This window comes from Hyla sarda, chromosome 4 (genome assembly GCF_029499605.1).
Source record: "Hyla sarda isolate aHylSar1 chromosome 4, aHylSar1.hap1, whole genome shotgun sequence".
Lineage (NCBI taxonomy): Eukaryota > Metazoa > Chordata > Amphibia > Anura > Hylidae > Hyla > Hyla sarda.
In genome coordinates, this window is record NC_079192.1 from 388,896,530 (window position 1) to 388,968,618 (window position 72,089).

A 72,089-nucleotide genomic window follows, 5' to 3' on the forward strand; every position below is an offset into this window, starting at 1 on the left:
TGTGCCTGAAACTCAAATAATCGGGCTGTTATGCCGAGGGCTCCAGGTCCCTGCTCCTCCCCGGAGCGCTCGCGGTGTTCATCTTCTGTTAGCAGCGCCCCGGTCAGACTCGCTGACCGGGAGCGCTGCTCTGAGTCCCCCGGCGGGGATGCGATCCGCGCGGCAGGACGTGCCTGCCCGTGGGTTGCATCCCGTTCTGCTCACCTGCCCCGTCCTCCTTCCGTCCCATCCCGGCGCGCACGGCCCTGCTCTCTAGGGCGTGCGCGCCAGCTCTCTGGAATTTAAAGGGCCAGTGCACCACTAATTGGTGCCTGGCCCAATCAAGTGCAATCACCTCCATTTCATATATAAACCCACTTCCCCTTCCTGTCCTCGCCGGTTCTTGTTGCCCTAGTGCCCTGAGAAAGCGTCTTGTGTATTCCAAGCCTGTGTATCCAGACCCTTGCCATAGCCCCTGACTACGAACCATTGCTGCCTGCCCTGACCTTCTGCTACGTCCGACCTTGCTCTTGCCTTGTCCCTGTGTACCGCGCCTGTCTCAGCTGTCAGTGGGGTTGAGTCGCTATCGGGTGGAACGACCTGGGGGTTACCTGCCGCTGCAAGTTTATCCCGCTTTGCGGCGGGCTCTGGTGAAAACCAGTAACCCCTTAGATTCCGTTCCCCTGGTACGGCCCACGCCATCACCTCACTGACACAGAGGATCCACCTCATGTGTCCTCTCTGCATACCAGTCCGGATCCTGACACGGGCACTTTGAGCTCACATACAAATAAAAGACCTTGATCTCCATTTTACTGACATTTTGACATTTGAGAGTTTCAGCCTACTTAAAGTAACGTTGTGGAGAAGATGTCTGCATGGGCCTTATCTATGCACTGTGCATCAACTAAAGGCACCCAACAGCCACTAGGGCAAACATTAGGGTGGGCCGCAGGTGTCATCGTGGATGGGGGAGACCTATATACATATTGTATTTGTCAGATTTTTGTGCTAAACTGTGCCTTACTGTTTTGTTATGTTGTGCTTGGTTGTTTTCCTCAGTTGTGTGGCGGCACTGCTGCAGATATGTACGCCAACACCCAGATAGCAAAGGCTCAGGATCGGACTGCTGAGCGTAAAGAGGTACCAAGGATAAAGACCACAGGGACATAGGTGGACACCCCCAAAACCCTGTTACAACTAGTAAAAATATTAATCTATTTAGAATTCTATTACATGACCGTGACTTATAATGTTGCTTTTCTAGCACCTTCCTTTCTTTCTTTATTTATAAAGCACAACCATATGCTGCAGTGTTGTACAGAGCTTGACAGTACTCAAAATAGGTTCCTTCCCCCATTAGGGCTCACAATTTAAATTCCAAATTAACCCCTACCATGGAGGACTACAGGGAGAACATACCAACTGCAGACATTTTCCTTGGTGGGATCTGAACCAAGGACACAAGCACTAGAACACACCTTGCAGGCTTGTATTATCTTGTAGGATACAATAGTGAACAGAAAATTTATTTAAAGGAGTTCTGTAGTGAAACATAACTTATCCCCTGTCCAAAGCATAGGGGATAAGTTATAGATCGTGCAGGGTCCGACCGCTTGGGACTCCCCGCAATCTCCGTCCTGGCAGTCAGCTGCATGCCACGGCTCAGGAGATTGCGGGGAGTCCCAGCGGTCAACCCCCCCACGATCTATAACTGATCCCCTATACTTTGTATAGGGGATAAGTTATGTTTCACTGAACTACTCTTTTAAACCAGGGGTTCCCAGTCAGGGTGCCTCCAACTGTTGCAAAACTAAAACTCCCAGTATTGGAGTAAACTTCCAGTATGGGGGTATACTGGGAGTTGTAGTTTTGCAACAGCTAGAGGCACCATGATTGGAACACAAAACCAGCTAAAGGGCTGTCACCCCTATGTGAGACTAAACCCTATTACTTAGGGATCCACTATATTTTATAAAATTGTGATCCACCAGGATACAGTGTCATTTGACATTTGGCAGCAATCATACACACACGCTGTATGACATCACAAACAAAGGAGATATCACCCCATTTTTACATTTTGGATCTCAGTAGCGCCTCAATCCTTGATAAAGCCATTGTGTATGACGAAACATGAGGAGGTTGCAGCCTATGTTTTAATAAGTGGTAGCCTATAGTGTAGCCATAGATAGGAGGGCAGGTTAGGGGACAGGAGCTAGACTCTATATATAAGGGCTAAAAGTATCATAAATGTGGCCATCCTAGGAATCAGCCTTAGCTTTAACTTATACCCTCTACTAGAGATGTCGCGAATTGTTCGGCGGCGAACAGTTCCCGGCGAACTTAGCATGTTCGCGTTCGCATCGCCGGGCGAACATATGTGAAGTTTGATTTGCCCCCTATATTTTAACATTGCGGTAAACTTTGACCCTGTGAGTCAGAGTCAGCAGACACATTGAAGCCAATCAGCAGCAGTCCCTCCCTTCCAGACCCTCCTACCTCCTGCACAGAAGCCATTTTACCTTCATTCGGCATGCGGCAGGCTTAGAAAGTGGAGGGACAGAGAAGTTGCTCCTGCTGTAATAGGGAAAGCGATAGCTAGGTTGTTGCTAGGTGGTGTATTCAGGGTCCACTTTACTCCTAAACATCTGCTTTAAGGTCAGCACCCAAAAAAGCCCTTTTTAGGGCTCAAATATCAGTCTGTGTGTCTTGCAACAGCTGGAGGCACCCTGGTTGTGAGGGAACCGCTGGTTAAAAGGGGTACTCCAGAATCAAACTTAAGTTCCTTCAAGCAACTAACTACTACAGTATTTAAAGGGCTGAAAGATATCAGTCCATGTGTTTTTCAACAGCTGGAGGCACCCTGGTTCGGAGGGAACCGCTGGTTAAAAGGGGTACTCCAGTATAAAATGTAAGTTCCTTCAAGCAACTAACTTCAAGCAACTAACTAAGTTCAGTCCGTGTGTCTTGCAACAGCTGGAGGCACCCTGGTTGGGGACCTCTGCTTAAAAGGGGAACTCAGCTGGCAACCTTTTTTGCTCATTGTCACACTATTGCAAATCACATTTGGTGTGACAGTTGTTCAAATAAAAAAATAAAAAATTTTTGGCTGTGAAATAAAACCAGTGCTGCCTAAAGGGGGGCTCTAACTATGTGCTGCCTAATATGGGGGAATCTATGTGCTGCCTAAAGGGGGGATCTAAATATGTGCTGCCTAAAGGGGGCTCTATGTGCTGCCTAAAGGGAGGCTCTAACTATGTGCTGCCTAATATGGGGGAATCTATGTGCTGCCTAATATGGGGGAATCTATGTGCTGCCTAAAGGGGGCTCTATGTGCTGCCTAAAGGGAGGCTCTAACTGTGTGCTGCCTAATATGGGGGAATTTATGTGCTGCCTAAAGGGGGGCTCTATGTGCTGCCGAAAGGGGGGCTCTAACTATGTGCTGCCTAACATGGGGGAATCTATGTGCTTCCTAAAGGGGGGATCTAACTATGTGAAGCCTAAAGGGGGCTCTATGTGCTGCCTAAAGGGAGGCTCTACCTATGTGCTGCCTAAAGGGGGGCTCTAACTATGTTCTGCCTAATATGGGGGAATCTATGCGCTGCCTAAAGGGGGATCTAACTATGTGATGCCTAAAGGGGGGCTCTATGTGCAGCCTAAAGGGGGCTAAAGCATGTTATTTCAAATAATTTAGGAATGTTAGGTGATTTATGCGCTTTATGGATTAAAACCAGACTCTGCATCATCTTTGTAATTTCCCATGGGAGTTTTGCCATGGATCCCACTCCAGCACGCCACAGTCCAGGTGTTAGTCCCCTTGAAACAACTTTTAAATCACTATTGTGGCCAGAAAGAGTCCCTGTGGGTTTTAAAATGTGCCTGCCCATTGAAGTCAATGGCGGTTCGCCGATTCGCGAACATTTGCCAGGGATTACTCCTGCGGATAGGGGATACGTTTTTTACCACAAGACTTTTTCTTTAAAGGGGGACTCCGGTGGAAAACTATTTTTTTTAATCAACTGGTGTCAGAAAGTTAAACACATTTGTAAATTATTTCTATTTAAAAATGTAATCCTTCCAATACTTATCAGCTGCTGTATGCTCCAGAGGAAGTTCTTTTCTTATTGAATTTCTGTCTCATCACAGTGCTCTCTGCTGACACATCTGTCCATGTCAGGAACTGTCCAGAGCAGGATAGGTTTGCTATGGGGACTTGCTTCTACTCTGGGCAGTTCCTGACATGGACAGAGGTGTAAGCAGAGAGCACTGTGGTCAAACAGAAAAGAAATTAAAAAAGAAACAAACTCTCTTCGGAGCATACAGCAGCTGATAAGTACTGGAAGGGTTAAATAGAAGTAATTTACAAATCTGTTTAACTTCCTGGTACCAGTTGATTTAAAAAAAAAAAATAAAGGGTTTTCCACCTTCATGAGAAAAGTTATCAAACACACCAATGTATGCGGAAAAGTTTAGACATTCAACTTAGTTTGTAACTATATCAGGATAACTTGGAGCTGCTTCATGCCTGGGCGCTTACATTTTAATACAAATTTAATTTACTGCCGAGCGAATAATCTGCAAAAGAATTTCATAAAATATTCTAAATGTGTGTATTTGACACAACACATCATATTCTCTAATTTAAGCATCTGCTAATTACCTGGTACTGTTATATACAGATAACACCTCATCCCTTTACGGTTGCATTGTAAATTGTGTATCAAAAATCGGCGGTGGCATATTAGAAGATGCCTGCAAAATATGTTTGTTTGTTTTTCTTTTTTCTTTTTTTTTTTCTTTTTTTTTTTTCATTTAGATGGTTAATAATGCATTGCACTTAGGATATACAGTATGAATTTGCAAAAGGTGAAATAAGTATTGAACACATCACCATTTTTCTCACTTAATATATTTCTAAAACTGTTATTGACAGTACATTGTCACCAGAGGTTGGTAACAACCTAAGTAATCCATACATACAAAGAACCCAAAACAAATAAGCTCAGAAATGACATAATGTGTAATATTGTTAAATGACACAGGGAAAACTAATTAAACACATGAAGAAAGGGAAGTGCAAAAAGGCATGGAAAGCCAAGATAACAGCTGAAATCTATGAGTAATTAAAAAGCAATCCAGCCCCTTGTCAGTGCAAATTAATATCAGCTGGTTCAGTCCCACTTGATGGCCTACAAAAAGGTCTTATGGTCAAGGGGTCACACATGACACATCTCATGATGGGTAAAAGCAAAGAACTGTCTTAAGACCTTTGCAACCTAATTGTTGCAAAACATAACAATTGCATTGTTACAGGTGCATTTCTAAGTTTCTGAATGTTCTACCGAGCACTGTTGGGGCCATAACATAAGTGGAAAGATAAATTTGCTCCGACCAGATGCTCCTCGCAAGATTTCTGACAGAGGAGTGAGAAGAATAATGCACTCTGCCGCCATGGAATATATGCATGCTCACCACACAAGACTCCATTCTTAAATAAAAAGCATGTTGAAGCCCTAAACTGCTCTGAGAACCTTATTATTTGCAATAACATACAAACATAGAATGTATCTACAGATAAGAACCATTTGGCCTATCTAGCCTGCCCAATATTCTCAATACTGTAAATACTCCCTGGCCCTGTCTTATATGAATTATAGCCTTATGCCTATCCCTGTATTATATGAAGGATAACCTTATGCTTATCTCTATCTTATATTAAGGATAGCCTTATGCCAATAAATGCATGCTTAAAACTCCTTCACTGTATTTGCAGTGACCTCTTCTGCAGGAAGGCTATTCCATGCATCCACTACTCTCTCAGTAAAGTAATACTTCCTGATATTAATATATAAAACATTGCCCCCCTTAATTTAAAACTATGTCTTCTTGTGGTCGTTTTTCTTCTTTTAAATATACTCTCCACATTTACGGTGTTGATTCCCTTTATGTATATTGTGGTGTCCCAGTACCGCATTCTACACGGTACCTGTTTATTTATGGGTCCCCATAGCCAGAGTCCCTAGGATGAACGGATCCCTGTTAGCCAGTCTACCCCTAGTCGCCTCTATTCTCGTGTATAAATATCTAATTTATTCATAGGTTAATGTAAATAGGATAACATGTGTAAATAAATGGTTAATTACTTGTTTCCATTAGGGTTGCAGGACCTGCGGGTCATGTGACTAGGTGAACTCTATGGTATTTAGCTTAAGGACCTTTGGAGGCTCTGTGACGTAAGCAATCCCATTACACCATGTAATGGTGAATGGCAGACATTCGGACCAATCAGATTCGCCCCGCCCCCTGCCCATATAAGGGAGCGGCGGCCTTCTTCTCTCTCTCTTGTTCCTGGTCAAGCAAGCAAGCAAGACCTGTACAGCAGTAATCGCAGTGAGTTAGGCCTAAGCCTTGCGGCAACGGCTGAACAATTTAATTATAGAGTGTATCACTTCCCAAACGCTCTGCAGCATCACCGGACCTAATAACTCCCCTAAATCCGGACGGATCTGCAAATCTCTTCCTAAATTCAGAGACTGTATGTCTAGCTCAAGGACCGCAACTACTGCCAGTCACTTAGCAACCTAAGGACTGTTTGTATGAGACTGTTACTGTGCCGTGGATATTGCAAGCACTTCAGTAAAAGTTATTCAAGTTCAAGTTCAAATCTCTTTGTGGACCTTCAGTTATTCTATGCACCTATCATTACTGGGAAGGGCGGCGATAGGCCGGAACATTGATTCAGCATACCAGCCCCCAGCCTGGCGTCACGAACTCTAGGGTTAACATTAACCCCTTATATACCTATACCATACCACCACTACCATACACCCCCCAAGGGCTACCACAATATGATATAAAAGTTTCTCTCATATCCCCTCTGTCTCATCTTTCTTCTATACATGTTAAGGTCCTTTAATCTTTCCTGATAAGTTTTATCATGCAATCCATGTACTAGTTTAGTAGCTCTTCTCTGAACTCTCTCCATAATAAATATAGTCTCTCCAAAGTATCTATAACTGTCTCCAAAGTTTCTATAACTCTCTCCAAAGTTTCTATAACTCTCTTCAAAATATCTATTGACAAAATTGGCAGGGTCTATTTAACCCCTTAAGGACCCGGGCTTTTTCCGTTTTTTCATTTTCAATTTTTCCTCCTTAACTTTAAAAAATCATAACTCTTAAAAATTTTCACCTAAAATTATATATAATGGCTTAATTTTTGCGTCACTAATTCTACTTTGTAATGACATTAGTCATTTTACCTAAAAATCTACAGTGAAACGGGAAAAAAATCAATGTGCGGCAAAATTGATGAAAAAACACTATTTTGTAAGTTTTGGGGGCTTCTGTTTTTACGCAGTACATTTTCTGTCAAAAATGATACCTTATCTTTATTCTGTAGGTCCAAACGGTTAAAATGATACCCTACTTATATAGGTTTGAATTTGTATCACTTCTGAAAAAAATCATGAATACATGCAGGAAAATTTATACGTTTAAAATGGTAATCTTTTGACCCCTATAACTTTTTTATTTTTCTGTGTTCAGGGCACTTTGAGGACTCATTTTTTGCACCGTCATCTGAAGTTTTTAGTGGTACCATTTTTGTTCTGATCAGACTTTTTGATCACTTTTTATTCACTTTTTTGTGATATAAAAAGTGATCAAAAATGCGCTATTTTGGACTTTGGAATTTTTTTGCGCGTACGCCATTGAACAAGCGGTTTAAAAAGCGGTATATTTTTATAATTCGGACATTTCCGCACGTGGTGATACCACATATGTTTATTTTTATTATTATTTACATAATGTTTATTTTTTATTTTTGGAAATGCCGGGTGATTCACACTTTTATTAGGGGAAGGGATAATTGAAAGGGTTAATGATTTTTTTTACACTTTTCTTATGCAATATTATAGCTCCTATAGGGGGGTATAACATTGCATTAACTGATCTTTTACACTGATTGATCCATCTCCATAGGTATGGATCAATCAGTGTTTTCGGCGATTGAATGCTCAAGCCTGGATCTCAGGCTTGAAGCATTCATTCGGCGATCGGACAGCACAGGAGAAGGTAAGAAGACCTCCTCCTGTGCTACAGCTGTTCGGGATGCCGCGATTATACCGCGGCGATCCCGAACAGCTCCCTGAGCTAACCGGCCGAAAACATCACACTGCTGCTCAGCCTATCGCCGGCCGAGTCGAACTGCGCTGCGGCTGGTGATTGGACTGATTCATCCGACCACCGGCAACCAGGAAGTGGATCGCGACGGAGACCGGAGCCGGTTACCGGAGGCACTATGGGAGACAATTTTTATGGTCTGGAGTTCGCCTTTAAAATGGTGTTGGTGCCTGCATCTTTCCACAAGATTGCGGATGGCACCGATCAGAGGAGCACAACTAGTGAATATGCAGACCACCTCATCACCTCGTTCATGAAATCCTTCATTAAGAAGGACCTTGCACAGGCTCTTAAGCCATACTGAACCTGGCTTAAATAAGGATGGAGGTACAACATGTCAGACACAGGATGGATTTAAAGGACTTCCGAAATGCTGGGCCGCTGAGGCTCTCCACCATATTGCTCTTCAGATTTTCACCTTACTCCTGGGCAATGAACATGCGGAGAGAATTGTAATCAAGCTCATCCATCGGGCGGTCTGGCCTTAATCAAAGCCAACGAAGGGTTGGCGAGACATCACATCCAGGCTCCTCTCCTATCTGGACACATCCGCTATACTTAGAGCCTCCAGGAAGAAACGATCAGTCATGTACAGAAAGGTTGAGCTGGCATTCTACCAGGACCTAGCTCCCTCCACCCTTGCTAAATGGAGGGTTCCCCTAAGACGCTGCTGGACTCCCTTCGATCCCAAAAACTTCAATATGTGTGGCTTTACCAGTTTGCCCTCTCTATTATGAAGAATGGCCCTGGATCAAGATCCACTCACCTGCTGATTTAGACAAGCCTTGGCTCTTCTGGAGCTCCAGCTGCCATTCCCATCTTGCTCCCCATGGCTTCCTTGGTCACCTTCCTGCAGCTGCCGAACTTTGAACCTTGAAGTGTTGCCTTTAAACATAAGTAATTCAAGCAGCTGAAAAGACCAATTCAAGTCGCTGCCACTGGTCCCGTGAGGGATGCCTGTGTTCTTCTGTTTATACACTCAGGTTAGAGATTCCTTTTCAGATGGCATAAAACACCAGATTGGCTTCATGCGTGTAAGTTATCACCTACAAACCTATGTTGGAAATGTGAGCACCATGATGGCTCCCTCATCAAAATATAGTGGGATAGCCCATGGTTGAACCATTCTGGGATTGAGCTGCGGAGACAGGCTTGGATGTTACCTCACGTACTTTTAATCCATCTATGGGCATTATTTCTCTTAACCTGCCATCCTCCCTCTTACTTCCTATCCAAAAATAGCCTGGAAGTTCATTTTATAGCAGCTGCTAAAGCTCTAATACCTCTGAAATGGGTACAACCTACTCCACCATCTCTTATGGAATGGTGGAATAAGATCCACCACATTTGAAAATGTGAAGAACTGATTTGTTTGTCTAACAGGGCACACATTAAGCTTATCACTCTTTTGACTTCGTGGATGACCTCAGCGCACTAAATCACCTGGCTCGACCCACCTCCAAGCCCCCTGGCTTGCCTGTTGCTGATGACCCCCTTGGATGCTGAGCTGCAAACCATACTACCCCCCTACGTTCCTATTCTCATGGTTCATTTTTGAGTTTGAGTGCATTAACATACTAGCAGATCTGGCTGCTTGGTTAGTTCATAGTTACAGCAAGTGGCAGCTGGTTGCAAGCAGATTTGGAGTAGAGACACCACTGTGATACTATCTGTGACTCGTGGGGTATATATGATGTCAATGCTTCATGGTGTCCAGCTGCGAAATCACCAATTACATTTTTAAAGGAAAACGGTCAACCATTAACCTGCACTTTAACCCGATACACCGTGTTATAGTGCGAGTGAACAGAAGACCAATGCAGAGTTTTTGACTGCTATACCTACTGTGTACTGTATGTGTTTTGGAAGTATGCCATATTTTGACTTTTAGTGCATTGTAAGTAACACTCCCTTCAACCTATTGATGCCTGATCTCTGGACAGTACTAGATTGCATAGAGTCAGGCAGAATTCAACTACATAGCAAGCCATAAGGAAGACTTTCTACAATGATAGATGATCCCTGAGACATACAAACTGCTTGGTCAGAGCTATGCTATCTCAGCTCTTTCAGGGGAATAAGTGATGACTTAGTTGTTTGGTTAAAAAAATCCTTTTTTGTAGAATTATTTTTCCTTGTCTCTTTACTAAGCAGAAGACCCTTAGGGCAGGTCCCATTAGAGTATACTCACTCTTTCTGCCTTGTAGACATATGGACTATGTGTCGAACTGTGAGCTTTTTTACCTTAATGATTTGCAAACATCTGCACTGCCCTACTGACTTAATCCTTGTGTAGAAAAATAACATCATGTAATTATTAACCATTCATTGACTCTGAAGGCCAGAATCTCTTTATTTGATGGTCTCCTTTATTTCTTAAAATTAATATATTAGAGATATTTCTCTTGGATTGCTGCATGTAAAATAGGAGATGCATGTCCTGTAAACACCTTAAGGACCAAGCCCATTTTGACCTTAACCCCTTAAGGACCCGGGGGTTTTCCGTTTTTGCATTTTTTCCTTACCTTTAAAAAAATCATAACTCTTTCAATTTTGCACCTAAAAATCCATATGATGGTTTATTTTTTGCATCACCAATTCTACTTTGTAATGACTTCAGTAATTTTACCCAAAAATGTACGGCGAAACAGAAAAAAAAATCATTGTGAGACAAAATAGAAAACAAAAAAAAAACACCATTTGAAACTTTTGGGGGCTCCCGTTTCTACACAGTACATTTTTCGGTAAACTTGACACCTTCTCTTTATTCTGTAGGTCCATACAATTAAAATTGATATCCCACTTATGTAAGTTTGATTTTGTCGTACTTCTGGAAAAAATCATAACTACATGCAGGAAAATTAATACGTTAAAAATTGTCATCTTCTGACCCATTTAACTTTTTTTATTTTTCCGCATATGGGGCGGTATGAGGGCTAATTTTTTGCGTCATGATCTGAAGTTTTTAGTGGTACCATTGCATTGATAGGACTTATTGATCTTTTTATTAATTTTTTCATGATATAAAAAGTGACCAAAAATGCACTATTTTGGACTTTGGAATTTTTTTGCGCGTACGCCATTAACCATGCGGTTTAATTAATGATATATTTTTATAATTCGGAAATTTCCGCACGCGGTGATACGCGGTTTTTAAATGGGAAAAGGGGGGTGATTCAAACTTTTATTAGGGAAGGTGTTAAATTATCTTCATTCACTTTTTTTTCCCCTTTTTTTTTTTTGCAATGTTACAGCTCCCATAGGGGGCTATAACACTGCACACACTGATCTTTTACATTGTTCAATGGTTTCTCATAGGAAACCATTGATGAATGATTCTGCTGCTTGACTGTTCATGCCTTGATCTCAGGCACTGAGCAGTCATTCGGTGATCGGACAGCATGGAGGCAGGTAGGGACCCTCCGGCTGTCCTGTAAGCTGTTCGGAATGCCGCAATTTCACCACGGCGATCCCAAACAGCTCCCTGAGCTAACCGGCATTGTTTTACTTTCACTTCGTTCAACTTTGAACACCGCATCTAAAGGGTTAATAGATTCAATTCTCTCATCCCTAATCAGAATCAAACAAGCCAAGTCTTTATCAGCAAGAGCGTTGCGGATATGGTAAGCAAAAGGGTAGTCAAAGAACAAGCCAAAGTTCAGAAAGAAAAGATAACAAGATGATAAACAGAATAAGTATAATAAGTAGTCCATTAAGCTATTCTTGTCATGGTGGTTAAGTTTTAGTCAACTCCAACTGTATCTAGAAAAAAAAAAAGTAAAAAAATAAAAAACTCTAGAAAAATACCTAGAACATCTACAAAGAAGGGGAAACAATTATCCCTTGTTGAGTTTGTATGTTTGCCCACTAACAAAATAAATTATCTGTCTATAATTTTATTTGGTCTTTTTTTAAAACAGATAAGGAGCTGCTTTAGGTCCACTCTTTTATAGGGAGTGCTCCTAATCTTAGCTTGTTACCTGTATAAAAGAAACCTATCTATAGAAGCAATCAATCAGATTACAAACTTTCCACCACGACCTAGACCAAAGAACTGTCCGAGGATGTCAGGGATTGTAGATTTAAGGCTGGAATAAGCTACAAGACCATCACTAAGCAGCTTGGTGAGAAGTTTACAACAGTTTGGTGCCATTATTGAAGTTCATTCATTTTTTCCATTATTCAAATGGAAGAAAGACAAAATAATTGTCAATCTCCCCACGGTCGAGGGGTCCAAGCAAGATCTCTTCTTTTGTGGCATTTCACCGATCGCCGATCATGAGAACGATGAGAAATTAGTCTAGAACTACTCAGAAGGATCTTGTCAATGATCTTAAGGAAGCTGGAATCATAGTCACCAAGAAAACAATTGGTAACATACTATGCCCTGAAGGACTGAAATCCTAAAGTGCTCACAAGGTCCTCCTGCTCAACAAAGCACCTGTAGAATCCTGTATGAAGTTTGCCAATAAATATATGAATAATTCAGAGGAGAATTGCCTGTAAGTGTTGTGGTCCGATTAGTCCAAAATCATGCTCTTTGACGTCAAGTCAACTTGCTATGTTTGGAGGAGGAATGTGGCCTATTACCTGTCTTCCATGGAGGTAGAAACAATATAATTTGGGGGGGGGGGGTGATTTTCTGCTAAGGGAACAGGACAACTTCATTAAAGTATCATTAAAGGTACTCCTCCCCTAGAAATTCCTTTTCCATAGACATGAATGGAGTGGGCATGGCATGACATCATAAGGAGGCGTGGCTTGACATCACGACCACCAGAACCCAGCCTTCTGAACTTAATGTTTAGAATGCCGGGTGCCTGCACAGAGATAGCGTGGGTCTCATTGGCCAAACACCCACATTCAGACATCTTATCCCCTATCCAAAGAATGTCTGGGGGCAAATTACCCCTTTAAAACTTGGTTGAGAACCTCATATCCTCAGTAGGACCATTGAAAAGGGATTGTGGATAGATATTCTAGTAAGACAATGACCGAAATCACATGGCCTGGGTATTGCTCTAATTGTACTTACATGAGAATTTAAAATAATATACCAATTTAAACATTCAGTGAACAACATAAAAAATGTAAATTTTTCCACAAATAATTTTCTTTATGTTTTGCTTAAATGAAGAGTGTCATTAAAAAGTACAATTGGTCTTGCAAGGGTGTTATCAAAAAAGTACAATTGGTCCTGCAAAAAAGAAGCCCTCATATGGGTTTGTTCATAGAAACATAAGAAAGCTATGGCTATTAAAATAAGAGGAGGAAAAAATGGAAAACACCAAAACAAAATAGGCTACATCTTTAAGGGGTTAATACATTTCCTTCTTTGTGCTATATGTTGTATACAGTATTAAAAACAATCTTATTTTTATAATGATTTTTATAATTTTATATATATATATATATATATATATATATATATATATATATCATTTTTATAATAATCTCTCCAAGATGATTACTTGTAGTAAATCTAAATATTTAATTTCTAAAAAAAAAGTCTTGAATTCTGCCGGAATGTGTTGCCATGGACAAGATCATTATTTCGGAATAGATATAGTTCAGAAATCATGGCAGGAGACTTTCCTTTTATGTTTTACTTTGTATTTGCTTATAACATCCAGCAGCGGGGTTTCATGCATGAAACTGCCCATCTCATATATTGGCCCACGCTGGCAGAGGATCTACATGGAGATTAAAACAAACATTAGTTCAATAGGGATTCAAATGACCAAATGCTTATTAGGAAAATAAGTAGACTAAGTAAGCAATCTCCGAGGGCTTAATCAATCAGTTCAAGGGGCCCTCAATAACAATAACATAGAGACTGCATTGTATTTCCTAATGAGATTTTATGTAAAACAGCAGCAGGGCTATAGCAGCATTTCTGAAAACAAAGACTGTATATCTATTAAGAGTGCATTCGGTTATCTTGGTAAGTACTGTAAATAGGGCTTTTAGGAGAAGCAGTTTACCTCGTACCTGATGCCTTTGCATGATGGAGGCAATTATCAGTGATCATTATACTTTACAAGCCCAAAATGTTCCTAGCTCCTAATTATTTGCTGTCCCCTGGTTTTAATGATGTCTACAAAAAGTCTACCACCACTATCTTTCCCCCGTACGTGACTCTGCGTGTATATATTTATAGAAAGATTTATAGACAGATGATGTCATACTGTATTTAGCGTCCCATATACTATCATGCCCTAATGTGGTCTTAAAGTCAGATGCTTGGGACTATGACTGAAGAAAGAGATATGTTCTTCTTTGTCATTCTACTGGGTTCACCATATCTCTAAATAGATTTTTTTCAAAGTTCAGACTGAATTCCTATTGTGCTGAATTGATTTGCTTGTCTTTAGTTCTTTTCTGAGTGCTCTCTGTGCTCTCTCTTAGTTTTCTCTCTCCAAGATGATGGCCACAATGCAGTGCATAGGACTTTATCAGCCATATGCTGTCTACTGATGAATATAGTACCAGTATATATGCACATAATCTGCAAGCAAACATGGTGTCAAATTATTACAGTTTAACCCAGAAATATGTTTATAGGTTCTACTCTGGAATTAAATTCTTCTAAACCAATGCCATCTTATTTCTGACTGTTTCCTTGGCTCAAAGCACCTTCAGAGGGTTATTTATACATTTGTTTCAATTGTGCTTTTGGATTTGCCCTTCCATGTTTCCGCTACCCTTCAGCTCAGCAGTACCCCGGCATCCAGACACTCTACCCTTATCATAGGATAATATGTGCATTTAATATAAAAAAGAAGGTTGCACTCTTGGTCAAAAAATGGGGGCTCTTAGTGCACTTTTTGATCAAAAGGTATCCTCCATCCCCCAAGAGGAGGTGGCCTCATTTCGGATTGGGACCCTAACACTCATTTCACTCACCTCTGCTGGGCATATGGCCTCTGACTGAGTGACATGCTGGATCCAATATCAATTTAAGAAACATCCTGTGAACAGGGAGGGGAACACGTTTTGATCAAAAAGTGCACTAAGATCCTCCATTTTTTGACCAAGAGTGCTGCTGCAACCTTCTTTTTTGTATACTTTGTATTTGCCACAGCAGCGTGCACCCGGATATTAGGTAGTTGTGCTGGCTATTTTTCTTTTTGTTTTTGCTGTGCAATTTCGGGGGAGTGGCATTCTTTGTAGCCGTGCGCCCCTCCCTGTTCACAGGAGGTTTTATAAATTGATATTGGATCCAGCATCTCACCCAGTCTGAGGCTATATGCCTAGCAGAGGTGAGTGAAATGAGTGTTAGGGTCCCATCCGAAATGAGGCCATCTCCGCGTGGTGCATGGGGGACATGTTTTGATCAAAAAGTGCGCTAAGAGCCTCCATTTTTTGACCAAGAGTGCTGCTGCAACCTTCTTTTTTGTATAGTTTGTATTTGCCACAGCAGCGTGCACCCGTGTATAAGGTAGTTGTGCTGGCTATTTTTCTTTTTGCTACACATTTAATATACCCTCCAGATGAGCAATGAATGTATCCCCTATACCCCTTACAATAGTGTCTTTGATAACACAGAAGGTACCCTCCCTCGTTGTTTTTTCCCCCATTATCAGCTTTCTGCTGGTAGGGCTCATTAGGCTATTAAGGAGCTAGGATACCAGGCCAATCACCCTTGGCTCTTGTATCCCATGCCTCTTGTCTGACGGCCAAAAATACCCATTGGCATCTCTTAGTGTCTCGTTCAAGTTCCTTACTTTATGAATATACTGTGTATTTTGGTATTTGCTTATGACTATTGTTTGGATTTTGGCTCTGTCCCTGACATTCTCTTCTGGTTCCTGACCAATTTTTCTTTCTTTGTGTAGGTTTAACCCCTGTGGCCTGCAGTCATACTTCTTTTCTCAGGCACTACAGACACAACCTGAGGCAGTCTCCGGTGAAGAACATAGGGGGGCACCTTAGACTCTTTTACCCAGGAACAGGCTGGATTGGGGTTTCAGGTTGCAGGCTGCCAATGGTGAAGCTGAACCAGGTACATTTATTATTGCCCACTGGTAACAGTGATAGTGCCTCTGGATCTTTCTAAGCTGATAGCTCAAAGCCTGTATATCCTGTTGATAATTAGAAATGTTTAGTTGTTATTTCTATGTCATGTGATGAAGATATCTGATCAATTATCAAGACAGCTTTAAAAATACATGTGCAAGGAGAAGAGAAATCCCTGCTATTCCGATTCCAACACCAATGTTAATGATTTCCAAAAGCTCACTGTAACGGCTGTGTTAGGTGGATCCACTGACCTGTGAGGAAGATGGCTTGGGCCGTACCAGGGAGCGGAGTCTAAGGTGCCGCTGGCTTTCACCGGAGCCCACCGCAAAGCGGGATGGTCTTGCTTCGGCAGGCAGCACCCAGGTCGCTACCCCTGATATGACTCGTCCCCACAGTCAGCCAAGGTATAACGTGGCATAGGAAGGATGAGACAACTCGTAGTCAGTAATAGCAGACGGTCGGGCCTGGGGGCTCAGATGCATGGTCAGGAAACGTAGCAGGAGGTATACAGGCAGGCGACAAAAAGGCAAAGTCAGGTCACAAAGCGGCAGGTCAGAACACAGACAGGGAAAACACTGGAATGCATTCTCTAAGGGCTCAGGGCACACAAGATCCGGCAAGAGGTAGAGGGAGGTGCAAAAACTTAAAAGAAACGGACAGGTGCAATTACTAATTAAGGGCTCACAGGCCCTTTAAATCTCAGAGCCCTAGGAGGTGTGGGAGCGCACGCTGGAGAACAGAGGCAGCGGGAAGTCAGCAGGATCAGAGGATAAGTGACGGGCAGAGATTCGCATGCAGGCGCATCCTGCAATGCAAATCCCTGGCTTGCCGGAGGGAGAAGGAGGAGAGAGCTCACAGCCACCCCCCCCCCTTTGGTCTCCCCCCCCCCCCCCCCTTTTGGGTCTTAAAAATTTTTGTAGCAAATTGTGGTCCAGAATATTCCCTCTGGCTCCCATGACCTCTTCTCAGGACCAAACCCCTTCCAGTCTACTAAAAAAAAAATTCCCCCTTACAGTTTTAGTTGCCAAAATTTCCTTGACTTCAAAAATATGCGAGGAGCCAGAAACTGGAGAGGAAACAGTGTGCTTTTGTGAAAATCGATTTAAGACCACCGGTTTGAGGAGGGCGACATGAAAATAATTCGGGATACGTAGGGAGGCAGGCAGACGGAGCTTGTAAGACACAGGATTGATTCTGTGTAAAACCTCAAACGGTCCAAGGAAGCGAGGACCCTACTTATAACTGGGAACCCTAAAAGGAACATACTTAGAGGAGGGCCAGGCTTTGTCACCAGGAAAGAAAGTTGGAGGAAGTCTTCTCTTTTCCGCTTGGGATTTCATGCAGGAAGAGGCGCGAATCAAGGAGTGGCTGGAGAACAGAGGCAGCGGGGAAGTCAGCAGGATCAGAGGGTAAGTGACGGGCAGAGATTTGCATGCAGGCGCATCCTGCAATGCAAATCCCTGGCTCGCCGGAGGGAGAAGGAGGAGAGCGCTCACAGCCACCCCCCCTTTGGTCTCCCCCCCCCCCCTTTTGGGTCTTAAAAATTTTCGGACCAAATTGTGGTCCAGAATATTCCCTCTGGCTCCCATGACCTCTTCTCCGGACCAAACCCCTTCCAGTCTACTAAAAAAAAATTTTCCCCCTTACAGTTTTAGTCGCCAAAATTTCCTTGACTTCAAAAATATCCGAGGAGCCAGAAACTGGAGAGGAAACAATGTGCTTTTGTGAAAATCGATTTAAGACCACCGGTTTGAGGAGGGTGACATGAAAATAATTCAGGATAAGTAGGGAGGCAGGCAGACGGAGCTTGTAAGACACAGGATTGATTCTGTGTAAAACCTCAAACGGTCCAAGGAAGCGAGGACCCTACTTATAACTGGGAACCCTAAAAGGAACATACTTAGAGGAGAGCCAGGCTTTGTCAACAGGAAAGAAAGTTGTAGGAAGTCTTCTCTTCTTATCCGCTTGGGATTTCATACGAGAAGAGGTGCAAATCAAGGAGTGGCGGGTCTGCTACCAGATGGGAATAAAATCCCATACTTGAACATCAACGGCTGGTACTCCAGAAGCAGCAGTAAGAGGGAGAGGAGTACGAGGAAGATGTCCATAGACCACAAAAAATGGAGATTTAGGTACTGGAAGGATTAAGATTTTTTAATAGAAGTAATATACAAATCTGTTTAGCTCTCTGGCACTAGTTGATTTAAAAAAAAAGTTTTCCACCCGAGTACCCTTTTAAGATATAGGAGATTCTTATGGTCTGAATAAATGCTGACCAGGTGAGAAGAACGTTCTAATAAACGTTGCCACCCATCCAAAGCAAGTTTAATTGCAAGGAGTTTCCGATCTCCAATAGAGTAGTTCCTCTCTGCAGGCGAGAAAGTCTTAGAGAAGAAACCACAGGTTACAATCTTGCCCTTGGAGTTTTTATGAGTTAAAACGGCACCTGCTCCTACGGATGATGCGTCCACTTCCAAAGCAGAGGGTTTTTCTGGATCTGGTCTTGAAAGGACGGGTGCAGAGACAAATGCAGACTTTATGCGAGTGAAGGCCTCTTTGGCCTTAGGAGGCCAAGTCTTGGGGTTGCAGTTCTTCTTAGTTAGAGCCACAATCTGAGCAACCAAGGAAAAAACATGTGGGATGAACTGACGATAATAATTGGTAAACCCAAGAAAAAGTTGTATAGCCTGTAGACCAGCAGTCAATTTGCCAGGATCCATCTGAAAACCTTTTTGGGAAACAATGTAACCCAGGAATGGCAGACTTGATCTCGGAGAATAGGCATTTTTCAAGTTTGGCTTAAAGATGATTTTCCCGGAGGCACTGTAGGACCAGACGGACATGAGAGCGATGCTCCTCCAAATTGGGTGAGAAGATCAAGATGTCATCGAGGTACACCACAAAACACAAGTAAAGATCTCGGAAGATATTGTTGACAATATCTGTTTTCTTGGAAGACAGCTGGAGCATTAGAGACCGAAAGGCATCACGAGATACTCAGTGTACATATCGGGTATTAACCCCTTTCACGACGAGCGACGTACATGTACGGCGCCGCGAAGTGTCACTTGGCGTGCGGCGACGCATATGTATGTCGCGGGGTTCCGGGAGCGCCGCGTCACCGGTAGCGGTGATCGGGCCGGGATGACTGCTGTTATCTAACAGCAGGCATCCCGGCACATCGCCGAGGAGGTTCCTGAGACCCCCCCATGACCGTGATGCGCGCAAATCGCAGGTCAATTCAGATCTGCGATCTGCATGATTCCGGGTCATACGGGTCACTGGTGACCCGGTGACCCGGAAAATAAGAGGGATCGTAGGTGTCCGAGACACCTTCGATCCCCCTAAAGGGATAGGAGTTTGGTGAGCGACCGACCGATAGCAGACCGGGGGAGGGGGGGTTAAAGTTCGGTTCCCCCGCTTTGCCCACCTATCGGTGTCTGGGCAAAACGGGGGAACCGTACAGGGAAGGTCGGCGCCGAAGGTCCCTACCTGGATCCCGGATCCCAGATCACAATCCTCCATGCGGGGATCCCACACGTGCGGCGGCGGCGGCTTCCGGGTCCTGCTAGGTGAGTTGTTGCCTAGCAACATCTGGAGGGCCACAGTTTACAGTGGTCTCTAAACCGTGGCCCTCCAGATGTTGCAAAACTACAACTCCCAGCATGCCCAGACAGCTGTTGCTGTGTGGGCATGCTGGGACTTGTAGTTTTGCAATATTTAGAGGGGTTCAGGTTGTAGATCACTAAGTGGTCTCAAACTGTAGCCCTCCAGATGTTGCAAAACTACAACTCTCAGCATGCCCAGACAGCAGTTTGCTGTCTGGGCATGCTGCGAGTTGTAGTTTTGCAACATCTGGAGGGCCACAGTTTTTAGACCACTGGACAGTGATTTACAACCTGAACCCCTCTAAATCTTGCAAAACTACAACTCCCAGCATTCAGGAACAGCATAAGGCTGTCTTGGCATGCTGGGAGTTGCACTTGCGTGCCTCCAGCCATTGCATAACTACATCTCCCAGCATGCCCTTCCACAATCAGTACATGCTGGGAGTTGCAGTTTTGCAACAGCTGGAGGCACACTGGTTGGAAAATACTGAGTTAGGTCATAGAACCTAACTCAAGGTTTTCCAGCCAGTGTGCCTCCAGCTGTTGCAAAACTACAACTCCCAGCATGCATGGTCTGTCAGTGCATGCTGGGAGTTGTAGTTTTGACCCCCCTCCCGTGTGAATGTACAGGCTACATTCACACTGGCGGCAGATTACAGTGAGTTCCCGGCTACAAATTTGAGCTGCGGCAAATTTTCCGCCGCAGCTCAAACTCCTAGCGGGAGACTCAGTGTAATCTGCCGCCAGTGTGAATGTAACCTAAAAACACTACACTACACTAACATAAAATAAAGAGTAAAACACTACATATACACACATACACTGCCCCCCCACCACCCTCCTCCCCAATAAAAATGAAAAACGTATTGTATGGCAGTGTTTCTAAGATGGAGCCTCCAGCTGTTGCAAAACAAAAACTCCCAGCATTTCTGGACAGCAATTGACTGTCCAAGCATGCTGGGAGTTTAGCAACAGCTGGAGGCACCCTGTTTGGGAATCACTGGCATAGAATACCCCTATGTCCACCCCTATGCAAGTCCCTAATTCAGGCCTCAAATGTGCATGGCACTCTCACTTTGGAGCCCTGTCGTATTTCAAGGCAACAGAATAGGGTCACATATGGGGTATCGCCGTACTCGGGAGAAATTGGCTAACAAATTTTGGGGGGCTTTTTCTCCTTTTACCCCTTATGAAAAGGTACAGTTGGGGTCTACACCAGCATGTTAGTGTAAAAAAATAAAAAATTTTACACTAACATGCTGGTGTTGCCCTATACTTTTCATTTTCACAAGAGGTATAAGGGAAAAACGCCCCCCAAAATTTGTAACGCAATTTCTCCCGAGTACGGAGATACCCCATATGTGGGCGCAAAGTGCTCTGGGGGCGCACAACAAGGCCCAGAAGGGAGAGTGCGCCATGTACATTTGAGGTGATTTGCACAGAGGTGGCTGATTGTTACAGCGGTTCTGACAAACGCAAAAAAAAAAAAACACACCCACATGTGACCCCATTTTGAAAACTACACCCCTCATGGAATATAATAAGGGGTGCAGTGAGAATTTACACCCCACAGGTGTCTCACAGATCTTTGGAACAGTGGTCCGTGAAAATGAAAAATTTTGCACAGCCCACTGTTCCAAAGATCTGTCAGACACCAGTGGGGGGTAAATGCGCACTGTACTCCTCATTACATTCTGTGAGGGGTCTAGTTTCCAAAATGGTATGCCATGTGGGGGTTATTTTGCTGTTCTGGCACCATAGGGGCTTCCTAAATGCGACATGCCCCCCGAGCCAAATTTGCTCTCAAAAAGTCAAATATGACGCCTTCCCTTCTGAGCATTGTAGTTCGCCCGCAGTGCACTTCAGGTCCACTTATGGGGTACCTCCATACTCAGAAGAGATGGGGTTACAAATTTTGGGGGGTCTTTTCTGCTATTAACCCTTGCAAAAATGTGAAATTTGGGGGGAAACCCACATTTTAGTTAATTTTTTTTTTACATATGCAAAAATCGTGAAACACCTGTGGGGTATTAAGGCTCACTTTATCCCTTTTTACGTTCCTCAAGGGGTCTAGTTTCCAAAATGGTATGTCATGTTTTTTTTTTTGCTGTTCTGGCACCTTAGGGGCTTCCTAAATGCAACATGCCCCCCGAGCAAAATTTGCTCTCAAAAAGCCAAATATGACTCCTTCTCTTCTGAGCATTGTAGTTCGTCCGCAGTGCACTTCAGGTCCACTTATGGGGTATCTCCATACTCAGAAGAGATGGGGTTACAAATTTTGGGGGGTCTTTTCTGCTATTAACCATTTAAAAAATTTGAAATTTGGGGGAAAACCAACATTTTTGTGAATTTTTTTATTTATTTTTTACATATGCAAAAGTCGTGAAACACCTGTGGGGTATTAAGGCTCACTTTATTCCTTGTTATGTTCCTCAAGGGGTCTAGTTTCCAAAATGGTATGCCATGTGTTTTTTTTTTGCTGTTCTGGCACCATAGGGGCTTCCTAAATGCGACATGCCCCCAAAAACCATTTCAGAAAAACGTACTCTCTAAAATCCCCTTGTCGCTCCTTCGCTTCTGAGCCCTCTACTGCGCCCGCCGAACACTTTACATAGACATATGAGGTATGTGCTTACTCGAGAGAAATTGGGCTACAAATATAAGTATACATTTTCTCCTTTTACCCCTTGTAAAAATTCAAAAATTGGGTCTACAAGAACATGCAAGTGTAAAAAATGAAGATTTTGAATTTTCTCCTTCACTTTGCTGCTTTTCCTGTGAAACACCTAAAGGGTTAAAACATTTACTGAATGTCATTTTGAATACTTTGGGGGGTGCAGTTTTTATAATGGGGTCATTTATGGGGTATTTCTAATATGAAGACCCTTCAAATCCACTTCAAACCTGAACTGGTCCCTGAAAAATTGCGAGTTTGCAAATTTTGTGAAAAATTGGAAAATTGCTGCTGAACTTCCAAAAGTAAAAACTCGTAAATTTTATGATGCAATCATAAAGTAGACATATTGTATATGTGAATCCAAAAAAAAAAATATTTGGAATAGCCATTTTCCTTACAAGCAGAGAGCTTCAAAGTTAGAAAATGCCAAATTTAAAATTTTTTCATCAAATTTTGGGATTTTTCACCAAGAAAGGATGCAAGTTACCACAAAAATTTACCACTATGTTGAAGTAGAATATGTCACGAAAAAACAATCTCAGAATCAGAATGATAACTAAAAGCATTCCAGAGTTATTAATGTTTAAAGTGACAGTGGTCAGATTTGCAAAAAAGGGCTTCGTCCTAGAGGTAAAAATGGGCTCCGTCCTTAAGGGGTTAAAGGCCGTCTTCCACCCATCTCCTTCACGGATACAAATAAGATTATATGACCCCCGCAAATCCAACTTGGAGAAGACCTTGGCTCCCCGTAGACAATCAAAAAGTTCAGAAATCAAAGGAAGAGGATAGCGATTTTTTTTTATCGTAATCTTGTTTAGTCCCCTGTAGTCAATTCAAGGACGGAGAGAACCATTATTCTTCCCTACAAAGAAGAATCCAGCTCTGGCAGGAGATGAAGACTTTCTGATAAAGCCCTTCTGGAGGTTCTTTTGACTATATTTTGCCATGGCTTCTGTCACAGGAACTAATAAAGTATAGATTCTTCCACGGGGATGCGTGGTTCCAGGCTGTAAGTCAAGGGACAGTCGTAGGGACAATGTGGTGGAAGAGACTTGGCCTGCTTTTCGCAGAACACGTCAGAATAATCTTGATAGGGAAGAGGCAGGCCTGGCATAGAATAAGGCAGTGAGACAAACTTAAGCAGGGTAGACTCAAGGCAGTGGTTTTGACAATAAGGTCCCCAGCGGGTGACCCCATCAGATTTCCAGTTGAGAAGTGGAGTGTGATGTTGAAGCCAAGGAAGACCGAGAAGAAGCTCTGAAGCACAATGAGGAAGGACATAGACCTCAATCTTTTCCTTATGTAACACACCCACTTGCATAATGAGAGGTTAAGTGCAAAATAGCACCGTACAGTTAAGGTTTTCTCCATTGACAGAGGGAGACGATGTTTATGGACCAAGGAGGCATCAATAAAATTTCCAGCGGAACCAGAGTCCAAAAATGCAGAAGCAAAGAAATATGTCTTGGCAGGAGTATGAACTAGAACTGGCATGGTCAAACAAGGAGAGGTAGTATTCACACCCAGGGATGCCTCTCCCATGTGTCCTAGGTCCAAGTGTTTCTTGGTCGCTGAGGATGTACAGAACAGTCTTTGAAAAAGTGCTCTGGACTAGCACAATATAGGCACAGATTCTCATTGCGTCGACGGGATCTTTCCAACTGCGTGAAGCGAGACCAATCTACCTGCATAGCCTCTTCGGCAAGAGGCAAAGGAGAAGGTAGAGGTGGACGTTGGAACACGGGGGTCAGACGAGGAAACGCAATGTTCAGACAGGTTCTCTTTCCAGACAAAGTTCTTCCTGCCTCTCGGCAAAACGCACATCAATTCCAGTGGCTAAATGGATAAGTTCACTCAGGGCAGATGGAGGATCACGTGTAGCGAGAGCATCCTTGATCCTACTGGACAATACCTTTTTTAAATGTAGCACACAAGGCCTTGTCGTTCCAAGCCAGTTCAGAGGCAAGAGTACAGAATTGAACTGCGTAGTCGCCAACGGAGGAGTTCCCTTGGCTGAGGTTCAGAAGAGCCTTCTCGGCTGAGGCTCGTGTTGGTTCTTCAAACACACTGCGAAATTGAGCTAGGAAGGCCGGCAGGTTTGAGGAGACCAAATCATTACGATCCCAGAGAGGAGTAGCCCAGGCCAAGGCTCTACTGAACAATTGACTGACAACAAATGACACTTTAGCCCTCTCCGTCGGGAACTGATAAAGCATGAGCTCCAAATGCATAGAGCACTGAGTCACGAAGCCTCTACACAACTAAGGATCTCCTTCATACTTCGTGGGCAAGGATAAAAGAAGCTTGGACCCAGAAGGAGCTGCATGTACAGGAGGAGAAACAGGAGAAGGTTGTGGCTGCTGTTGCTATTGTTGCTGCTTGATGGCAAGAAGTTGTTGCATCATGGCTGACAATTTTGATTTAATTCGCCCGATGAGCTAACTGCTGCAACTGTTGAGCTATGATGGAGGAAAAGTGTAAGACATCATGCAGAGGCACCCCAGCAGGATCCATGGCCGAATCTTACTGTAAAGGCTGTGGTAGGTGGATCCACTGTCCTGTGAGGAAGATGGCTTTGGCCGTACCAGGGAGCGTAGTCTAAGGTGCTGCTGCCACAAAGCGGGATGGTCTTGCTGTGGCATACGGCACAACTCATAGTCAGTAATAGCAGAAGGTCAGGACTGGTAGCTCAGATGTGCGGTCAGAAAAAGTAGCAGGAGGTATACAGGTAGACTGCAAGAAGGCAAGGTCAGGTCACAAAGTGGATGGTCAGAACACAAGCAGGGCATAACACTGGAACACTGGAAGGCGCAAAAGCTTAAAAGGAAGGGACAGGTGCAATTACTAATTAAGGGCGCACTGGTCCTTTAAATCGCAGAGCTCTGGCATGCTCACGCCCTAGGTGGCGGGGGTGCGCACCAGAGAACAGAGGCAGCGGGTAAGTCAGCAGGAGCAGAGGGTAAGTGACGGCCTGAGATTCACATGCAGGGGCATACCGCGATGTGAATCCTGTGCTCGCCAGAGGGAGAAGGAGGAGAGCGCTCAGCGCAACTCTCACATTTTTAATTCTCTTATCCTGTGTTTGTGTAAATCCAAGCTGCATCTGTTCTGTGGGGCATCGTGCTAGCAGAATCGAAACTCCATCTCCCATGAGACGGAACAGCTTTTTAGAACCACGTCAGCTGTTTGTAAGTGATGCTGATATCTTAGCTAACAAGCTCCCAGCTGAACACATCCTACCCACACCTGATGGAGCGTCAGGTTTAGCTTCACCCTTATCCTGCTGCCTCTGCCCTAACTTCAAGCTGTTTCTTATGTAGCAAAACAAAGCTTTGCGACATCTTTATAATAACTTTATTTTGTAAAAATATTTAAGAAAAGCCACAGTTTCTACCACCCGTATATTGCCCTTAGTGTGTTGTGCATCAGCTACCCCAACAGGCAAGAAAGCTACAATAGCAAACTTAGAAGACATTTACTGGTCTGCTTTGTTACATGTGTAGCGACAATGTTCTCAAGGGTTCCAATTATGATGCCCAAGATAGCTTAATGGACAAAAATGAGTCCCATGTGTTGTTATTTTTTTCTTTGTACAGAACATGTTGTCATAGATTGTTTATGTGTTTACTGACCTACGAAGCTAGGGTTTCTGAAAAGGATATAAATACAAATTGTATATATATATATATATATATATATATATATATATATATATATATATATGTATAACAATAGCAAAAGATAAAATTGAATAGCAAGAACTTGTATAAAACATGTTTTACACTAAAAAGTAGCCTAAAAGAAATACCATAGGCAAAACTAAGGCACTGCTATGGACAGTACAAGGCCTCAGTGGTGGTGCAGAACATAGACATTTTTTATTTGCTATTTACAATCTTTAGGTCAACTACAAAGACAGAAGTGCCTCCTGCTCTATAATAAGCAGCAGTGCTATATGCATGTCTTCTCACTTTTCCAGGGCAAAAGAAATGTAAAAAGAGTGTGCACTTAATAGACATGAGCAGATAGATTTGTAAAAAATGTAAAATCTGGATTTGTCCGAATTAGTTTTTTTTTTTTTTTTTTTAGTGCACAAGTTCATTCTTTCGGCGGATGAAAGCTCCACCTCTGAAATTCCATAGTGTACACTATGTAGCGGAATCCCATTGACAGTAATTGCTGCATTGGAATTTCCAAGCAGAGAAACTGTCCACTTGGAAATTCCGTAGTGTGCATGTGCCCTAACACTTCCACGCAGGACCTCCAAAAGTTCATGGACAGGCTTTAGTCATGTCACAGTGATAAGTTTTCACTACTAAGAAAATCTTAATTGTTGTCCTGAGGAGCCCTACAGCGATATCCTATTGTACATCCTTTACAAACACAATTACTTGTCCTTCCCTTTGATCAAGCATTTGAAGTGGCAACTACCTGATGACTTGTAATGCCGCATCCATGATCTAGTGGCAGAACATAAGGGAGATGAATTGTAGGCAGAAATCACAGGCTGATAATTCACACGCTCTGATCCGTAATTGGTCCTTTTCATTCTTTTGATATTGTGGCTGCAACTAAAACAATTTCCATAACTTAATTTTAATAATTAGTTTCCTCTTTTACTTTCAATTAGAATTACATGCTCGGGGAATGCGAGGCCTTACATCACAATACCACCTCAGCTCATTTATAAAACTCTGTGTGTAAAAATGAAACAAAGTATCTTCTCAGATTGAGTCAGTGAAGAGACTTTAAAGAGGAAATTTAATTATTGGGCACATAGGAAAGGTAACGTGCGTCTTCCACTTTGTTGGGATAATTGATGAAATTTCTTAACGTGAATGTCTCACAAGTGTTATTTACAGTAGTTTCATTAGATACATGTGAGGGTGTAGAGGAGAAATAATGTTTATTATTCCATAATTGACGCTCAGCTGTGCTCAAGCATTACACCCCCTCCCATTGACATGAATAGAAGGGGCAGGGTTTGACGTCACGACCACAGTGTCCCGAAGCCTGCTTTCTGAAGAAAAATGTTCAGAACACCAGGGTACGAGACCAGAGATCACAGAGGTCCCAGTGGCCGGACCCCCCCTGATCACACATCTTATCCCCTATTCTTTGGATCAGGGATAAAATGTCTAGGGGCGGCGTACCCCTTTAAAGCCTAAGCAGACTTGATGATTAGTGAATTAAAGTAAATTTCAAAATTATGTGAATTTAAGCAGAGGAAACAAACATGGTCGCATATCCACATTTTGTTTTTTGATCTACTTGCTTCTCAGCATAAAATCAAAAAGTAACAGGTTGTTAGTATACATTATGATCAAAAAGTACAAGCCCACTCACCACGTCAAGGCCACCTATTTAGAGTGGGTCTCTAACGTCCCTAGCATAAAATGGCGTAGCACTGGGCGCCGCAACACCAGTGCCAACAGGGGGAACGACGCACTGGCAGAGTGTCCCCAATGCCACTTAAACCAGTCCTTGGGCCGCACCTCCTCACAGACACGGGGCCATGGCAGCAATAACCGCCACACAGCACCACACCAGGGTGAACAAGGTGTAAAAGCTCACCTACCATGTGCTCCCAGTCAAACTGGGAGACTGCCAGAAAGGAAAGGGCCCTGTGTAGCTACCTGCTACTTTATATAGGATTGGGCTGAGGGGGTGGGGCAGAGTGCAGACCAAGAAAAAAAAAAAAAATAATAATACACGATTGTTTCTTTGCCATTACAACAGTAACACAATTTAGACTAGACCATCAATGTATACTAACTACCTCAGGATGAATTCAATTAAGTATCTATCAACCACTCCTATTATGCTGCTCCTTCATTCTACTGATCACGGGGTCCTGGCGGTAAGATTCCTATCTTACCTATCTCAGCATAGGACAATATACAGTAAATCCTATAAAATGTCTTAATTTTGAGCAGAGATTCCACTCCTATACATAAACCCCATTGTATGAGTGAAATTCAGATGTAACTTTCCATATTTATTATATTTCTAGAATCACCTACATTGATCCATTTTAATAAAGTATTATTATTTGTTTTCAGCCAGTAAATCTTGTCTATTTTTTTTAATTTTTTTTATGTCTATCCATTTATTGGCAATTCAGCATCAGTTATAAGAATGAAATGTCAGGATACAGTAAGAATCAAGGTATAGGGATGTCCTTGTACTTATTACTGCAATAGGATCCATTAAACAGAAGGCAACACCGCTCTTATATAACTACATCTTGCTGCGCGCAGTACTAAAAATTAAACTGTAAGCGCTTTTAGGCAAGCATCGATTGCACCTGACTTATGTTATAAGGCACCTTACAACACATAAAGGGGAAACAAACAAAAGCATTGCTAAAAATGGCCATAATAGCAATGTGCCTTTTAAACGAAAAAATTATGTGGTTTTAATGGATTGAACGTATGCACCGCTCCTGCTGAGCCAGCTTTTGTTGGTGGCTCTAAGTCCTTTGTTCAATGTGCTGTACTCTAAATATATATTTGCAATGTCAGAGAAGATTGGAGTTCTATTTCATTTAATGAAACTCGGAGCTTCAATGAGTTAGGAATCCGAGTTTTGCTGATAGATTTCATTGAAACAGTAAAGTTCATGTACCGTGTGTTTAAATTAGATTAACGCTTAAGAGGAGACAGGGGAATTCATGATGACTTGCTTATAACTAGGAAACTAGGAAAGTGTTAAAGTCGGGGCTCATGTCCTAGAGGAACGCATGGGAATTGAGTTCCTGCATATTTTTCACAGCAGGAACACTGTCCTCATTAGCAGGAGCCCAGCAGGACCAGACCTTGAGTGGAAATCTTGGATGAGTTCACACACTTTTCCCCCAGGACTTGACCCTGTAAGTGTTCATCTAGCGGATCAGAGCTTGTTTATTGAGCCTTTTACTGTACAGTGGTCCCTCAACATATGATGGTAATCCGTTCCAAATGGACCATCGTTTGTTGAAACCATTGTATGTTGAGGGATCCGTGCAATGTAAAGTATAGGACAGTGGTCTACAACCTGCGGACTGTCCGGGCATGCTGGGAGTTGTAGTTTTGCAACATCTGGAGGTTGTAAACCACTGGTATTAGAGGTTATACGCACGTGTCCCCTCCGCTTCGGACCGTCACCGCTCATCACCGCTGCCCTGGATGTCGCCGTCCATCGCTGTCGCCGCGTCCCTGGGGTGTCCCCAACGCTCCAGCAAGGCCTCTGCTTCCCCGGCATCCTCGCTCTCTGTCGCCACCATAACGTCGCTACGCACGCCGCTCCTATTGGATGACGTGACGGCATGCGCAGCAACGTGATGACGACGATGGAGAGCGCCAACGATGCAGGGGATCCCGAAGAGGACGGGCCGGAGCCCCGAGGACAGGTAAGTGATTTTCAGCGGACCACACGGGGCACCATAAACGGCTTTACGCTGGCAGCTGAAGCAGTCTGCGCTGCCGGATAGCCATTTATGCGATGGCCCCAATACAAAAGCATTGTATGTTGATGCTGACTTCAACATGCGATGGCCTCTGAGAAGCCATGGTATGTTGAAATGATCGTATGTCGGGGCCATCATAGGTCGGGGGTCACAATATATGGCTCAATGATAATGCGGCCAAGGCTGAATGAACGATCAGCGGATCGCTTGTGCGGCCCTTTACACATCCCATGCAATTTTTCCCAGTGTTCAGTTGATGAACCAGTGATTGCTTGTTTTTCAGCTGATCACTGGTATAATAATTGGTCTGTTTGGCCAATAATAGCTCTGTAAAAGGCCCTTTAGCCACTGGCATAAGAAACAGGACCCCTTTTTTGCATTTTGAGGGCCAGCAATATTTCTTAGTGTCTAGTAACGGTAATGTAAAGGTAATGCATCACCTAGATGTTCTTTTAATTGATTAGAGGCAGGACCTGAAACATTTTGTTTTTATCTTTCTTTTTCCCAGTTTTTTATTGAATTTTTCTTCATTGAATTCTATTTTTGGTGCATTATTATAGGCACAGCCATCTTGCCTGGACTGCTTTAATATAATTTAAAGATATGCTTCAAAGGACACACATAGACACAATAGACCAGAGCAGACCCTATTTCCTAGAATGGGGGGGGGGGGGGGGGGGGGTCTGCTGTCCTGTCTATACAATGGTGTCACCTTTTATTGTTATCCTGTCTGTAATGATTAGTGTTGCTCGCGAATATTGGCAATGCAAATTTTATTCGCGAAAACCGCATATTCGCGAATATAGCACTATATATTCGTAATTACGTATATTCGTTTTTATTTATTAAAATTTTTTTTTTCACAGTACACATCACAGTGATCACCCCTCTCTGCTTCCAGCTTGTGTGGTGTAAATGTAAAAAAGGCTCTAATACTACTGTGTGACACATGCGTGCAAATTTTCGTATAAAATTTGCATATGTTAATTTTCGCATATGCGATTTTTCGCGGATTCTAATATAACGCGAATATTATGACTATGCGAATTTAGCGAATATATGACGAATATTCGTCCATATATTCGCGAAATATCGTGAATTCGAATATGGCCTATGCCGCTCAACAATAGTAATGATAAGGAGGACACTGCTGGAAGGTAAGAGCTGAGCTGTGTACCAGTAGTACACATACATGGACTTACTTTTCCTTACTTTGCTGGCCAATCACAGTACACGCTCCTCGCTGATATACCATGACATAGTGGCAAATGTGAGCTGGAATGATCAGGCTTACACTGTAATTTAGGATTATTTACATTGTACAATGTTTAAATGGCATGTGAAGGAGGAAGGGGTTACTGTTGCTCTGGGTTTGCAAGGTGCTATTTAGTAGGTACAGATTACAGTAGTAGGTACACTGGAACTTACATAAGAGACAGCTGCCTTAAGCTTTATGGGAAGTGAGAGATAATAGGGTTAATATTTTAGGATCAGGGTGGATAACAGTGTTGATTTCTGTACATAATAGATGCTAACCTTACCTTCACTTCCTGAAATTTGTCCTGATCTGTCTATTACTACAGACAGACTTTCCCTAACAACAGGAAGTGAACAGAAGTAAGGCCCCTTACTTAAAGAGACTTAAAATATATATATTTGTTTCTGGGGTAAGGTGATTTGAAATATGTTAGGATTCACAATGAAGGGAACTTGTTTGAAATTATAGTGGCCATTTAAATCCCAGACCAGATCTCTAATTTAATTTACACCTCAGATGGGATAAACAAAATGAGGGCAGGAAGACTTGCTGATCCGGGATCAGGCACTGTGAGATGTACTCAGTGGGGATTGGGCCAGGTGAGTATATTATATTCTTTGTCTCTCTCTCTCTCTCTCTCTCTCTCTCTCTCTCTCTCTCTCTCTCTCTCTCTCTCTCTCTCTCTCTCTATATATATATATATATATATATATATGTTTTAAGCCTATTAGGCTGTATTTGTTTGAAGGGCGTTCAGGAGTTTGTGAAGGGCGTGGGTATATAACGCCCCCTGCACCACCAGACAGGGCGTACATGACATTTTGAGGAAGGGCGCTGAGCTGGCGGGAGTTCCGAATACAGCAGTGCTCTAGCGGTAGTGGTCTCTCCAGTCCCCGCGGGGGACATATCAGGTGGGATCTTTCTATGTATCGGTGGTACTCTCTGTCCGAATTAAGAATCAGGGGTGAGGCCGGGCTCTGTGGTGTGCCGCAGCAGAGGAGTTTTGAATTTGAGTCTGCCACTAAACAGGGGTTTGGTGTGGGTGGTCTGCATGCTCATCTGAATGTGCGAGAGGCATTCCGGCCTCCCAGCCAGTCAGCGGCTGTTGACTGTTGTTATTCATGCTATACCTGATGAGCTGCATTGCCCGGTGGCGTCTGTCCTCTCGGCGGGAAGCGCAGGGTGCAGGCGCTGCGCTAATTGCTGCTTCTTTGTTAGAGTGTGGCAGTTGTCAATGTTTTGCTTCTGTCCTAGGAGGTCATAAATCAGGTTGCACTTAGACAATCTCTGCTGGTTTCTAGACACAATAACTGTCTGTGCAGAGGGCTCAGCAGCTGTCCAGCCATAACAGAACAGTGCCCATCTATCCTTCGGCCCCAAGTGGCCACTCCACGGTACCGCAATTCAGCTAATAAAAAATATATATAAATTAATAAATAAATAAACGTGGTTGCACTACACAGAGCAGTGTAACATTTTGCAGGACATAAGGATATACGTTCATAGAAGTTATTCATGTACGTATCTAGCGTTTTTTCCGTCTATAGAGGTATACTGCGCATACGTTCAGGGCATGTATTCTGTTAATAGCTTTGATAGGGTACATACAGTTATTAGCTTGATATGGTATACACATTCATGTTTTGTATTCTGTTCGTGATACGGTACATACTTTCATAGCATACTATTCTGAGCTTTCCTATGCATAACTTTTTCACTGTGCCTTATTTTGTAGCTTTCTTACCGTAGCAGGTGTTAAACAAAATTTCGGGATATAATGTGGGGAGCTTCTCATATATGCCTTGTAATTACACTCATACTCCACCACTCAGTTGCACCATTTATGCGCTACTCACAGTGGTACTACTCATACGCCATGATACAGTTGTGCCATTTGTGTGCTTCTGTAGTTGTCATTGGCAGATTACATTTTTAAGTACTCTTGTTATTTGGCAGGTTGCTTAGGGAGTTCCAATATGCAATACACGAATGGCCATACTGGTTATCTGATTACTAACGTCTGGGTAATGTCTTGACAAGGGTACTTGCCCCGCGGTACCTGATAAATTCGTACTCTCACAGCACTTTTTTTTCTGCACATACTCTCATTGCATTCATACTACACATAAACTCAGGGTATTTATGCTGTACATGGATGCACAACAATTATACTTTTATTCGCTCATAGTGTTGTGCTTTGAATGGTGTGTTATGTTTACATTGTGCATCTATTCATAGCTTTCATACGGTACATACGTTTGTGGTGTTCGTACTGCTTTTACACTCATACTATACGATCATAGCATTTTTACTGTTCATGCGCTCTTAGCGTTATACTGCTCATACCCTTGTGGCAGTTATACGGTTCACACGCTCATAGTATTTCTACTGTACATAAGTCCATAGCATCTATTCTACACAGACATTCTCAGCATTTATACTGCATACACCCTTATCATTTATACTTTTGTGTTTCATAGCATGTGTGCTATACATAAGTGCATAGCATTTATGTTGCACATGCGCTCTTGGCATTTGTGTGACACGTGCTCGTAGCATTTTACTGTTCTTGCACTCATAGCATTTATACTGCACATAAGTGCATAGCATTTACACTGTTCTTGTGCTCGTAGCATTTATTCTGTTCATATGTTCTGCATAGTTAGCTACACATGGTACATAGCGTTATGCTGTGTACCATGGATATGGTACATACTGTACATATGAGCATAGCATATGAGCATAGCATGCTCATACCCTTATAATTTTTACTGTACATACGATATGGCATTTACACTGTGCATACATTCATAGCATTTATACAGTATATTTTCTCATCATTTATACGGTAATATGCTCATAGCTTTTATACTTTTTATATGTTCATAGGCCGGCTTTTATCAGTGTAGGTGTAAGGGAAGCATTTTTCTACACTTTTTTTTGTGTGCTGTAATGTGTAGGAGCATCAGATTTATTAAATGGTCACAGAGCATTTGATACATTTTGAGCAGGTCACATTTTCTGAAATTTCTCTCTTCACATACACCAAAAAGCTAAGCTAATTCTCGGCAGGTGTAGTTTTAGAGACTTTTCAGTGGTTTTCGTCTTTGTTTTGCCTTTTCACAAAAAGGCGCAGTTCGTAAAACCCTTCCATATCATGTGTATTTCCAAAATCAGTGGAATGCAACTCAAAATCAGCAGAAATATGTAAATTAAAAGATGCAAAAAAAGGCTTAATAAACCCTGCTTGTGCATTTTTTGCGCCTTTTCTAGACACAAAAAAACTGTCTAAAAACAATGATAAATGTCGGCCATAGTATTCATACAAAAGTACTTAAGTGCATAGCATTCACACTGGGCATACATTCATAGCATTTATAGCCATGTAATGTCGGTATTTAGTTGTGCTTACATTCTAATGATACTGTGCAATCATTCATAGTATTCTTACTGTATACAGATCCTTAGCCTTATCTCATTGATACGTTTATGCCAATTACTGGGCATAGATTATACCAGGCATACTGTATGTTATAGGTTTATATACATAAGTTGATGCTATAGAATTCTTTGTGCATTCATACGATAGCTTCATACCTTCTATACGCCACATGGCACGCTTACACTATTATAGACGTCGTAGCACACATATGTTAGATAGTGAGCATTTACACCCCACTGGCGTTTGACAGATCTTTGGAACAGTGCGCTGTGCAAATGAAAAATTTGTGCGGAGTAAAGGCTCACTGCACCTCTTGTTACATTCCTTGAGGGGTGTAGTTTCCAAAATGGGGTCACGTGTGGGGGGTGGGGGTCCACTGTTCTTGCACCATGGGGCTTTGTAAACGCACATGGTCTTCAATTCCAGACACATTCTCTCCCCAAAAGCCCAATGGTGCTCCTTCTCTTCTGAGCATTGTAGTGCGCCGCAGAGCACTTAACGTCCACACATGGGGTATTTATATTTATATATAAATGGTGTTACAAATTAGGGCGGCTTTTTTCCTATTACCCGTTGTGAAAATGAAAAAATTGGAATAACACCAGCATTTTAGTGAAAAAAAAAAAAAATTCATTTTCATGTCCAACTTTAACGAAAATTCTTCAAATACCTGTGGGATGTTAAGGCTCAGTTGTGTTCCGTGAGGCGTGAAGTTTCCAAAATGGGGTCAAATGTATGGTTTTTTGGGGGGGTTATGTAAGAACCGCTGTAACGATCAGCCACCCCTTTGCAAATCCCCTCAAATGTACATGGCTCTCTCACTCCTGAGCCTTGTTGTGCGCCGCAGAGCATTTTACATCCACATATGGAGTATTTCAGTACTCAGGAGAAATTGCATTACATATTTTGGGGGTCATTTTTTCCTTTTACCTCTTGTGAAAATGAAAAGTATGGGGCAATACCAGCATGTTAGCGTAACGTGCTGGAGTAGACCCCAACTTTACCTTTTCATAAGGAAAGGAGAAAAATCCCTCCAAAATGTGTTAGGCCATTTCTCCCCAGTAAGGAAATACCCCATATGTGGCCCTGAATACCTTAAACTGTTGCCTTGAAATATGACGGGGCTCCAAAGTGAGAGAGCGCCATGCGCATTTGAGGCCTGAATTAGGGATTTGCATAGGGACGGACCCGGATGTAAGAATTACACTTGCCTCCGATACCAAAATTACCCTACAGCAGTGTTTCCCAAACAGGGTGCCTCCAACTTTTGCCTGGTAACAGGAGTTGTCCCGGAAGATTGGAAATTAGCAAATGTGCCCATTCACAAGAAACTAGGTAGTAGGGAGAAATCAAGCAACTATAGGCCAGTAAGTCTGACATCAATAGTGGGGAAATTAATGGAAACCCTACTACAGGATAGGATTGTGGAACATCTAAAATCCCAAGGATTGCAAAATGAAAAACAACATGGGTTTACTTCAGGGAGAAAATGTCAAACAAATCTTGACTGAGTGACTAAAATAATAGATGACAGAGGGGCAGTAGACATCGCATATCTCGATTTAAGTAAGGCTTTTGACACTGTCCCACATAGAAGACTTATCAATAAACTACAGTCATTGAGCTTATATTGTTGAATGGATTAGGCAGTGGCTGAGTGACAGACAACAGAGGGTTGTAGTCAATGGAGTATATTCAGAGCAAGGTCTTGTTACCAGGGGGGACCTCAGGGATCTGTACTGGGACCAATATTGTTTAAAATCTTCATTAGTGATATTGCAAAAGGTCTTGATGGTAAGGTTTTGGTCTTTTTGCTGATGACACAAAGAAATGTAACAGGGTTGATGTTCCTGCAGGGATACACCAAATGGAAAAGGATTTAGGAAAACTAGAAGAATGGTCAGAACTCTGAAACTGAAATTTAATGTGGATAAGTGCAAGATAATGCACCTGGGGCGTAAAAACCCAAGGGCAGAATATAGAATATTTGACACAGTCCTGATCTCAGTATCTGAGGAAAGGAATTTAGGAGTAATTATTTCAGAAGACTTAAAGGTAGGAAGACAATGTAATAGAGCAGCAGGAAATGCTAGCAGAATGCTTAGATGTATAGGGAGAGGTATAAGCAGTAGAAAGAGGGAAGTGCTCATGCCGCTGTACAGAACACTGGTGAGGCCTCACTTGGAGTATTATGCGCAGTACTGGAGACCGTATTGTGTGCAGTACTGGAGACCGTATTGTGCGCAGTACTGGAGGCCGTATCTCAAGAAGGATATATATACTCCAGGGAGAGTACAGAGAAGATACTAAACTAGTACATGGATTACAGGATAAAACTTACCAGGAAAGGTTAAAAGACCTTATAGCTTGGAAGAAAGAAGAGACGGAGGGGATATGATAGAGACTTATTTTTATATATATATATATATATATATATATATATATATATATGTATATATATATATATATATATATATATATATATATATATATTTATATATATATATATATATATATATATATATATACACACATAAAGGGAATCAACACAGTAAAGGAGGAGAGCATTTTTAAAATGAGAAAAACTACCACAAGAGGACATCATTTTAAATTTGTGGATAAAAACGGGCTTCTAGTCCAGGAATTGGACGGCGATGACCGGGACAAGGACACCAAACAGGTTATGTACCTTCCAAGAGGGATTTATTTGTTAATGCAATGCGTTTCACCACGCATGCGTGGCTCCCTCAGGCAACCTGCCTGAGGAATCCTTGCCTGAGGAAGCCACACATGCGTGGTGAAACGCGTTGCATTAACAAATAAATCCCTCTTGGAAGGTACATAACCTGTTTGGTGTCCTTGTCCCGGTCAGCGCCGTCCAATTCCTCGACTAGAAGCCCGTTTTTATCCACGACTGTATATACCAGGAAGGCTGCAGACCTTCACTTATCCACGCGATCTCCATTGTTGTGTATGGGCTACACAACTATGTCGGGTGAGCAGTGATTTCTCCCTCTATCCCTTCTATCATTGAAGTGAACTTACTCCACTAGGAGCGCCTCCGCCCTTTTCTTTTTCTATCATTTTAAATTAGAGGGGCAAAGGATTAAAAGTAATATCAGGAAGTATTACTTTACTGAGAGAGTAGTGGATGCATGGCATAGCCTTCCTGCACAAGTGGTCGCTGCAAATACAGTGAAGGAGTTTAAACATGCATGGGATGAGCATAAGGCTATCCTTTATATAAGATAGGGCCAGGGACTATTGATAGGATTCAGATTATTGGGCAGACTAGATGGGCCAACTTGTTCTTATCTGCCGACACATTCTATGTTTCTACGTTTCATGCCTGGACAGTTAATGGCTGTCCGTCAATACTGGGAGTTGTTTTTAACAGCTCGGGGCTCCGTTTTGGAAACACTGCTATACCAGACGTGTTTCATTTTTATTAAGGGGGGGGGGGGGAGAACTGTGTAGGGGTATATATACCCTTTATTTTGTGTAGGTATAGAAGAATGTAGTGTTTTTAAAGTACATATACACGGGCGGGGTTTACAGAGAGTTTGAGCTGCAGGGGGAAATATGCTGCATCTCAAATGTGCAGCGAGAAACTCACTTTAAACCCGCCTGTGTGAATGTACCCTGTACATTCACATGGGGGGGAACCTCCAGCTGTTGCAAAACTACAACTCCCAGCATGTTTTGCCTGTCACTGCATGCTGGGAGTTCGCAACAGCTGGAAGCACACTTGTTGCAAAACACTGAGTTAGGTAACAAACTCTGTGTTTTGCAACCAGTGTGCTCGTCAGCTGTAGCAAAAGCTACAACCCCCAGCATGCACGGACAGCCAAAGGGCATAATGGGACTTGTAGTTATGCAACAGCTGGAGGTATACTACTAACACTCCCAGGATGCCCTTTGGCTGCCCATGCATGCTGGGGGTTGTGGTTATGCCACAGCTGGAGGCACACTGGTTGCGAAACACTGAGTTAGGTAACAAACTCTGTGTTTTGCAACCAGTGTGCCTTCAGTTGTTGCAAAATTACAACTCTCAGCATGTACTTACAGCCGAAGGGCATGCTGGGACTTGTAGTTATGCAACAGCTGGAGGCACACTACTGCAACTCCCAGCATTACCTTTGGTAGTTTGTGCATGCTGGGGGTTGTAGTTATGCAATTGCTGGAAGCACAGCATGCAAAACTGCCAAAGGGCATGCTGGGAATTGTAGTTGTGCTTTCTTCTGTTGCATAACAACAACTCCCAGGATGATCAGGATGATCGTGAGGTTGCACCAGTGCCACCTCACTCCTGATGCTAAAGGGTGATAGGTTCCGTGTCGGACAGCAACTATCACCCTTTTTTTTTTCTGGGTCACCAGGGACCCGATTGACCTGGAATCGCCGCAAATTGCCAATCTGGGGGGGGGGGGGTCTCAGGACACCCCCCCCCCCCCAGGGGTTTGCATGGGGTGCCTGCTGAATGACTGAAATTCCCACACGCGTACAGGTATGCCCTGTGTCCTTAAGTACCAGGTCGTCAGGGTGTACCTGTATGCCCTGTGTCCTTAACGGGTTAATAGCTGGGATAGCCTTGGGATAGCTCTTTGTCATGCCTTAAAGGCATCTATCAGTCTCCCTCTTGCAATGATGTCACAGGCAAGCATATTAATATGTATATATCAGCTAGTATGTCAGCCTGGTGTTCTTCAGCCTAGGCTCGTTTTTTCAGAGTGGGCATGTCTACCATAGCTTATCAGTACCAGGTACCACTACCTATTATGACTAGGCAGATGCAATTTTTCTGTCCCTCAAGATTGACTCTAAATAGGGTATTGTGATGGATGATGAATCTAGGGTATGCTATTGGTTTATGAAGATTATGAATACTGTTTCTTCATCCTACTAGGTGACTTTTTACCCTCTTAAGGCGTGTCCTCGGACATGGTAAATGGCACACCTCTGACCGCTTTAAGTGCACGAGTGTGAGGCTCCGAGCACAAGTTTTAAGCCTATTAGGCTGTATTTGTGCGAGGGGCGTGAGTATTTTACGCCCCCCATCACTGCTAGGTGGAGGGGGTGTTCAGGAGTTTTATGATGGGCGTGGGTATATAACGCCCCCCTGCACCACCAGATGGGGCGTACGTGATTTTTTTGCGGATCTCTCCCAACCCTCCCTAAATGTTATTTATTCATTACGGGCACACCTCTGACCGCATTAAGTTAAATGTTTTTTTTTTATACAGGTACTTATACAAAGTTTGCAGCCACGAGCACAAGTGTGAAGCCCTGAGCAAAAAAAAAAATAAAAATAAAAATAAAATATAAAATATATATATATATATATATATATATATATATATATATATATATATATATATATATAATAGTTTTTATATACTTTCATATATTTTAGTTTTTTTTTTTTTTTTTTTTTTTTTAGCTCAGCCCAAAACCACACAATTCCTCTAATAACTATACTATGGATATCATTTCTGACATTTACCCTAGATTTTATTGTAATTTAAACTACACAAAAATAGACATCCTGCAAATATTCTCTGTATCTACACATTGCAATCTATTTCTTTGTTCTACATTCCGGATGGATGAAATCAACATAATCAAAGCTGATTAGGTTATGGTTTCTTTAAATGCTGATTACATTATGTTGTGCGCGATATGAGGGAATATTAAGCCAGATTATAGACGGTGAAGCGACAAAACATCACAAGGACAGACGGCGATGCAGGGAAGGAAAGCGTGGAAAAAATCGACTGCACGTCGAAATATCTGGTTGGGAAAGGAACACAAGGACCACTAAAGGCGGAAATGTAGACATTTGGAAAGATCCCATAGGACTTTTACTACAAATGGCACACAAAAACCGAGCTGCAGAACAGATGGTAGATAGAAAACGTAAAATAAATAAATAACGGATGATACAAAAATAACAGGGAAAATTGAAGCACATGTGTCAGGGGAATATTTACATAATAGCCATCATCGAAGTTTAATAAAATAAAGCAAAAAAACAGGAGAAGCAGACGAGGATGATCACAACATACTGTAAAAACATGAAACTTTTTTGGCTGAAATGTTTCACAGCCTTCTATAGAGAGTCCATCAACTACAACTATTAACAATCTAAATAGAAAGGGGTTCTGGGAGTTTCATTGACATGGATCTTTTAAGTATGTTGTATTATTTTTCTTTACATTCAAACAAATACAATCTCTTAAACCCACAAGAAAAAAAAAAGAAAAAAAAAATCATCAAAGCATATCTTGTATTGGCATGTTTTGAAATATATATAATTTATTCGGCTGACATGACATTTTATCAAGTGGAGGTACTGTAAACTGAAAAGATCCAAATTTGCTGTTGATAAAAATACGATACAGAAATGTATGCAATGTAAGAAGCTTTTAGCGAAATGTCAGCTCTGATCAAGTAGCGTCGCCGCGTTTATGCGAGTCGGCTTTTGTTATTTATCTGGCGGCTTGCATGAGGACAAATGGAAGGATTATTAAATAGGGTAAACCTGCTGGATACTAAAGCTGAAAAACAACCATTGCAAAGCCGAATTGAGGATAGGTTTCCACTTATGTTTTTTTCTATTTTTTGGCATTTTATTTTTTTGACCTGAAAATAATGCCTTAAAAACTACCTTGTCTTTTTGTACTCCCCAGATGCAGTTTTTGTGGCATTTTAAGTTTAAGTCTTGGTGTTTTTCCCTGTGTTTTTATCATAACAAGACATGTGATTTTTTTTATCATGTTACTCGAGGATTTCTATTGAAGAAATTGGGGAGGGATAAAATGCCAGAAAAAACACCAATGCTAGACCATCATGGCAGACTTTTGCTCCCATCGACTTCTACGGGAGAGAAAAGGCAAGATTTTGTCCAAAAAAAAACACAAAGGGAAACTTTCAGCTCTTTTACATTACGGATTTTCCGAGCAATATTCAGCTCTGAAATCCTAGTTGTTTTGCGATGTTCTCCATGGTATACTGCTGCATCATTCCCCGTGAAAATTCCGGACCCCAAACTCCATTGAAAGGATGGACACTTTCATTCTTTCTGCAAAATCTGCTTGAAAATGCATTGCCATTTATTAAGAAGACACATTGCTGACTGGTCCTAGTGCCGGCCTGTTCTGCCGCTGTCTGCTCCAGACGCCTGCTTTAGTAGTGTGAATGAGCACTTAGCCTGAAAGGTATCATGTTCATTTTTAAAGAGGCCCAGTTAGATTCTATAACATGACTGCTTTACTACAATTCTGTACCATGTTTTCTTAGGACCAAGGCCAACCATACTAAGGCAGTCTAAATCTAAGATACACTTTTAACCTAGAACCCTCAGAATTTGACCACTTTTCATAATCCCTGATATATAGGAGCTATGCTGGCCCTTGTGGTACCACTTAAACTTGAACTGGTTAGAGTGGGTGTTCTGAATGTATGAGCATCTATAGTTATCTTCAGAGGGGGTGAGCTGTGGAAGACTACTGTGGCTTCTTTCCACTTACTTTATTACTTTAATGGACTTTGCTGGACTTTCCTGGACGTTAATGGACTTTTCAGCTAGCACACCCAAGAGAAGTAATTCATTTGTCTGGTGTAGCATTGGACCAGGACCTTAGGCTTTTTGTCACCCAGTCGATTTTTGAAGTGCTGAGTACTTTCCAGTCTCTGTGACCCCTTACTTCTATACAAAAAGCTTTATCCTTATAGCAGGACATGCTAACGGACTTGGATAGAACTGGGGAAAAATGGTAACCTTACTAAACACTATGTGTTCGTCTGACCTAGGTCAGAACTACACTATTCTGCTGAAAATTAAGTACCTCCTCCTGTCCCAGGAAAAAGGGGGAAGAAGCAGCATATTGGTCGGCTTAGTGCAGACACATGACTATGCCCTGGGCCCTTACAATAAAAAAAAAAAAAGTCAAAGCCACTTAATGCCGAAAGAGTTAACCCTCTGTTCCCTGCAACAATCTCAGTGTACACATAGAGGAACACCAGCAGCCACCCGAATCCAGCTCAGTGTAATGACAGTTGTATAGCCTGTGCTAGGAAACCACACAACCTGTGCCAGGAATAAACAAAGGTAGTGTACAGATGCAGACCTGGTCAGAACTAGAAGATGACTTGGAAAAGTCTATATAAAGGATGATTTGAGACAGAGTCCAAAGAAGGTCAGATAAAACCAGAAGATTGGTTGCACTGTACTGACACTGAGGCACTGAATGAGAGAACTAGCTGGGTTTATAAAATGTAATATGCAGTGGACATGCACCCACTGTGCTTTAAAACCAGGTTTTCTTAGGGTTAAATTCAATGGTGGTATCGAAGTACACTCTGTGTTTTCACCCTTTATCCCACTCGTATATGTGGAAGCTGTACCTAGCTAACAGAGACGGCCAGTTGCTTCCTGAGAGTGGTCCCGATGAATACATCATGAATAGACCCCAGGATAAAATGGCATTCTGCCAGCAGAGGAAAAGATGAATTAAAGTGCAGTTTCTAGCTTTTTAAATTGGTACTCCATTGCTAGACATCGTATCCCCTATCCAAAGGATAATGCATAAGATGTTGATTGTGGAGGTCCGGTCGCTGGGACCCCCCACGATCTCCATGCAGCCACCTGATCATTATGTTCATGCTGATCATTATGTTCATAATTTTGGATTCAGCAGGCCATGGTCGTAATATCACACCACGCCCCCTTGTGATGTTACGCCACATAATGTTCATAAAGCTGGGTGTGTGCACAGAGATTGCGGGGGGTCCCAGCGGCCGCACCCCGCGATCAGACATCATAACCCTCTATCCTTTGGGTAGGGGATTAATGTCTATCAACAGAGTACCCCTTTGAGGAGTTCTCTAACTAAGCCTGATGCCCCACCCAAGAAATTCCTTAACTCTTGGTTTGAGAACCTTCCTAATTTTCCTAATGCACAATAAGCTATTGTTACGTGGTACTATGGAGTCTGATGAACACATGATTGCCTATCAGTCTTAATTTTCAAATCAAGTATTTCTTATTGAAACACTCACGTTTCAGAAGACAGGAACTCCGGTGGATGTGTATCCGCTGAACCTGTGTGGCAGATGGCTCGGACCGTACTAGGGATCGGAGTCTAAGGTTCCGCTGGTTTTAACCAGAGCGGGATGGACTTGCTGCGGCAGGCGGCACCCAGGTCGCTACCCCTAGCACGGCTCGACCACACAGGCAGCTGAGGAGATGCGAGGCACAGTAGGGATAAGGTAGCTCGTAATCAGGATAGCAGAAGGTCTAGGCAGGCGGCAAAGTAGCGTAGTCAGGACGTAGCAGGAGGTCAATAGGCAGGCGGCAGAGGAGCAAGGTCAAGTCACAGAGCAAAGGATCAGATACACAACAAGACAATACTCAGGAATGATTTCTCTCAGGCACAAGGCAACAAAGATCCGGCAGGGAAGGGAGGAGGGTGGAGGAATTTATCAATTAGCCATAGGTGAATTACACTAATGAGTGCACTGGCCCTTTAAATCTTAAAGCTTCGGCACGTGCGTGCCCTAGAGGACGGGGACACACACGTCGGAGCAGAGAGGCAGAGGCGGGGCAGGAGAAGCACCAAGTGAGTGACGGACTGGAGCTCGCATGCGGACGCGTCCCGCAATGCGAGTTCCAGCCCATCCGGAAGCAGCAGGTAACAGGACCATGCGCTTACGGCCAGCTTGTGCGGCCGAAGTGTGTAACGTAACACTTATACTGTCTTGGCCGTACAAAACAACTTCTGTCAAAGGATGCAAACATAATCCGTGAGAAATTTGTGCTTACCATAATACTCAAAAATAAGTAAAAAAAACTATAAAGTGTGCTTGCATTGATTTCCCCCCAAAATGTTTGTCATATGGACAGTATATACCAGTGGACCTCTAAATGTTTGCCACTGTGAACCTCAAGATGTTTGCAACATCTTGAAGTTCACAATTTGGATACCACTGGTTTATTGCAATTCCACTGTGTCTACCACAGCTTAGCTGGTACCTGAACTCACATGATATGAGACTGTGCCTTTTTTTAAGACTTGTACTCATTTCCATACATGGCATCAACCCAGAACGCATAACAGAACATCTCGACAGAGATTGAAACAATTCACTTGTCTTAAGAAACTGAAACTATTTAATCCCTAAATAATGAGTTCTCTTGAGATGTAGCATGTGATAAAAAAAAAGCAAGAAAGAACATGATGTATAAAAAACCAAATAATGATCTTAGTGTTCAGTGCTGCTAAAATAGCATATAATCATGTTAATATAGGCAAGACAACAGGCTTTCTCTGTCTATGCATATTCAGGGATCATTGGTCATTCTCAAGGCAACTCTATAAATTCTTCTTATATTCTCAACCGTCAAAGCCAAAATCTACATAAAGGGGCTGAAGCCATAAAAAGGTATTAAACACAACAATTACGCTTTGTAATTAAACAAAAAGCTTCTTCCCATTTGCCGAGCATGGTTCAGATAAGAGATGGCGGTAATAGAGAACAAAACGCTGAGTAATTTATAATATCGATGTGCGGCCTTTATTGTGGAGACATGAATAGTGCAGCAAGGTGAGGGAGAGGCCATAGCAAGTGGGAGTAATGCTCTACACCATAGATCTTGCTGTGAGTGATGACCTGACCTTGCCGGTGCTTTCGTCTATTTGTATGAATTCTCCATATTTTATTTATACTTTAGTATGATTCAGGCTGTGATTGAATAACTATGGCAATTCGATTGAAACAATTCGAGGGAGCTCGAATCCCCCCGGTGGGATGTATTTATTATATGAGGTAGGTTACAGAAATGTTTTACACACAGTAATGTCATAACTAAAGCCAAATGTCTGCTTGCCAATAAACTTCTCGTGTCAATGATTAAAGTCCTCCGTAAAATGAACACCGCACTTTATGGTTCCTATTCTCCTCCAGACCTGGCGTACGCTATGATAATTCTTTCATCATTCTTCCCCATTTTCTATCCATTTTATAGAGGCTCTGGAGATTGAACAGGTACTAATAACGGCAAATAATATCTCCTCAAACATAAATAAAACAAATCTCCCGGAGCCGCGCAGCGCGGCTACATAAATACATTCCACCCAGTGTTTCATCTCCGTCTCCAGTAATACAAGGGCGTTTTGTAATTTCTCCCTTCATTTCATGGTCCTCATTTGTCTGTTTAATTTCTTCTTTATCTGTTGACTTGAATTTTTTCTTGTTATTTGCTTTTGTTTTATGCTCCAAGAAAGCTGTAAAGGATTTATACTGTTGCTGGTGTTGCTTACAGCCCACTCAGATATCGGTGAGTGACATACTGCGGGGTCCACAGAGATGGTAGAGATAGATGTTTCATCATAAATTCACAAGGGGTCAGGAAAGAGATATACGAGAGTGAACATTTATACCTGGGGCATTCTTTACATTGAATGACATAATAAAATAACTGATCTAGCCATTTTTTATTACATAAATTGCTGTAATATTACTGTAAATAGGCAACTTTTAGAGAGTAGTTATGAATAAGTATAACTTTTTTTTAGAAACAGTTGGAAATATGTAATTGTTCTATTGCTTTTCTCTTTGCTTTGTAGGCCAATTTTTTTTTCATTTTTTTTTTCTTTCTTTCTTTTTAGTTTTTTGCTCAAATAACCCTCCATCACTTGATCATTCACGTTAAACACTTAAGCGTGGTTATGTGCTGAGCTCCATTTTGCAATATGCCCTTTTTACTCGGGACAATTATGGGGCAAAGAGGAATGCTTTTTATCTATAATTGTCTGCAGGGTCGGCCCAAAACATTGTGCTGCCTGGGTCCAAGGGTGAAATCATGTTCACCTGTTTGGGTGAAATGGTGTCCAACTGGGGTGCAATAGTCCTTTTCTCTATGGTCCTTGATGGAAAATCTGTATAGGTTCATCCTTTTATTGAGTTGCTGGCTGTTTTCACCAATGTAACATCCTCCATGCACATGCACCATGTCCATTTCACCCAAACATGTCCCTCCATACATGACCTTAAAATCAAGATTCTTAAAGGAAACTTCAAAAACACCCAAAAAAGAAAGAAATTTGAAGCAAAAATTATTTTTCTTTATTCAAAGAACAGAGGACTCAGCGTGGATTTGAGTTTCTTAGCCCATTATGCAAACTTCCTATAACCTGTGCTGTTTTGTCTTCTCTTCTGTATTTCCCCTATATGTCCTGCTACTACACAATTCTCCCCCCTCCTCCCCCCTCCCCGTCTCATCTGTATCTGTAGTCTATAGTCCTGTACATGGATTGTCTTCTCTCTTACATCTCCCATGTCCAGCATGCTTCTGACTTGATAAAGAGAGGAATCCTGAGAGCTTGTCTACAAAATACTGTTAGTCCAATAAAAAAGGTATAAGATTCTGCAACATCCTATGATTTTGCATATATATATAGCTTTGCATATATATATATATCTTCCTCATATACATACATTAATAATGCCCCTGTGCCTGAAGAGGAAAAAAAAAACACTTACTACATTAGTATGTAGTATTATCACCTATTTCTATTACTTTTTTTAAATTAATTATTAAAATTTATTTTATTTCATTAATTATTTTATTAATTATTATTACTTATTACTTAGTACAGTACCATTACATACTTACCTAGACCAGGTACAAACAATATATAGAGTCCTCCTCTTCAGCTTTGCAGCATATGAGCCGCAGTGCTGGGATTTCCCGGCCGCCGCGATGACGGCTGCCGTTGGATCGCACTGAGGCTCATAGGCTGCAGAGATGAAGAGCCTGCGTCCTATGACAATCAATAGCAGAATAGGGAACTGGCAGCCTATTCCGCCATTTACTGTTTATTTCATATACACGAGCGGCCATATTTGTTAATTGAATTTCCCTTTACTTGCATAGATTTGGACATTCCTGTCTGAGCACTTCCAGGACCAACGGAATCATGCTGCTCCCCTATTACTCCTTCCGCATGCCACCTGGCTATGGTAATATATTTATCATAATATTGCACAGGGTTGAAAAATTTGCCACATGGAAGCATAAAACAATAGATAACTTCAGAACACCACTTTGTATTAGGCTCTCCACAGGCAATTTTTGTAAGGTCTGGGTTGGTGTAGATCTCCCAAAAATTGAGGGTCTTCCAACAAACTTGTTACTTTTTTAAGAAAGGTAGCACTTCACAAATCAGCAACCAAGGGGGCGGAGCCTGAATGCTGAGCTGGATAGCCGCATAACCAAGCTGCTCGCCACAGCTCACGCTGGCCTTTAACGACCCTCTCATAATCCAAAATGCGCAGAACCAACAAGAATCATGCAAGGGAAACACCCGGCGCTGTTAAGATGCAGAAAAAACAGTCTGATATTGCAAAATTCTTAAAGCAAAAGTCTGCTCACAGCCCAGCGAGGCAAACCAACATGGCGCCGGTGCCTGCCAGCGACGTGGAAAGAGAAGAGAACTCAGACATGGAAAGCCTTCCGGGCAGTCAGATTGACTCGGGAGGAGAAGAGTCTCACGTGTCACTCACCCGCTCCTTTATCAAAAAAGCGTTACAACAGGCAGTAACCAAGTCGCTACAAGCAGCCTTCATCCCCGTTCTTCATGAGCTGCAAGAGATAAAGGCGGTTGTCCGCCATATTGGAAATCACACTGAATACTTGGAGGGAGCACTCATGGAAACGGTTTCCTTCTGCGACTCTGCCTCCCAGCTGAACCAGGCCTTTCTACAGCTAGAGGATCAGAAAAACCGAAGTCGGTAGAAGAACATCAGAATAAAAGGTGTGCCGAAGTTGTAAGCAACAGAGGCTCTCTCCTCGGTTACTCAGCAGATCTTCTCCACCTTGGTAGGTGAGGAGCGAGCGGCAGCCATTGTGATCAAATGAGTACATAGGGCGCTGCGCCCTAAATCAGCGCCATCGGAGCGGCCAAGGGACATTATATGTGGTCTTCTTAGCTTCGTAGACACAGCAGCCATTCTGAAAGCAAACCGGGAGTCTGAGCCGTTACAGTTTGAAGGGACTCCAATAAAGATATTCCAGGGCATTGCCCCTTCCACCCTGGCCAAGCATTGGGTCCTGAACCCACTCCTCCAATGCCTAAGGGACCTCAAGGTACCTTACATGTGGCTTTACCCTTTTGGTCTTTCACTTCTTAAAAATGGGAAGCTCCTGGCTATACGGTCACCGTGGAAGTTCTTTGATATTGAACCCATGGACATACCGCCATGGCTCCCGGTCCAACTCAGTCATACCCTCCCGGACCTGCCGAAGCTGATGCCATGGTCCAAGGTGAAGTCTATATCTCCTCGAGACCGCACAGCAGCACAGAAATTGCAGAAAGCTGATTGTGCGCCTACCTGAAAAGACGCTATTTCACTCACGTCTGCTTCCTATTTCAACTTTTGTGATGTTTGGAACTCTTCTCGGTTTTCATAAGCTCTTCAAGTTCCAATCCTTGTGGACTCTGCCGGTTTAAAGTTACTCGGATGGTTGAGGACTTTAGAGATACTCAAGAAGAGATGCTGTGTCGGTGCTCAAGAACAGCCTGTCATTCAGGCAAGTCTTTTCCTGTTCCACGTCCCTATTCCTCCCCCCTCCCCAACCTTTTCTGCTTGTTTCATTACCTCTTCGATCCACCCCCAATCCCCTCGCCTGCTCCTGACAGCAGTATTCATCGAACACCCTGCCCTAATCCCTGCTTCACCCTGCGGACACTGTCAAGCCATCACTCTCAGTGACACTGACCTTGCATTCGCTGTATCTACATGGACTCTCTCCAGTTCTAAATGAAGTAGTGACCACAGCTGAGGTAATCTGTACTTGCCATGTCCATGTATCTGACCAGACTCCCCTCGTGGATGGTATATGCTTGGTTCATTCTTAATCTTATTGTATAATGTATTGTTCCTGCCATTTCTTCTACCCACACTTTTCCACAATGCATAAACAGTGCTTTACAATAGGGTTGGGGGATGCTTGATAAATAGTAAATGTATCTGTATGTTTTTTCTATGCCTCTTAGATAGGTCTCCATACTCCCGCAATCATCCTCCATCCCCACCCATTCCCCCTCCCTCCACTCTTCTACCTTCAGCCCTTCATCCCCTTGCCCCCCCCCCCCCTTCTCTGGTTTTATCTCTCTCCCCCCCCTCCTCCATTATTGCTATTGTTTGTGTGCTGTTCCTTATTCTGTCTGATGAGCACCAAATTATTTGCCTCAGCCTCCCAATATTTTCTAAGGGTCGTTACATAGTTTAATTTTCTTTACGCCTACACCACTCCTCCTAAGACGTCACTAACGTGACTGAGGTTATTCTCTGTGTTTTCTATCCTTTAGTCGGCCTTTTGAGGCTCCCTCTTTCATATATTCTTTACTTTTCTCTCTTTCCTCTCTTATCTGACCCTTTCTTTGCATCCCTTCTTACGTTACTTACTCTTCTTCTTCCTTGGTGGGAGTTTCCTTATTCCACCTAGCCCCCCTCGCCTTTCCCTCCCTGATCTCCATTTCCCTCAAGGTGTGTTTTAGGCTTCATCTGTGTTTCAGAAGGCTTATTACTGACCCCCCCCCCCCCCCCTTTTTTTTTTTTTTTTTTACTCTGCTTAATAGCTAGATCAGTTGATCCATTTCCAGATAGCACCTCTTAAATTTTACTCCTACAATGTCAGGGGTTTTAATTCCCCCTGTAAGAAGCATGGTGTTTTGTCATTACTTAAAAAAGAAAAGGTGTCCGTTCTACTGTATTTTTGCAAGAGACGCACTTTAAGGAAGGAAGGGCTCCAAAGCTGCCTGTTAACTATTTTTCTTTTTGGTCTCACAGTTGCAGTACCAACTCGTCTTCCAGAGGAGTCTCGATCACAATTCACAAAGATGTGCCGTTCGCTCTCAGTGGAAGTCATGACAGTGGTGATGGGAGGGCTTTATTCATAAAAGGTAAAGTGGGCTCAATGACATACACCTTTGCTTCCCTATACACACCTAACACACGACAGGTTCCCTGGTTACTGTAGACTTTGAAGAAGTAGAGGGCCTTTGCCGAAGGCCCTATCATTTTGGGCACAGACTTTAACCTGGGACTAGACCCTTCCAAAGATTCTTCTACTACGAGGTCCTCAGTTTCTCCACTGGCTTTAAGTACTTTGAAAACTAAGCTCCAGGAACTGGGCCTTGTGGACACCTGGATGTCACATACACATTCTATTCAGAACCTCACAGATCCAGTCATCGCTTAGATTATATCTTGTGTCATGATAGTATTTAGAGATGAGAGAGTCAAATCGGACAAATCCAAATTAATTCCGAATTTCATGAAAAATTTGATTCTAACCGAATCCGAATTTCCACTCGATTCGAAATAGCAAATTTCTTCATTCACTCCATTTTGTTATTACTCTAAGGCTATGAGTGCACTGTTTTTGCAGTAAAAAATGTATTTAACAAAATTTAAATACATTTTTAAACAGGGACTAATTTATGTGAACGGCAGGGACCAGAAGTGTAGTTGAGAATAAAAAAAAATTTAAAAAGGGGCCATTTAAATGTAAAAATAATATATTTTTTAGAATTCATTTTGTTAAACTTTTAATTAGTAATGTATTTTGATAATGTGTTTAATAAAGTGTGTGTTTTAACTTTTTTTTCTTTTTTTTTTATATTTTTCAGGTAGTACTACTACTCCCAGCATGGAACAGACTGTTCCCTGATGGGATCACAACTCACTGTGGGAAATATGAATATTAGGTATATATGTATATATGTATATATATATATATATATATATATATATATATATATATATATGGCAGTGACGAGCGGCTGTGCCCCGCATCTATACATTATACAGGGTGATCACAGTGGGTGGAGTGCTGGGAGCTGTAGTACCTGCATTAATAGACAGATTGCAGCAAGTGTCACTTCTGACACCTGTTGCGATCTGTTAATAGCCCTTGGTTCTAAGACTGTTAATATCCCTTTGTTCTAAGGTTAAAGTGCAACTGTCATGAGATTTTAGCCCTCCAGACTATTACAATGTTGTTACAGATGTCCATAACATGAGTGTAATCATACCTTTATGGGTTTTCCTCCTTCTTTTATAACTTATAAAATACATTTATCCAGCGGTCTGGCACAGTCGGATAGGCGTGGCTTGGGGTTCGCAAAGCCCTGCCGCTGCCACACCTATCCTCTCCTTTCAGCGCTGGGATCACTGTGCAGTAAGACACAGCGCATCCACAGCGCATGTGCCCCTCCTGATGTGCGCGCGCCACCGCCCTACATTGACAGAGCTCGCTCCCACTGCCTGTGCGCTCACTGCGCAGATGCAGTACTAGAGGAAGGGAGGGGTGCATGCGCTGTGTCTTACTACACAGCGATCCCAGCACTGAAAGGAGAGGATAGGCGTGGCGGTGGCGGTGCTTTGGGAACCCCAAGCCACGCCTATCCGACTGTGCCAGACCGCTGGATAAATGTAAGGGCATGTAATAAACCATTACTAGAACCTTCTAAAGTCTGCTTCTGTGATCTAGCAATCCCTCATCATCATTACAAATCTTTATGTTGGATCTAGGAGGTGAGACAGAGAATGGGGCATACCCTTGTCACCCTATTATGCTCCCAGTGCATAATTTTAGGGGGCTTTTGGGTTGTCATTAAAGTTGGGTTTACCTCTCGATATTCATCTTGGATCTGCCATAAAACTTGTTTTGGATTCTATGGTTAATTTAGATTCTGTCCTACACTCTCTGGGCCAAGTGCAAAGCTTACATCTCAGTCAGTGTAAAAAGTTTATTGGTAATGCTAAGCATTTATACTCACCTCAGTGGACAAAGCACTGTTTAGTGTAGAGAAGCAGGGAGTCCTGTCAAATTAACAGGAGTCCTTGTTCTCTATGTATTGAGCAGGGTACATAGATAAACTTTTGGTTGAAAAGTGTTTGTCTTCATAAGACAAGCCTTTTAATGCAGAAAACATGAGAAGGTTTAAAAGCAATTAGGATATATCCTGGGTTGTTCTAGAAGAGGAATGAACAGAGGACCTCTTTCTATTGAAAATGTAGTTTTCCTAAACCATACAGCCCCTTTACATCCTAGGGGATGTTGAATATAAACTTTATCATCAAGATCAATGTATTAAACATTAGAGGATATACAAAATGGCTGAAACGCATAGTATTTGTACAGCTTTAGCAAAAAATAGTTAATGTGTAAAAAGATATAGTTTTGGCCAATAAATCTATTCTCTGATGGACACTTACTCTCAAATGGTTTCCCATCTAATCTAAATCAAGTTATAAGTCTTGTATAAATATAGTTTAACTTTATTATAAGCTTAAAATGAATTAAAGGCTTAAACAGTACTTAATATAATGTGGTTGAACTCTGCTCTTTAAAGACTTCAAACATTCATGCTTTCGGTAGATAGTCGTATAAAACCTATTTACATAGTTTAGTTCTAATTATCTTTAATTGCTGAAATCTGTGTGTGGTTTCTAGGCATGGAGCGCCACTTCCGTGGCCTGTGAAAGTTAAAGCAGGAAAGAATTGGGAATGTACGTATCACATGCACAGAATAAAGAAAAGAAAACTCAGGATTGAAAAGCTAAAACTACACTGAATATCCTTACTCATGTTGGCCAGGTCTGAGGTCATTTCTTTATCTGAGATTGTTTTTTTACAATGTTAATATTAGTTCTTAGTTCTGTATGTCCAGGGAACTGCACTTTTTAGACACTTAAGGGGAGACAAGACCTGTGTATAGGAAAAGTTGACCAGTTGGCGATAGCAGCCAATCAGATTGCTTCTTTAATTTTTAAAAGGGCCTTTCAAAAATGAAATAAGTGATCTGATTAGTTACTATGGGCAACTGGTCGGCCTTTCCTTTTGCACATGAATCTCCCATTCCCTATCCACATGATAGGGCATAAGTGTTTGATGGTGTGGAGGTAATCCAACCTCTGGGACCCTGTGATCTCCTGTATGGAGCCCCAGATATTTCGGTGTCCTCAGCAGGCTCCGTTCCCACCTTTCTGGACGAGAGCAAGTGATAGCCCACTCAGCTATTCACCGGTCGAGGCACAAGTGGAGCTAAGCAATCTGTCACTTGTGTTCATCAAGGAATGTGGTGGCCAGAACGCACGATGTGTAAGTAGCCAGGGCCTTATACAGAAGATTGTGGTGGGTCTTAGTGGTAGGGTCACCTGTAAACAGACACTTATCCCCAGTTCAGTTACATGAATATGGGGGCTAAAATGCCAGGATGCTCCCCAATGCATGTTTCATTTTTTTCTTTGTCTATGAAATGTTATGTTAGGTTTCAATGTGGAAAACAGAAATATGCTGCATAAAAGTGATGAACGATCATGGAATCGTTAAAATTAGCAACATAAAGCAAACAGGTTTATAGATAATAAGTTGGTTTCATTCCATAAAGGGCAATAAAAAAAAAAAAAGTGCCGGAGAGGTATGTTTATAAAAAGAAGATTGGAAAGACAGAAAGTTTAAAAAAAAAATGCTTCTGGAAAAATGAGAAAGAAGGTCAGGAATGGCCAAGGGGTGCAAATAGGAAGAGGGAGAGGGAAGGGAACAGTGAGAATCATTTTAAGTATTTTATTTTTGGGTGTAAGTGTATTTACTTTCCTCTGTATTTTTTTCTCCTCTTTCTTATCTTTTTGACCTGTTTTCTTCGCTCATCTTCATCCTTTGGCAATTCTCATTCTTCACTGTCGTCTTCTACGTCTTATCTTGCTTTTTACTGTCCTAACTCTTTTCTCTCTTTAATTCTTGTAGAATCCTCTATGAAAGTCACTCACAAAATAGTGACTCTTATCTTTAACTGAAATGTAAACCCCTTCTTCAAAGTCTACTCAAATTCTGGAACGGCATAAAAAAAAGTTGTATATTTTAACTGTTTTAATATTTTTATAGCTTTTGAAAATGTTTTTGAATTAAAGTATTTTATAACATATCTCTGTATCTTTCTTTTTTTCTGGAATGAATAATAACTCATTTTGGAAAGGAGAAGTTTTTGACCTCTGACGATTCACCACTCAACATAGCGCCATTATTGTTTATGGGCAAGATGAGATAAGGTTTTATAAGCTGACCTCCAAATAATTTCATTGTTAACACAGGAAAGTTTGGAATGCTCGCCTGCTTGAAAAAAAAGCTAAACCTTTGCTCTTTGAACAAATACTAAATAATAGTAGTTAACAACAACAAAAATGATCCAGCATTGTATGTTGCAAAACATTAAAATATGAAGTACAATACATCCTCTTTGAATTCTATGTTTTTATGTAACAGGACTAGAGATGGTTCTAACCTAACTAGTTCTGCACAAACGTATACTAATAGCCCAAAAACATGTTTATGACACCGTCTAAGAAAATCAAAACCCCTGTATAACACTGTTAGGCCACATAGGAGTGTATCTATCGGCTTTTGAGCTGTTTTTAAGGCAAAATTCATTTCAAAGTTTTGACAACATACTTTTTAAAATTAATGCCTCAAATCTATCCCTTTCTGGAGGCCTGCTAGTGTCTATATGCACACAAAGGTATCACAAGAAGCCATGGATTTATCCAAGTGGTCCAAAAAATATCCCTTTTTTAGGAGTAGCAACAGGTTTTATGCCTGGAAAGTGACAAAGTAATGGTTTTTTACAAGCTGTGAAAAAAGATTCCCATTTTGGAGTTTACAAAAAAAAAAACAGAACAAAAACAAAAAGCTGGCACACTTATCTTTGAATGAATTTTTTTTTATTTTACTACAACTGTTTTATTACAATTATTATAAATGTGTGGTCCTACTTCTATCTATGTTGTTCACTGCTTAGTGTCCCTTACAGAGATATTAATCTTATACCTGCTATCTCTAAAATTGACACTAAAGATATGTGCATAGGCTTTTATAGTGATTTTGACATCACCCCTATACTGCCTCCTAATCGGCCAGGAGAGCTGTTTGAAAGTCATTAAAGGGGTACTCCGCCCCTAGACATCTTATCCCCTATCCAAAGGATAGGGGATAAGATGTCAGATCGCCATGGTCCCGCTGCTGAGGACCCCCGGGATTGCCGCTGCGGCACCCCGCTGTCATTACTGCACAGAGCGAGTTCGCTCTGTGCGTAATGACGGGCGATACAGGGGACCAAGCAGCGTGATGTCATGGCTCCGCCCCTCATGACATCATGGCCCGTCCCCTTAATACAAGTCTATGGCAGGGGCGTAAGGGGCATAGGGGATAAGATGTCTAGGGGCGGAGTACCCCTTTAAGAGAGGTCATATAAGACTCCACCCTTCTCCTTCCTTTCACTTGGCTAATGTTATTTGGCAGGTTCTGCTTAACCAAATCACCTGAAGTTCGTGTTCAAGCGAAACAAACTATTAACAAAGCTCTAACTCCTATAGATTTGGTTTGATCATTTTTTAAAAGGCCATAATAAAAAAAAAATCATATCTTTAAACCAGGTCAAAATTATATGAAAAAACCTCAGATAAACAATAATCTCTAGAGGATACAGGATGTACCGGTACGCCCTGGTTACCTGGTACTTGGCTCACCAGAACGTACATGTGTGTCCTCAGAGGATCCGAACTATACAGCAAGTGCAGGAGCTACGCTCACTTCATAGACAATAGGTCTGTTGCTCATGCTAATGCCCACCATTAACATTTCAGAGGCCAAGAACAATACTGATCATGGCATTTAAAGTATCGGGGGGGGGGGGGGGGTCTTAATGAGACTCATCAGAGCCCCACAGAGTGATTGCGGGGGTCTGATGAGTCAAGATGGTGGCTAAAGCTCTTGTATGGTCTGTTTTCTGTGGATGTGTTCTACTTTACAACAGCAGATATAAAAGTGGATGTGTTATAGTTTACAACAGCAGGTATAAGACCCTATTTTTCCCAATTAATAGGGAGAATCTCATCCTATCAATATGTATTGTCAGAACACTCATTTAATGCAATTTTACGAAAATTAAAGAGGTAATCCTGTCAGACAACCAAGAAACAAACCCAACAATTAAACACTAATGGTCTGGCTATAGAAGCCACTAGGAATTTATCACAAGAAGAAGCTGCAAGAAACTATATCAGTGATTGTCCACTCTAGATAATAGAAGGCTTGAAATTGCCACATAGCTTGGCCATTTATGCAGACCATGGGGGAAATGTATCATTGTATTTAGAGCTTTTTTTTCTCTTTTGCTTACAATTGGTGCATGGAATGTCCCAAGTTCGCCTAAGCACTTTTTCCTTCAACTTTTTGCAGTATGCAAAAAAAAAAAAAAAAAAAAAAACTTTCAAAAGTCACTTTCATTTATTTTTACCTTTCAGAGGAAACAAATGTCACACAAAAAGTTGCAAACCCCTCAAAAACACCACACACCAGCGCAGACCTGGCTTACAAAACTGCCTTTGGATGTCTTTGCCTTTAAAAAGCCGCACACAAGTCGCAGGAAAATAGAACCATCAAAAGGGATTTCCTGAATTAAAAAATGTACATTAGGACCATATGGTTCAGATGCCCCGTGCCATTCAACAAATTAGGGGCACACACATTATCAACACCACAAATTAAAGGTGTAAAAAAACACTCACCTGCACCAACCTAAATACATTTCCCCACCCAAATTCTGAGAAAAAGAAGCTCTAAGAGAGTTCACTCAGCTCATTTATACCTTTAAACAGTGAATGCATATGAGCAGCCAGTACTCAAAATAAAACGGTGACCTCTTGTGATTATCATTTGTTGACATTTTGGTGCATGTAGATATATATATTTTTAAGTAGTAAAATAAAATAAAACCTACATAAATTGGGTATCCTTTTTAACCATATGGACCTACATAATAAATATAAGGTGTAATTTTTACTGAAAAGTGCACTGCGTAGAAACGCAGAAGTTACAAAATGGCATTGTTTAAAAAAAATGTTTTTGTTTTGCTGCAGATTATGTTATAAAATAAGTGATGTCATTACAAAGTACAATTGGTGATGCAAAAAAACAAGCCTTTTTATGGGTCTGTAGGTGCAGAATTGAAAGTGCTATGATTTTTAGAAGGGGAGGAGGAAGAAAATGAAAATGCAAAAACGAAAATTGTCCTTGTCCTTAAGGGGTTAATATTATGGTAGTCATATAAATGAGTAACCTATAAAGGACATATAGCCACACAATAAAAGCACCTTTTGCATGAATTGTGCATTTGCTTACGTTTAGTATATTATCTATAAGTCGGGTGGTCAAAAAAAATTCTTAACAGGGTACGATCGTAGGCCTCTTTCACATTGCTGTCGAGCTCCGCTAAAAGTAGCTCTGTCTGCAATTCTGTCAAATCCCTTGGTGAGATTTAAAACTAGGCCGCCAACTCTGGTGCTGTAGCGCAACAATGCTAACCACTGAGCCACCATGCGCACTGTGATCCCATGATCCCATGATCTATTTATACCCAGGACTGTATCTATAACAAGCGGGCATCCTCTACGTCTAGAGGAAAGAAGGTTTCTACACCAGCAAAGACGGTGGTTCTTTACTGTAAGAGCAGCGAGATGTTACTGTGCATGTGCTCTCTTTTTTCTTTTGCATTCTTTTTTTACAGTTTCATATCCTATTTATGAATACTCTTTTTTTTTCATAAAGTGTGCCTGCGACATTACAGAAAAATAAATAATGCTTATATACAGTATGTTACTCACACGATCATGCTGATATTTTATGTATTTTTTTTATGTGTCTAGCTTCTGCTTTTGGTTCATACATCCCTCTGTTCTGCTGCTCACTAATTCTGACATCCACTGCTCAGGAATAGGCGTGTCCTCATGCATTCACTTCCTCCCTGAGTCTTCTGTGCTGGGTCTCTTCATCCAATCACTGCAGGATGCTCCGTAAAGAGAACTAGTTCCCCTCATTTTACTAGACTTTTTCTCAGCCTGTGCTTCAGCTGGGACAAAGATGATTTTGCAGCCGGACAGGAGTATGTTCTTCATGGTATAGGGACCATTAATAATTTCTATAAAAAGGAGATATTTTTTTTTAATGAAGTATATTAGAAAGGTTATTGAATTGCCAAGAACAACATATAAATTTTTTTTCATATGACAGTGCCTATTTATTTGTTTATTTATTTATTAATATATTTGCATTTTTCTTTCTCGTTATTTACACATCAACATGTTGCTTCCTTTTTTTTAAATCTCATGTTTATTCGACATTTTTTCCACTAAACAGATTTGCCTTATATAAGATAGTTGCCAAATATTATTTAATAAACCTGCTTTACTTTCTTCAATTTGTTTGTCCTTCCTGTTTTTTTATTTATTTATTTTTTTATATTTAAGCCTCTTTTCTCTTTTTGTTTCTAGTTAAATGCTTTGTCATCAGAAGATTTTGTCACACTGTGCTTTAAATGTTGACATTTCAAAGTATTGATTCAGGATGCTGGACGCTAATTGACATTGGTGGGGATCAATTTGATGTTGTCAAGATGCACTTGTGAGTGTATATGTGTTTCAGAAGACTCTTTAAGGCTGTCATTTCTTTAGTATTATGTTTCAAAGAACACACTCATGCTTATCATATTGAGCTGTTTACCATTTATAGACTTATGATAGTTTCATGTTGGTGCAGTTATATCTGCAGTTGTGTTGTCTGCATGTAAAAAGAAGTAGATTGCATTTCTATGAACAGTCATATATTAAATGAGTGGCTATACATATTGGTATTCACTATATGGTTGGTGCTTCTCTCTTGTTTATTGGTTTACATAGTATTCAAATATTCAAAGAACCACCCCTTCAACTTGACATTGATCGGTTGACCCCCCATTCTTGCGTTGTTGCTATATTTTTTTTAAGAGATATGCAACTTTGTAAGGATTGGAGGACCCCCTGACCCCCCTCTGGCCTACTTGTGGAAGTGCTTATGAATAGTGTTGCTCACGAATATTCGCAATTCGAATATTCATCGCGAATATCGCATATTCGCGAATTCACGAATATTACGAATTTTGCGATAAAAATTCGCTATTACGAATATTCGTCTTTTTTTCAAACTGTTTTAAAAACTGAGCACATTGTAGGGATCTCCTTCGACTGATAAATGCTATGCTTGTATCATTTCATTAAAGACCCAGGGATGAGACTGTGAGGCGAAAGGTTTATGCATGCGAATATTCGCATTGCGAATATTTGCAATGTGAATATTCTTGGAAATTCCGCCCTACTTATGCCTGTGAGCCAATGAGAGTTCTGCAAGCACAGTTGTCAGAGCTTAGCAACGTCCCTCGCATGATGTTATAGCGCGCATGCGCAGACGAGCAAAGTTTCGCTATTAATTTCGCATTCACAATAGCGAAATTTTGCAATTCAAAAAAACGTCACGAATATAACGAATATTCAAATTTCACGAATATGGGACAAATATTCGTCCTCATATTCGCAAAATATCGCAAATTTGAATATGGCATATGCCGCTCATCCCTACTTATGAAGCCAACAGCAGCCAAGATGTTAAGCAAACAGAGTAGCAACTTGGCCGAAAATACAAATTTCACGTTCACTATAAACACTTTTAAAATATATTTATGTTAAACCCAGGCAGAAATTCCATTAAACCCATGAAACACACATACCTTGGCCTACAATGCATATTCCACTTTAACTACAAACACTTTTAATGTGTATTTATGTTATACACAGGTAGAAATATATAGGCCCAGATTTATCAAACTGTGTGAGAGAAAAAGTGAAGTCATTTTCCCACAACAACCAATCAGAGCCCAGCTTTCACTTTACCAGAGCTCATTAGCTGTGATTGGTTGCTGTGGGAAAATCACTCTTTTTCTCACACATTTTGATAAATCTGGGCCATAGTTCTGATTGAGCGTTGGCTTGATGAAGCGTGTATACCACGCGAAAAGGATACCGTCCTATGGACACACCCCTGCATCATACATGACTGTACCTGATGTTACCTGAATAAAGAAGGAATTGATCAGAGTGGTGAATGCAATGTCTTCATTTTTCTCCTACCGATTTACTTTTATGAACTGAGTCTCATGATAGTTCTGCACCACCAGCTGACGTAATTCAGCTCCTACTCACTGCTGCCGAGATCATTCATGGAGCTTTTGTATTTCCAATAGAGGTGCCAGAAGAACTCTCTCTCTTCAATAGTTCTGATTAAACCCAGAAAATACAGGCAACTTGACTGAAAAAGTATATTCCACATTAACTATAATCGCTTCAAATGCATATTTATGTTAAACATAGGTAGAATACTATGTTTCTGATTAAGCCCAGAAAATACACGCCACTTGGCCTAAAATGCGTATTCAGCATTCACTATAAATGCTTTTAATGTACTTTTAGGTAAAACCCAAGTAGAAATCCTATGCTTTTACTTTTACCCGGAAAATACACGTAACTTGGTCTAAATTGCCTATCCCACATTCATTAAAAACTGTTTGAATGCATATTTGTAATGTCCATTTTTATATTTTTGTGTATTCTTGTCAGAACAGTTTCTGTTCTAATTCTTCCTGTGCTTGGAAGAGATAATGGTCTGAGCCAATTGCAACTCAGGTGTGGTTATTTAAACCCTAGATTTACTGCACTCTGGTTGCTGGTGATTTGTTGAATACACACCTTGTATTTATATTGTTTATATCTGAGTTTTAACCATGGTTTAATAATCTTGTTTGTGATAGCTTTTAGTCTGCTTGGTTTTATGTCAGTTTTTAGGATTATGTATGTCCGTTTTGCTTAGTCTGTGTTCACACTGTGAGTCTTGTTGTATCCGTGCCCTGTATGTTATATTCCTGTTTGGTATCCTGGTGTCAGTTCAGTTTCTCAGTCCGGTGTTTTGTGTATTTAATTTCTGTTTCCAATTAGGCTAGTATTCTGATCACATGGTGGAGTGTGCCCCACTGGCTAGTAGTCTACTTGGCTTTAGTATTAATGTCCCTCCATGTATGGAGTGGGAAGTCTAGAGAGTCCATGATTTCTGATCTTTGGGGTTTTTGTACATGCACTGATCACAGAGTACATGATCACTGGTCTAGTGTTTCCTCTGCGCTTTAACATTGGTCTATAGTGTCCTCTGTGCTTACTCCCTGACCTGTGTCCTCTGAACTTAATTTGTTTATGTTAGTGTTCTGTGTCCCGTGAGAGCAGTGTCCTATGTTCCTGATCACTTTAGTGTTTAGCATTCAGTTCTGTTCATTCCGTGCATTTCCTGGTTTCTGCTGTTTACTCTTTTTATACCTTGTCTAGTTCCTTATTTCTTGTCTGACGTTTATCTGGATTCTGGTTCATGAACTGTTTGTTAGTACATAGCATCATGCCCTGTTTGTGAGTTTATATTTTGCCTGGTGTATCTGGTAGTTTTCCAGTTATGTTTCTGGCCTGTGAGCGACTATGTATATTATTATTTGTTTTCACGTCCACTGCACTTTAGCGCAGGGAGAGACCGGCTCCAAGTTGTCAATCTACCATTTAGGGTGGATGGGGAAGTAGGCAGGGAGAGTTTTTCTAGGGTTAATTTAGGGCTCACTCTCCCTGTCCACCCATGGTCATGACAATATTTATGTAAAAAAATACAGGGCTTCCCACTGCTTTGCTCAGGTTGCTTTGTATTGTAATATTATAGCTTTTATGGGCTGCCTCTGTAGTTACACTGCTTGGATCTATAGTGCACCAAGTGGACATAGTAATGCAGGAGACAGGAGGTCACTGTCTGTGGTCAGCCCACTGATCAATGGCTTGTTCAACTTGCTTTCTGTTGAATTTGTGAATGTATTCTGGGATCAGTAGTACCTGTGTAATCTCTCTAATTTTTTTTCTCCAAGATGGCGACGACCATGCCGTAGACAAGATTTTATTGGACTTTTAAAACCACCCCTGTGTTGTCTCCTGATTGGCCTGGAAGCTGTATGTCACACAATGCAAGCAAGGATTAAATATCCTGGGACATGTGATCTTGCTGCTAGAAGCAAGGTATGCTGGGCTTCCCTGAAGTCACCTCAGTGTTCCTAGTACTTCCTACTTTCATCTAGGTGCCAAAACGCCATGTGTTCCTCATCCCTTCTGCTAATGAAAGCACTGATGCTCAAAATTTCTGCAAGCCGAATTTACCCACGAATTCTGAGTGACAATAGGTTCACTAGGCTCAGCTCAATCATCTCTACTCCTTATACTCTATATGCTAGGTACCTTGCACCCAGACCAGGGAGTGTAGGGACAAATCAGAATCAGTTTCAAATCTGAAAGACATTGATTAAAAAAACGAAAAACTTCATATTCAAGAAAAATCTCCTGAAACAAATCTCAGGAGGTTTGTTATTAATTTGCCAAGTAGAAAAACCCAATGATCAGATTGAAAGTATTAAAACATCAGGTAATATTTGCACTTACAGGTTCCTATTATTTTGCCATTTTATTCAAGGAAAATTTCCTTATGATACTGCTTATTATTTGTTTCTAATAAAGATGTTTTTGAGCTCTGGCATTACGGTAATGGTGTGATACTTTGTAATTGTATGAATACTGTGATGATCTTTGTAATAGAATGAAGGACGGATCTGGTGGTGGCTCCTAAAGGAAGTCATTATGCTACCACTGGCATCATAAAAAAGTGTTTCAAGCATAAGAAAATGTTCTCAGCAGCTCACAGCAAGCGGCTCATTAGGCACTGTCTCCCTTTACTTGTCTTGAATTACCTGCGAGACATGGATCAGACAGACATGCGCTTAGAGAAGACTTCCTTTTTTCAAAGGCATTTTTATCATTGATGGGACGTTTCTAATGGTTGAGGATCTCACGTCTTCTTCTTTGTCTGCTCCAGCTGACAGCCTGCAAATATTTTTAACATGAAAGTTTCTAGTCTGTGTAACTTGAGGACTGAATCCCTATTGGGCATTCGAGAACTACTCCAAAGCCAATGTAAAACACAAGGCAATCTCTTACATTATTCTGAAAATAGACATAAACAGAGTGTGCATTCAAGAAGTAGGTAGTTTGTTTCTTATAAATGTAAGTCCTGGTATTGCAAAAGTGTCTATCAAGTCTATGGATGGCCAAACCTAATGCTATAGTGTGAGGGAACCGTGCTTTTTATAGTAAACTAAAAAAAAAAAAAAAAAAACAGGAATGCAAGTCTACATATGACAAGCATAACACTGGGAACATGAATTCTAGGATTCCATTTGCCTTATGTTACAGAGATTATGTTATCACAGACACAATACAGAACAAGTACATGATGGAAACATGTTTGCACTTTCCAAAGTTTGTTAAAAAGTACAGTACAACAAATCAGTACATGCAAACTTACAAGTGACCACTGAGGCCAGCGATTGAATGCATTGTCCCATGATCAGTGTACGGGCATAAGAATCAGAACATTTATGGTGGGGATTCTAGAGCAGGGAACTGGAGGGGACTAAAGGGATGATTACAGTATTCTTTATTTTGCACCCCCACCCTTTACCTAGATTTAAGCTAACCCCCCCAAAAAAACTACAACACAATTAAGCTGAAAAAAAAAGCGTAAACATTGAAGTCAACATGAGCGACCATGTATAATTTAAACTCTCCATCTCTGCAAGGGATTTCTCACCAGCGCAAACTGACTTCAATACAGGTAAAGTACTCTAATAGTATTCAGTGCTGTATAGCGTATTTATTAGCTTACAGAACAATGCGTTTCAAGGCCGGGACTGGCCTCTTCATCAGGTTCATCCACAAAATAAAAAGCAACATACAAATATAAAGGTAACTCACAAATCGTAGCACTCCATACTCCGTAGGAGGACGAAGGGATCGGCTGCACCTGGACTACATTTCCCTTTGCTTTTAACAGTGTTGTGCCTGTCCATTGCACAACGAAGTGGGTAAGCGCTTCCAACAATCTTTAAGGCATATCATTTGACGGATGACTATCCTATGGAGCGCTCCTGTATTTGCTTTTATGACCATGTATGAAGCAGGCAGGATTAAATAACAAGTGCTATAAGTCCTTTACTGTACCTCTTCATTATTGAGTGAAAATTAAAGCTTCTGAAAAAGATACAAAAACTTTGTAGAAGTGTACCACAAATGAAACATATCAATTTCCCCAATCCCTTAGAAGGCAGTCTAAGTCCTATCAAAATGTAGATCCTATACTGAAAAGGTTGGCCACTTCTGTTTGAAACAATCTTGTATTTTTAAAGTTTAAAGTGCAAAATTATAATATTATGTTTTAAGTTCAAGATTATGTACACGGCTCAGTACAGGAGGCTATATCCTGTAAATCAATCATTCAGAGCAGGGAGGGGTAGAGGAGGAAGAAAGCATGCATGCTGCAGCTAAGTCCAGCCTCTACAACTTTTGAGTTTAGAAGTAATACATTATTTCATAGCTTTGAAAAAAATATTAGCTAAGAGACAAGTAGCATTTGTCCACCCAGCTATATCAGCTATGAAAAGCCATCTTTAATTAAAAAGCAAAATTGGGGGGGGGGGGGGGGGTTGGGGGGATCTGCATTCATTCAGACCTAGTCCAGCTGGGCATACAATTTTATTTTAACACATAATAAAAAAATCTAAATCTTAGCACTATTAAGTGACTGTTCAGGCCATTGACTAAATACAGGTGAGTTATGCGACACACGCCAAATGGAAATTTTTCAAAATTGTGTTTTTTGCAATTTTTTTTATATAAATCATATATAAATCACATAGAAATCATGTCACATTTTTCCATTTTCTGAATAATAAAAGAAACACAAATGAAAAACAGACACATACAAAATAGTCTATTTGCTAACTTTCAGAAACTTTGACAAGAGTCGCTTAAAAACCTGCTGTTTGGAAAAAAATGAACATGCTGTTAAGCTAGGAAACTTCTCAAAGAATATATTTTTGGCAAAGAAAGCCCAAACAACTTACAGATCTGTTATCGTAAAGCGAGAATTCACAAACTGGCAGATGCACAAGAGAGAGAAGTTGTGAATGTGCCAACTGCTACATGTCAAAAGAAGCCGAATAGCTCTATTAGCAGACTGAACATTCCCCGGGGTTTGTTGGACTTTAATTATCAATTGCTGTCATGCTCCTTTATACTTTGCTCCCTCTCTATTGTGGAAGTGTCACTTTTATAATCATAGCCATAGCTGCCATGAGGTGAATGAGGCAGGCGCAGCTGCGGGCTGAGTAAGGTGGGTGCAGTCGCGATCCCGCTCTTTGCTCCCCCCTCCAGGCAACCACTAGCGCTGCCCGGGAGAAGATCAAGATGTCAGTGCTGGCGCCCCCCAGGACTATAGGGGGTGTACTCACTTATCGGAGATAGACGTCAGGACCGGACCGCCCCCGCCCCCTGGTGGTGCTGCTTTGGCAAGGGCCGCCTGCAATGGTTGCTGGGAGCATACGTGCAGATGTGTGCGGCACAGGCACGCACGTATGTACATCTGCCACTTGCCCCTGAGGTGTCTCTGTACGCGGGTGCTGGTGAAGAAAGAGTCCAAGCTGCTAGCTGTGAGCAGCTGAGCACCACCTCTGAGCCCTGACACCGGGACCTCAGTGCTGATCTCCACTCATGGCTGACGCAGGTGAGGACATTGTGTGAGGGTGCAGGGTGGGGTGGGGCATTGTGTGAGGGGGTGTAGGGTGAGGGGTGGAGGGCGTTGTGTGAGGGGGTGCAGGGTGGGGGCATGTGTGTGTAAGGGGGTGAAGGGTGGGAGGGTGCAGGGGAGGTTAGTTTGATGTATATGTGTGATGTGTGAATATGTATGTGTATGATATGTGTGATGGTTGTATGTAATGTAATGTATGATGTGGGGGGCCGGGGTGGGTGTATGTATGATACGTGAATGCATGGTGTGTGTGTGTATGTTTGTGTGATGTATGTATGATGTGTGATGTATATAACAATAGATGTGCATAATAGATGTATAATAGTTGTGTGTAAGCTAGACGGGTGTGTGATGTATGGGTGATGTTTATTTGTATGCATGATATGTGTATGATAGATGTGTGTACCTAAAACGCGCTGCTGCTACTACTTTTACCTACCTAAAGTGGACTGCTACAACCTAAAGGGAGCCTCTACTACTACCTAATGGGGGCTTCTACTACGACTACTACCTAGGGGGGCTGCTGCTACTATTATTATGTGGGGGCTGCAACTATATACTGGTGACGTAAACTTAATAAAGAGGGGCTACCATCTACAATGGGGCCTACCTACAGGGAGTAACCCTTACTTATAAGAGGCTGCTACTGCCTACAGCAAAGAAAAACCAACAGGTATCTACATGGGGGCCTACCTAAAGGCACTTACCTACTTGGAGCACCTCGATAATGCGGGAAACCATGTGAAGGAATCTACTTAATGGGGGTACCTGTCGACTCTTTCCCTATTCCACTTATCTTTTTACTCTACTGTGTGAGACACCAAGGGATTATTATTACTGTATAAAGCACTTTGGGGGGTATTTATCATGCGTTTTACTTAGTTTTTTTGGCGGGTCTTTGGCGCATATGCGTTGCGTCTTTTCGTTTTTGCGACTTTGCTTGCGACAATCGGGGGCCGTCATGATTCATGTTGAACCGAAATGTAGGGCGGCATAGCTACTTTTGCTGCAGTAAACGCAAATTTATTATCTGCGACAATCCTGGTTTGGCGCAATTCGCCTCACTTTTCCCGCAACTTTGTTGCATCTCGCCGCCATGAAATTACATGTGCAGGAAATCGGCTAAAGCAGCCCTAAATAGCGGAAAAAAAGTGTTAATAAATGTGAATAATAATAAATAAAAGTTTAATAATAATAAAAGTGTAAATCCCCCTACCCCCTTTCCTGTTTATTTTTTATTTATTTTTTTAAAATAAAATAATGTAAGCAAAAATAAATATACACATTTTTGGTATTGCCGCATGCGGTAATATTCAAACTATTATAATAAAATGTTTGTGATCCTGAACAGTGAACAATGTAGCTGTAAAAAAATGCTAGTCACTTCATGTACCAGAAAACAAAAATGGTACTGATAAAAACTGAAGTTTATGGTGCAAAAAATTAGCCCTCATACAGCCCCGTATACTGAAAAATAAGAGTTATAGGGGTCAGTAGACGTCAATTTTATGTATACTCATTAATCAAATGTGTAGAAACGCAACACCCAAAAGATCCAAAAATTTGGTTTTATTAAATTTCGCCCCCAAAATATTATTATTTTTTTTTCCATAGATTTTGTGATAGAATGAATGATGTCATTACAAAGTGCAATTGGTGGTATAAAATACGAGCCTTTACAATCATCTGTAGGTGGAAAATTGAATGTGTTATTTCTTATTTTGAACCACTCCTGACTTGAGATGAAGTAATCTCATTTCAGGAGATTTTTCTTGAATTGGCCATCAATTTTCATTTGGTTTTGACAGAGGATGTGGATTTGTAGTGGAGCAGGGACTCCTGTCAATAGACAGGAGTTTATGCTCCTGTATATCGAGTGGCAAGGCATGCTTTTTTATGCCATGATTTTCAGATGGATACATTTATCACACAGACAAATAATAGTCACAATACATTGTACTATGACTTCAATTAGGAACATTTGTTTAGAATTTGGAATGATCTTAGTCTTGGGGGCACTTAGTAGACATTTTGCAAACTAGGGGGCACTTGGCTTGGTATAAACTGCAATTGAAAATCCTTTTGAGATAGTTTCCCATCTTGTTCTTCTATTTTATAGTTTGTATTTGCTTTCTTTCACAATGGTGCAGCACATTTAATTGGTACAGTGTTTTGGGGTTATCTACCGTTTCCAGGGATCTTTCAATACATATGAGTTTGCTTTTGTTTAGCTAAAACAAATTGCACTTGAACAATTTAACATCCTCGTGGGAAATCTGTGGTGTTCTAAATTCTTTGTTAATTTAAACACTTTTGAGTTGACTTGGCTGTTTGAATTGAAAACTATTGTGAATTAGCATCAGTTAATATGTTTTTTTTCCTAGCGGTGTCGTCAACTAAGCTTCATTTGCGTACAAAGGCCGCGCATCAACTCTGATATTTGGAATAAAATATTCTTGGTTCTAAGTGGTATACTCCTGAGTCAAGGTAGCTAATATTTGTAGACAAATACCCATGTACCCATGTTACATTTTCCTTGATAACCTTGAAATTAGGAATTGATTTTTTAGGGGGGGCATTAAAGTTTGGGATCGGATCTGACAATTACCATCCAGAAAAATTGGATTTCTTATTAGTAAGTTTGTCTGTTTAGGTCAGGAGGTTTACTTTACATCAGTGACCTAGTATGGCTTTAAATGTACTCAACAAAACATTGTATAACTAAAGCTGGATATAATGTGTATGGGGTTCTTCTGAGGAGATAAGCTGCCACCAGAGGTGTTTGATGGTGGCTTCTCCTCTCAATATTAAGAATACTGACTGAACAGCCAATCAGAGACTGCATGTGTACGTGGGTCTCCTGAGACACTACAGTATGGCCAGATTGAGGTGTCGAAGAATAAACATATAGTACTAAAAAAAAGCACCATACAAGATATGTCTTTGGTTATGTTAAACATGGTCCTCAAAATAGACCTTTTGACCAAGAATTTTTTTTCACTTTTTCCTCCTGAGTCCTTACATTTCATTAGCCAATTTTGTTTCCTGTTATTAAAGAGGCTATCCAGTTATTAAAAAATATATATTTCCTATCCAAAGGATCCCACTAATCCCCACCTTCCATGACGTACTTGTTTTGTCAGTCACGACTCGCTCAACCAATGATTGGCAGGGTGGGCCATCACTACTTTTACCAGTTTTTCTCGGCAAGCAGGAAGAAACAGGCCCTGTTCTAGACCTCATGGGGGGTCCCAGCGGTTGGAACCCTCATGATTATACACTTATCTCTTATCCTGTAGATAGGGGATAATTTTTTAATAATCAGATAGGGCTACATAGGTATTTGAGACCTTGTTTTTGAAGTTAAGTTGCATGTTTGTTAAGTATAACCTTTGAGTGTGTGTATGTGTGTGTGTGTATATATAACTCTGTTAGATTTTTTTTAGAATGCATAAAAAATGTCTTCCTTGTTCACGTTTTTATGTTTCTTACATTGTTCATTAATGGATTGAACACTTGAACTGATCATTTGATGCTAAATTCACCCAAGGCAGTGTGTGGTGGCTAACTGGGGTGATGACGTGTATGCAATACTTAACACTGGTGGGGTGATGTGATTGGAATAAAGTGTGTGACACCGGGGTAGTGTTGACCTCCCCACTCCAAGGGTAGTAGCTTCAGATTCCAAGCGCTGGGGTAATAACGACCAAAGATGCAGGGTTATGGAAACAACTCATTTTTACTCAGAAACTTACAAAATATACAGGAACAGTTCAAAAGTTGTGCAGTTGTCCAGTACAATGCTGGAAAATGTTTCAGGGAGTACAGTTGCTTCTAGGCACTATGGAAGTTATAGTCCTTGCTGACTGACTAGCTTCTTGTTTGAAACAGATTAACTTTAGTTTGATCTAAACTTGGAACTTGAATGGCTACTTGTTTATGACTCTGTAGATGACAAACACTGACTCTGTTCTTCATTCGGAAATCCTAAGTTAGGGTTTATCAGCAGACTTGGACCTATTTCGACCTATTTAGTTGCGGGAGGCTTTCTATTTCATGTGGTGAGGTACAGGGCCACAGCAGAGTTCTAGAGGTGGCCTCCACAATCACCACACTTTGGGGAGAAGGGCAGCTGTCCAGATTTGCCGAAGCAGACATGTGATTCCCCTTAGCATCCTCCTGCACAGATGGGTTAATTATTTAAGGTACAAGAGCATAAAAGTGCATTTACAATACATTACATATCACATTTAAACCTGAGCAATGGGCCCAGAGCAGACACGGTAGGTGACATCCACCTGACAGGTCAGGAAGACAGGTGTGTTCCATACGGCAACACCATGCGTGCACCTTATCAGCTTATTTTTATGGACTCTCTAATGAGTAAGGATGGTCTAAAGCAGATGATGCTTTTAAAAAATTCTGCTCATGCCCTTAGTTTACAAAACCAAAGAAACATTGCAGAGTCATATTTTATAACTACTGATGGTGATTGATCAAGGTCAATGACTGATAATCCATAATGATGCTTACTATTGTTTTTTCTTTATTTAAAAAGAAATCTGTTCTTAAAACTTCTGCTATTAAAAATAAAGAAGAAAACATTTCTCAATTGAATAAAGTGGCACAAAATTTTTGTTATGTAGTACAATAACACGTAGACGCTTCTCAGGCTAACAGGAGACATCGCTATGTTTGTTATCCATTTACAACAATTGTGGAAATAGACAAAAGACAACTGTAAGACAACTGTGAATAAGTAAGTGTGATGTTTCACAGCTTTACTAACTATCTCAATTTTAGATATTTTCGTTTTTGCTTTTCTTTTTCTTCCCATTAAACATTTTGTAACTAATAAATTCCCACGTCTTCATAAGAATAAAGCCCATCCAAATCATAGTTTTTTTTATACCTTCTCTGTGAGCATACGTTCGGATCTGGTCAAAAAACGTATTTTTACATATTCTGATCTGTGCCATTTGGCCAACGGGCTTCAGATAACAAGTGCCAATATTAACTAAGGCTTGATCAATAAAGATGGGCGAATCTAAGCTGATGAAGTCTAATTTGTTCTGAGTTTTATGAAGAATTCGATTCTGAAGGAATCAGAATTTACTTGCACTTTGTGGTAACAAATTGCTTCATTCACTACATTTTGTGCTGTTGGGGGGCTAAAATGGCAGCTATACGTGTGAGGACGTGGGGCAAGAAAGTCTGGGAAGGCGGGTAGGTGGGATCATCCTGAATCACATGGTGGCATGCAGCCTATCAGCAGCCAGCGAGCCCTGTGATGTTACAGCTCTATATATTCGGCAGCCATTGCCGAAAACGGGCATTTCCAAGAGCAGAGACTGTGTGTGTGTGCATTAGTCCTCTTTACTGACAATACAGATCTTTACAGCTGCAAATCCATTCCCTCCAGCCTGCATTCATTCTGGCTAGAGAGAGAGCACACACTGTGTGGTCAGTAATCAGCATTACTGACAATAAAGATCAGCACAGGGGAAATCCATTGACCTAAAGCCTGCATCACTGCAGCCAGGCATGCAGGGAGAGTTCAGAAGTCATTTCTTAGACTGCCATTTAAGATCATCACAGGAAGCACTCCCCATTCAAAACAACCATTGTTATGCCATATGGTTTCCCGACCCTGCTGCCACATCCAGACTCTGTGGATATGATTCTGTCATTGTGCCGCTCTGCGGCAGTGATTCTAGTAGTGACGCCTGTAATCTGCATGTCATACTGAATAACAGTATTATTTCACTACCCCAGCACTCTCCCTATGTGTGGTACCGCAAGGCAAAGTGTTCTACACCCCTATT